Source organism: Alosa alosa, chromosome 21 (assembly GCF_017589495.1).
Source record: "Alosa alosa isolate M-15738 ecotype Scorff River chromosome 21, AALO_Geno_1.1, whole genome shotgun sequence".
Taxonomy (NCBI): Eukaryota; Metazoa; Chordata; class Actinopteri; order Clupeiformes; family Clupeidae; genus Alosa; species Alosa alosa.
The window spans coordinates 5733592-5802134 of record NC_063209.1 but is presented as its reverse complement, the minus strand read 5'-3'; the positions used below and the strand labels follow the sequence as shown (position 1 = coordinate 5802134).

The window sequence follows — 68543 nt, the reverse complement described above, 5'->3', positions numbered from 1 at the left end:
AGACACTGTGTTACATATCAACACATCAACTACTCCTATGTATAAGACTTAATAGTGAGGAACATCATACTACTTTAATTAAATAATGTATGTGGCCTGAGATGAATGCTAACTTTTTGGGGTGTAATGCTTCAGTGTACCTGAGCTGTAGAACCCTGCTCTGGCCAACCTCTCATGGTCCACAGGATGCTGCCTGCCAGCAAAACTCCCCAGCCTTTCCTCATAGGACTCCATATGGACCCGTGGGCCATCACTCTCTGGAGGCTGGGCGGAGGGGACATTGCCAACATCATGGCCCAGGATGAAGAAACAGTTGGGGAAGTGGCGGGAGTGTTCGCTCCAGGGTTCATCCCCGGGCTCCCAGCCGGCCAGCATGCCCCCACAGCAGAAGCACTGGACCCGGTCGGCCTCCCCGAGATAGTACAGCCCGGCCTGGGCCAGCCGCCGAGAGCGTACCGGGGCAGAGGCAGGCCACGATGTACCGAAGCTTCTGATGCGCGCATCTTCTGCGCACATGTGGGGCGCCATGGGGTACGTGGACTCATCCACCACCTCACCGGTGCGCAGGCTGAACTCCATGGCCTCGGCTGCCTCATCGTACACGGAGCCGTTGCTCAGCGGGGCAATGCCAAAGCTGCCAGTGCGGTGCACGCAACTGAGGAATTTGCAGGCAGGCGACGCCTGCAGGTGACGGTTCACGGGCGTGTCAGCACTGCTCCAGTTCTCCACCGTTTGCTGGCAGCTGAAGCAGCGTACACGGTCTGACTCACCGGTGAAGTAGAAGCCAGCCCTGGCCAAACGCTCCGCAGACACTTCCTTAGCACGGGGGAAGTGGCGGAACGAGTTGACACGGGCACTGATTGTGGACCAGTCCATTGCTTCGTCTGTCTGTAGCTCACCGTCGTTTCCAGCCATAGTTCGACAGATTTGAAGAGGTTTCTATTACAAAAAAAAAAAAAACAACAAGTAATCAATAGCCAGTCAATAATACAACTATACAACCATTATCTTAATGCAATTACCTTATCAAATAATAATTACCACTTTACATCATGCTTCATGGTTTTGTGTTACATTGTCAACATAAGGTAAACAATGAGATGTTCTTCCATGCGGTCCCTTTAAGAGCCAACCACAGTCACATGTGTGCCTTGCCTTCTACATGTGCACTGTAGGTGGAGCACAACGCGTACCACATTGCAAGTTTAGTGTCGACAGTCAGGAGAAATGCGAATAATACAAATACAAACAAAATAGATCCAGAAAAAACACATGGAATTAATGCGCGTTAACTACCCGTATTTAACTGTTTACGAATTTGCAATCATTCACAATTATTTAAGATTGAAGAAATGGTAGACTAAAGGTTACGTAACTCTTGCAATGTAAGCGAACCCGTTTAAATGGCCCATCCTTAAATTAATGGAGGCGTGAGACGCTCGTCTTTTTTTTTGGTATGTGTTGGAAATACCATAACCGTAATATGTAGGCCTACATGATTATGTATGTTCCCGATTTACTCTCTTCAGCGTAGGCCTATATGCGCTGTTCGACTTTGCCTAATATTCAAGCGAAAGCATACACATATATTTTGAATTTACGGGTCAGTTCATGAGAGTTTGATGTACACACAAAACATGAAGTTGTTCGCTCTCAGGCGTAGTAGTAACTGATAACAGTCATATCATATCCAAACTTACCCAAGTGGCAATTCTGAGCGTCTGTCTGATTTGCCATCGTTTGTAAACCGAAAGTGACACTACAATTTGACACATTGCGATAGCTCTATGTTTAACTATAGCACAAAAGAGTACCTTCGGGATTATTCACTATAGTTGTCCTATTAGCCAAAAACATGGTTGCTTGTGTTGGAGACCTATACTGTCTGCGAACTGTGGAGATTTGCAATCACCAGTAACGTTACCAAAACAAAGTGACTCGGGACAGCACAACTCCGATGGATAGGTCTGAAATATTGCTGCCTCCAACTAATAACTACTCGCTTAACCCCTCCTTATAACCAATGCAGCTCCATAACATCAAAGTGATTTCATTTTAATAAAGCAGAAAAAGAAATAAACTAGGGAAAGTAATGTTTGCACGATTCGTCATTTTGCACTTTGACCGAATACTGTCAAACGGTAATCTGCTAGCAAAGCCAGTTAGCAATCTCTATCTTGAATGGCATGGCAAGTTAGAAAGTCAGAATCCTTACCTTCACAGTTGTGCTTGTTATTTAAGCGTGTAAAATTCCGAGATAATCGTATATTAAGCTGTGTTGAAACGTCCTCTAGAAATGTTAGGTCCACCTACAGTTATTATAGGCCTGCGACCGACTTCTGTTCCTTATACCTCCCGGATGTGACGTTTTTGGAAAGTCTGTGGCAGGGGTCGCTTCCTCTATCAGATTTCTTGAATGACTGTAGGCCTACACATGTGTTAAGTTCCTGTCTCTCCGGAGTTTCTTTCTAGTCTCAGTTTTGACCGAAGTAAGAAAGCATGGGTGTTCAGAGAATGCCGTAGACGGGCTCTGGCCACACCTATCACAACATCCGGCACGGATCTGCATAATGGCACTGATCCGGCGTCCACACGCACATCGGTCCAAAATTGGTCTAGACTAGGCTTTCATGCAGATACGGCCAAAAGGAAATTGTTAACTGGGAAAGTTGATTCCCCGTGGGTATTAAATGTCTTGTTCTTGCTTTCATATTCACCTAGTCTCTTAATCTGATTGTGTGACTTGAACTGGTTATGTTGGGGGTGTCATTTGATAACCCAGGTCAGGGTTATCAAATGACAGCCGTGTGTTCCACTGTCAAACCGGGTTATGATGGAACTAGATGTTCAATTGTGCATCTACAAAGCTGTTGAGGATTTCAGTCTTCAAGCAATATGTCAGGATACATCAGGGTTTCCTCACAGGTGTAGCCTATTTGAGCATTCAAGTGAGATACTATTTAGAGATGTAAACATTTAGTGATTTGAACACTCTCCACCTCTATCCAATATGCACTGGTGGTTGTGAAAGTTCTTCCTCAATGGGTCATTCATTCATTCATTGTCAGAGGTTCATTGAGGGGTAGTCCTCATTTTCAGTGACGCCGAGATTACACTAACAATGAAACGCTAAAATAAATAATATAATAATTGTACCAAAAAGTATTGGCCTACAAATAAAACAAAACAAAATAAATAATAAGATAACCCACATAAAATTGTAATGGAGGAAGGAAAAATAAAAATGCATAAAATAATAATAATATAAATTATGATTGAATTAAATGAGAAATCCGGCGAGTTTTCACACAGAACTCTGTTTCTTCTGGTCATCCAATACTGTGGGTACGGGGAAGAAAGGTAAACAATTGGTTTTACCTAGCTCAAGTTTCTACAGACAGCAGCTAACGCAGCCAGGCAGCTACAGTGCTACACTCTGGGGGGATGTCCATGAGCTCCCATTTACATGCCCCCCAGAGTGTAGCGCTGTAGCTTTTAAACAGGTACAAATTGACAGGATTTGTGATTACAGATCTGAATTAACCATAGGAAAGTATAGAGTTCATTTTTTACAGTACATTGAAGATTATTCCAGGAAGTAGGGGCATTATAGCAAAAGGCTCAGAATGGATGAGGAACCTTGAACATCAAACAGTCATTTGATCTGGTCTGATAGAGAACAAAATTCCAAACAAGTTTCCAATTATCTTGAAATTTAGATTGTGAGAAGGTATAGACAACAAGTAACAGTCCTGACAACCTATTCCACTTCTGTGAAGGTAAAAAAAAACTTGCATATTTCACTCTACCTCTTAATGACATGGACATGTAAATCATGGCGTCGCACTGACATTAGATTGCTAAAGGCTGCTTTAGTTTTATTTTTTGGGGAAAAAACATCATACATTTATAGAGAATTTGAGATTTTATCTATGAAACAACATTCAGTTCATTAACCACAGCATTAAGATACGCCTATACTGATACCATTATGCATACACTCTTTTAGTTCATAATTTCTTTCTTAAATAAGTGTGTTTGGTTGCTCTCTTCTGTGCAGTGCTTTATCATGTTATTCCTGAGCTAGACAAAAGGCAAAAAATGATCAAACAGCCTCTGTGTAAGCCTGTCAACTAACCTGGTCACATCACATGTTCTTTTAGACACAGATAACAATGGTATCTCTAATCTATACCATAACAGACTGTCCAAAGGTGACCATTCAAGATCAATCAAGATAGTCAAGATAATTTCTTGTTTGTAATTCTCACTACTAAGGTATGACAAAATCAACAGATATGCCTTGCAACAACATCAACAACAGAGCTATCACTAATAAAAAGCCTTATAGGCCTAACTGATCTACTTGGTGACATTGTGTAAAGCCATTCATTTTTACAAAGGTTTGAACCCAGATCACAAAGTGGATAGCCTGGGAGCAAAAGTCTGCACATCAAAATTAAATGGGTTCATAACTCAAAGTGTTTGCTTAGTGTTTGAATGTATCAACAGCCATTCATTATAATGGCCAATCCTATATCTGCTTCAGCCCAAGGAGGATGATGACCACTGGCATCTTTTTTCATGGCGCTTGTTGGCACTGAAATATGAGGACCTATTGTCACATAGCACAGAATCCTTGATGAATAGCAAACTTATTGGCAAAAACAATGTACATTTTCTGAAACACCTTAAAGGAGAATTCCGGTGTGATATTGACCTAAAGTGTATTGAAACATGATACAGAGTGTGAACGTATGTCTCATAGCCCATCTCGGCTTGTCCCCTGCACTCCAAAATCTGGCGCTAGTTAGCCGATGCTACCAACAGCTTTTTTCAATAGTGGTGCTTCGCATCGGGCTAGCCATGCAAATAAATCACTGTTTTACACCATTTACGAGGCTCAATGTATCTCCACACTTCATTGGTAGACTTCCGAGGGCCCTGACATTTAAAACGAGACATTGAGAACTTTGAAAAAGCACTGGTAGTTTACTTACAAGACGATTTATACAGACAGTATCTTCACGAAGTTTAGCATTTGTAGCCATCTTGAATTTAGTCACGATAAGTCAAGCGACGAGTAAGAATGGATAGGTATGATAAGGGATCAGATTCCAAAAATAATTCAGTGGAAATGCATGGATTCCAGTTGCTGCTACTGGAAGAAACTGGAATCCATGCATTTCCACTGAATTATTTTTGGAATCCCCAGAAGTCCTAATAAATACAGTATCAAAGGTCCTGAAAGTTAATTTGTTTAGTCAAATATATACATTTTATCTCTACTAAGGCAAAACAAACATTATTGAAAATAGCAAAACTGAGTAAATTTCACCTTGGAAAATGGTCAACTTCAAGACCAGACCTTCTACAATCTATGGACCAGACCACCGGCCAATTCGAGGTCTAAATTGTTTAATGGATTCTGTTAGTGTTACCATAGATGTTTCTCATAACAGCAGATGATCAAAACAACAAATGAGAACATGCATGTGAACGAAGACTTGCATGAATCAAGCTGGGGAAATTCATCCGTCATTGGTTTGCATCAGGCTGTAGTCACCGTGTCACACCCCAATATTCAGATGTGACCAAAATGTCGCCCCCAATATTCTGACATAGAAAAATAAAGAAAGAAAAAAACGCTATAGGCTACTACAGGAAACCAACAAGCACCACCATCTGAAATGTAATCAAACGTAAATAACGCACAAATTAGTGACCTATTGATGGTTCCAGAGAGAGTAGCCTACACTAGGGTGTCCATTTCCATAACACCAAAAAGGAGGACACTTTGCGGCAAGAATAATTACATAGGACTCTGGTGTAGGCCTACTCCAAACTACAGTACAATTTTGTCCATGATAACGATGGTATCATGACACAGTGATTCTGAAATACTCTTCATTGCAAGACAATTTGATCTACAATATATCATGATGTATGTGTAATAATAAAAAAATATTCCTTGAAAAGCTAGAAGTATTTGTTCACAGTATTTGCATTTATTCAGTACATTGGGGTGTCTGTTTCAAAAACTGACCAGATGAACCTGCCTTGCAAAGTGTACAGTGCCACAAAGCACAGGTCTATAACATTTCTGGACTGTTCAAATGTGCAAATTAAGTTCACATAATAAATATAAACGAATGCAAAAAAATACACATTTCAGTTCTTAACAAGCATATAGAACTTGTTTTATGTAAACAACAAAAGAGAGTAAAAACACCATGCATTAACATTCAACTGCTCAAATAGTCGAGTATTTATACAGTGGTTCAGTCTATTGGGGACTTATCTGCAGTGTCTTCGACTTTTTGTCTCTGTGTGTGCAAAAGTCCACCTGTATTTTTGATCGATTTAAGTTCCTGTCCTCAGTATCCTGTTCTTCAATTTAGCCTCAGCAAACTTCACCTTCATCCTCTGCAGCAGTTCAGGAGACAACACCTCTAGGTCAAGCTCTTCCAGGTTAAAGCGGAGCTTTGCTACAACCAGTGTCGGTTCAGACCTCCATGGGACCCTATAAGAAAATCCTGCTAAGGGGCCCTCCTATACCTGAATTCTGTGGGTCAAAATGTAACCTTTTTTTTTTACAGTGCCATCTGACACCCCAGTGCTCCCAATACAATTATCCCACCCCATTTTGGATGTCTACAGAAGTTACCAAATATAGTTTTTTGGGGAAAGAAAAATAATTGTGTGTGAATCACCTTCACAGCTAATGCTCAATTTTAGGGTCTGGGCTGCTTGCTTTTGAAGCTGGATGTACATATCACGTTGTACTGGCTGGGGCTGACTGTTCTTCACCTGTGCCTTTGCTACTTGCCAAATACATATACTAGATTTTTTTTTTTTTTTTTCAAAAGTAGACTATACATATTTTAATAGGCCTACTTCATATAATTTACTGTGCACCTATTGTCCAGTATGCAGCACAGCAAATCATAGTTAATCTATTAGGCTACTTTACATTTGGCTAGGCCTACATGTACATGTTCAGTTGTATCTAAACCAATCAAAGCTTGACTGAAACATTGTAAAACTATTGACTTGTTTTACAAAAATGTATAGGAAGAGTGAAATCACCCTTTAATTTAGAGACGGGTCCTAGCATGTTTCTGCTGAAAAGCTGCTGCTTTAACCTCAAGCACGCACGTGGGCTCACGCATTTCAAGATGCGTTTTTTGTTTAATGTAGCCAGTCGCCGACATTCAAGAAACAGATATGCGGTTTTGACAACTTTTGCGAACTAGGAGCTTGCAGCCTTCCCAAGCCAGTCAGTGCAAGCGGCAGACAGAGTATTCACTTCCCTGTTAGGCCAGCAACAATAGATCAATTTAACGTGCTATTTCCTCCTAAATTGCGCAGCAAATTATCAAACGACTGACAGAAGCACCGGGCATAATTTGACCAGCAGTCTCCGCGTCCATAGTTTGAGAAACGATGCGTCCAAGCACAGATTCTAGAAGCCCAATGCAACTCCAAAAAGGAGGACAAATGAGCGTCCGGCTTGAGGCGCGTGGACGCCGGTGAGGGCGTTTAAAATCTGGACGGTCCGGCCTAAATCCGGACGTGTGGCCACCCTAACCTACACCCTGAGTGGTTTGTCCTGGTGGCTTTGCGTTTTTCGTTAGTGGCGTGCGCTATCAAACACTTCCATTAACTGCAGATTGCGGTGCGGTATCTGTCAACAATATCACAAAAGCTAGGCCTACAATTCTCACAAAACTTGGAAAGGTGTAGCACAGTAAGGAAACCCCATTAACCCTTAGAACCCTAAGCTGTTTTTAGGGCATTTTCACTACCTTTATTCATAAGGATTTATTCTGGTCATTGTAAGTGCCACACACACATATTATATATTGTTTTTTTCAGCAGAGTCTAGGCTATCTAGATCATTCCATGTATTAGTACTAGCATTGATTTTATTTTGATTTTTAAAGAATTAAAATTTAAAAAGCGTATTATAATAAATCTTATATTTCGACATGTATCTCACCACAGCAAGCTCATAGCTCTACATGCATTTAATATGTGTGTAGGGCAGACTGTCCTGAATCGGGAAATATAATTGCCATGTTGGAGGGATACTCTGGGGCTGAGCAATTTACAGAAATATGTGGTGTGTGATTTACGGAAATAAATGCCATTTTTTATTTAGTGATGAAAAATGACCTTTCTGCACTCCATATCTGTGACACGAACTGATCTGACCTGACTTGACCCGAGGTTGCGTGTTAGCCTGCGTGCCTATGGTGTATGCACTCAATGATTCTCAACTTTTTACTGCATTGCCATGAACAAAGTAAAGGCAAAAAAGGTGTTTCTTTGTTGAACAAATTGGGATGCAATGTGAGCCTTGAATTGGATGCCATGCAGGAATTTGCTAGGATCTCAAAACCGGATTATGAACATGCTTTGCCATAGAGAAACACACTATAGCGTTGGATTATAAACATGCTTTGCCACAAAAACAGACAAAAACGTGGGGTAAGTTCAGCTTTATGAAGTTATTATTTTGCTGTCACTTCGTCTGTTTTATAACCCAGAAGGATGTACTTGATATCAAATGATAGCTCTGAGTCTCCTCTTTCATCCGATCAATGGGGTCCATGAGTAATTCAAGCGAGTAATGGGTGTGCAGCGTTGGTTTGTGTACAAGACGTTATTATTTTGCAGTCACTTCGTCTGTTTTTATAAGCCAGAAGGATCGATATACATGGTACCAATGGATAGCCCTGTGTCTCCTCTTTCATTTGATATGCTTGCCATATTAGTCCAGTGGACAGAAAGGTGAACCAGGAAATGTTGAGTACACCAAAGTTTTATGATGGAAATATATAGTATGGGTTTACCAGCATGCAGAAACTGCCGGATGCTAATTTGCATATTTGGGCAATTGTAATTGAGCTAATTAGCATAAATTAGCATAATCATCTATATTGATCATATTATAAGAGCTGCTTGGCCAAAATGGACCATGTTAGTATGTTTTTAGGGGTTACTGGAGATGCTGAGTCCATATCTGACATTTTCAAGATTCAAAATCACTATTTAAACTTGGTTTGGTCACGTTTTTACTCTCATTAAGCTGATTTTGCTGAGTTTTTGGGGGCGATTTAGACGGATTTTTGGAGGATAAAAATGTTCAGTGTTTAGGAATAATTTGGATTTTCAAGTTATTTCTGAATTCCACAATCATTTTGGAAATAGCTATTCACTGGCCCTCTGCTGTGACTCACAATTTAGTAACAAAGGGAAGAACTAGCCTCTACTACTCCTCACGGTCCTCATCCGTTGTCCTGTCGCCATCTTCTCCAGACTCTTCATCCCTGTTCTTCTGCTGTTTTTGTTGTGTAAATATATTGCCACATGTAACATCACTGCCTTTGCAGAAACACTAATTAGTACAGGCCAGGACTGCAGCTGCACTTTCCAGATACAGTTTTAACTCAGCTTTGCAGTTACAGCTGATAACATCTAACAAATCAGGACAGAATCAAGGACAGGACAGGACAGAATCAAGGGTGGGCAAGTTCCTCTCCTTTCTTCATACCTGTCTTCTAACTCCCTCCAAACGCAGTTATATCCACAGCCGGTGGATCAGGACGGTCTGCTGCTTTCCAAAGCAGCACCTGTAGATGGGCACGTTTTCCATGGAGGAGCAAGACCTCACCGCCAGGGATGAATTACTGCACGGGCCTACCGGGCCAGGCCCAGGGGCCCAAGGGGTCAGGGGACCCTGAAGCCCAAGCCTTTGCATGAAATCATTGCCTCAATATCAACACATCAGGATGTAGACTGTGAATCTGATTGAATTTAGTATTGGCCATCCCCAAAATGCACCAGAATACAGGAAATCACATCAAACAAATTAAAACATTTCTGAGGAAGGACCCCGAAACCCCCCTTCCACATATGCGACAATTAATGGGGGGCCCTTAATACATCTGGGCCCAGGGGCCCGAAAGTTCATAATCCGTCCATGCTCACCGCTAGGTGGAGGCCCAAGCAAAAGGATCCGAAGAGAACCCTTGTAAGGGGTACTGAAAAGCTTACAGAGGCCTTCAGACCTTGAGCCCCTGCCCCCGCCGGACAGCTTTAGGCTGGAGTTGGCGCTGGCCCTGGCTGCGGAGCAGAGCAGAGGTGGAGTGGCAAGGAGGTGGTGCCTTGAGGACGGACGGTTGGCGGACCCTGTTCGAGTCGGCCTGTTCGCCGGTGCTCTTTAGAAAAATAGGGGGAAAAAAATTGTTTCCGATGGCACGAGCCAGAGGGAAGGTCTAGGCAACGTCGGTAGCTGTAGCCTGATAGCGCAGCGTGGATCGGCTGCGATGGAACTGGAGTCTGCTGCCCCGACTGGTGAGTGCCAGTTACGGTGCTCAGCGTCGGGGAGTCTGTGGCAGTGGAGGCTAGGCCCCGCCAGGTGTTGGAGGAACGTTGTGGTGGTGCACAATGCGAAAGTGCGACCTGAGGGCGTTCTCTGAAGGGAGCTGGGGACGAGGCTTACAGACTAGGTGACTGCTAGCACGCCCGCATTGGGCGCTGGTGGTTGTGGTTCCCCAGGGTGAGTAGGGCTCTTGCGGTGTGTGCACCCCACCTGCTGTGTGGCAGTGTCAGAGACTAATTACTGGACTGAATGTGGGAACGCCCGCGCCGAGGATGGCAATGTCTTGCTGGGGGAGCTGTGCAACGTCAGCGTGCTGGACTGTGCTTGAGATTCCCACAATGTTTCGCGCTGGGGATTCTGGGAGAACTGAATGATCATCTCAATACCAATGTTTCCCAAAAGGCTTGTCCCAAGGAAAACAGTATTACCTTAAACACACATGAGGAAACTGAACAGTCCAATCAGTAGACTAGGATAAGCTAGCCAACTATGCTACTTGGTTTACAATACTTCCAAGTTTGCTGTCATAAATATCAGACATTCAGTATTCTCTCTTTTTATATCAGGATATAAAATAATACAGATATATTACATTGTAATCCTCTGGTATTCTTAGGTATGCTATTGAAATGTCTAGCCCCCCCCCCCTCCAAAAAAAGAAAAATCGAGGTTTGTATCAAACCGTGGGTCAAAAATCGTGATATGAATCGAATTGTTAGGTTGGTGTGTCGTTACAGCCCTACTGTATATCGCTACAGCCCTATCCTCCAAAAATCTGTCTAAATTGTACCAAAAAACTCAGCAAAATCAGCCTAATGAGAGTAAAATGTGACCAAACCAAGTTTAAATAGTGATTTTGAATCTTGGAAATGTCAGATATGGACTCAGCATCTCCAGTAACCCCTAAAAACATACTAACATTGTCCATTTTGGCCAAGCAGCTCTTATAATATGATCAATATAGGATATTATGCTAATTTATGCTAATTAGCTAAATTACACAAATTGCCCAACATATGCAAATTAGCATCCAGCAGTTTCTGCATGCTGGGAACTAGGGGTGGGCGATATATATCGTCTGCGATAATATCGTGATTGTTGTTTTAACGATGTGCAAATTTACATTATCGAATATTTAAATTACTTATGGGGGAAAAACACTCGAAATCACGCATTGAAACCCCATACATTCACTAAATCCAGGAGGTGTATGCAAGAGAAGCCCCGTTGCAGCAGAGCAAGTGTCACATGATCCCTAGTGGGTCCACGTTCTAGAACACGCAGTTCTAATGTTTATTTTGTGTAGCGAGATCAAGACGTAGCCTACAAGGGATTTTGTGCAGCTACTTCTGTTCACGTAGCATTGATGAGACAGTCCTTTTTTCTTACATGGTATTATATGGAGAGAAAACATTTGCCTTTGAGTATTTTAGTAGTCAGTTGTAAACAAAGAACTCTTCTCATGTAACCCTTTTGTAAATGGACTAAAGTTCGCTCTAAATATCTATGTGTATCGATTATGCTAACCGTTAGCATCTCTATGGGATTTCTCATATACATTAGCCATAAGCTAATGGAATGCTAGCCTACATGATTTCTCTTAAACAAAACATCGAAGGGAATAACTGAGACTGGGCGAGACTTAGTGAATCCTAAGTAAACGTTTTTGAAAGGAACTTCAGCTTCAGACTTTCTATTGAGAAACTGTTTGGCCTAGTCATCTTCTCTAATGTAGCTGGCTAGACCATGTCATTGCCACACACACAAGTGGGGGCAAAATTGGAAATGTGTCATAGAGTGACAATTGTTGATTTGGTTAAAAAGTCACAGGTTAGGATTGGTTATTATTGTATTGATGCTATTCATAAATAATGAGCTGTAAAGTAACTCAGACTTTTACCATTTTAAAGGATATCGACTAATTATCGTTATCGTCAAAATCACAAAAAATATCGAGATATTATTTTTTGTCCATATCGCCCACCCCTACTGGGAACCCATACTATATATTTCCATCATAAAACTTTGTGTACTCAACATTTCCGGGTCCACAATGGGGCTCTATGGGCTGTCCACCGGATTGTATTAGCTACAGTCACCACTATAAGTTACTCAACCGATCACAGCTGTCTGGCTATAGGCTACGTTATCCTGCCATCCTAGCCAGGCTACCTTAACTGTTGATATTCCCTCCTAAGTTTTTGAAATTAGCCTACATGACAGCAATCAGAGAAAGAAATTACGCTGCCCATGCCCACCTACCTCTTTAATGTTTGGTTTTAACCAGACTAGAAAGAAAAGGCCAAGGCTACTCACATGAATATGCTCCAACCCCCTTTGAAATCGCCATCTCTTGAAAAGTAAAGCGACACTTGTGTGATTGCTTTTTAGCCGGTGGGTGAACAAATTATTTAAAATTGGAGATGGACGAGGCAGGCAAAGGCTATATGGGCATGTACCCTCCTATCACATTTTTGACTAGTCTTATAATAAATTAATATTGACAGATGCCGCAATTAATTCCTTGATAACGTTTCTTGCATTGTAGCCTGAATGTTGTTCTTAGGATAAGTGTCTGCTAAATTAATCAATGTAAACATGCTAAATGATAGGGAAAGGAGCAGCAGCTAAAAAAAACTCAATCCTTTTAGTTTGGAAGGACTTGCATAATTGTATATCTTTTTAATAATTCAAATAGATTGATGATTGCTCTCACTCAGTTAGCCTAGTTCATATTATTGTAACCTATACATAAAACGTAACACGTTGATCTGAAAGGATGCTTTTCACGAACAGTTAGAAAGATCAGTAGGCCTATGCCTACTCGGGCTAATGACGTAACAGATCCGTTCTTTTAGGCTAGACCGTCCCATTTAAAAAACCTTTGGTCCAGCCAGGTCCGGTCTATGCGGTCACAGAAGACCAGTGCTAGGTAGCACGAATGCTCCGAAGCATCCGGCCCCTGAAATGAGACACGCCCTATATCTATGCGATCACGGGTTCGCGAGTAATTCAAACGAGAGTAATGGGTGTGCAGGTGAACGCAGAGAAGTATAGACTGTAAATATGATGCAATTTGATTTCATTTCATGATTTTTTTAAATTTCCATACTTGATCGTACAGACAAGTGTGTAGTCTCGTTATAAAGCCCCACTTCTGCTCTGTCACGCAATAAAGGTTTCATCTCGCTGCGATGAACAGTTCCGGAGCAATGTAACAGAGAAGAAAGGGTGTGTTTTTTGACGCACTTTGCGGAAATTTCTTATTTTCTCGCAATGAGCGAAAGTGAAACATATAGTTCCATTTTATGATGAATTTGTGTGTCCCTGTGTCATTAATTTCTTTCATTCCAACATAAATAATGCATATTAGAGGGAGAGCAGCTTCACATAAGAGAACTTCTGACGGCAAATTTGAGGAAAAGTTGGTAAACCACCTTTCTTACCTAATTTGAGGGTGCTGATTCTGAATATTGTGTTTACCAAGCTCAATTCTGAGTTCTAAGCCGCATAATCAGCATTTTAACATAAAATAGCGATTATTTTTGCTTATTTTTCCCTAAATTGGGTTTCAAAAGTAAATCACTAAAACCAATGCAGAACTGCCTAATGCAGAACTGCATCTACCATCAGCAACAACCGGCAAGTAAAAAACATTTTACTTCTAGTAACACTGGATTTGGTATGTGTGCTTGCCTCCATACTAAAGCTTGATAATGTGCTCTTCTAATATGCCATTGAGCAGCATCACTTGTTGGTGGTAGAGCCTCCGATCCTCGACATCTAGAAAACAGAGTGGCTCTGTCATAGTGTTGTCACGATACCAAAATTATGACTTCAATACAATATAAATATCTTGATACTCAATACTGAAACGATATCCAAATCCTAAAATATCTGGAAAAAGAAAGGAAGCAGGCCTCCTCCAAGTGTATTGAGTCATTTGTGTTGAATTTGGTGCACTTTTGGTCAATTCTGGGTTGACCAAAGGAGAGGAGTTCTAAACTTCCTACATAATTATTATTTTTGTAGTCAGTAAAATAGTAGTTTGTGTGTGATTAAGTCCTTTATTGTTTGTTATAGCTTATATATAGCTTATATAGCTAGTTATAGTGATTACTGCATACCAATCACTTAATGCTATGCAGAAGAGCCTAATCTTTAGGTCATCTGATGTAGGATACCCTTCCTGTGTTTATGGGATTTCTTTGACAGTTGCAAAGGGAAAAAAGTGAAGATAGTCTGTTCTGTAGTTCTGTGCTCCCAGTACTTTAATAAGTAAGTTTCAACCACTCTTTGGGTCTTAATCAGATAGGCCTACACCATTATTACATTACATTTGGCTGACGCATTTTTAACCAAAGCGACTAACAACATGGTAACAGTTAAGTTTTAAAGCAATTCTCTCAACAATTTTAAGACAATTTAAAAACGGTAGAGTACAGTAAGAATAAGTGCATCAGTGAGTGCTGTTTTTAAACAGTTGAGTGTCAGTTCAAGACGGCTGGTAAGTGCTAGCATCAGCAAGACTTGTTGTAAGTGGTGCTATGAAAGGAGATGTTCTCTAAAGAGCTGGGTCTTGAGGAGTTTTTTGAAAATGTAGAGGGATGACCCTGCCCTTGTAGGAACTGGCAGTGTGTTTCCCCAACGAGGAACAACAGATGAGAAAAGTTTGGATTGGCCTGAGTGTATCTGTTGCAATATCTGTGTGCATTCCTACATTGAGTCTATTTCTTTGATAGTCAATATCATTTGCTACCACACAACAAATACCAATTAACAATACAAATGTTTCTTACAAACTTTCTTGCATACTTCTTAAATGTGCTGCAGTCAGATGGGTGTCCTAAAGACCAAGGCCGTAGTCATGATGTCAACATGGGGGGGGGACCAAATCTGTGGTGGGGTCTGAGGGCCATGCAAAAAATATTATTAAAAATCACAAACAAGTTGTTACAACGTTTTTTCCGACTTGTGTGCCGTCGCCACATTTGATTCCTACGTTTTGCCTGCATGGATGCGCGATCGAGTGTGCATCTAAATAATATGCAAGATGCAACAACCATATCTAAGAGGCCTATAAACAGGGTAATTCCTGGCATTAGTACTAGCATATTAATGCATTATTTATGTTGTAAGACATGTGAAAGAAATGAATGACACAGGCTTGCACAAATTCATCATTTAAAATAAAACTTTTCACTTTCGCTATCATTGCAAGAATAGGTTACAATATGGAAAATGTTTCAAAGTTCCCTTTGAGTCTGATCGGCTCCAAAAATGTATGGGATTTCCTTAGCCTGTGCTACACCTTTCCAACAAGTTTTGTGAGAATTGTGAGCTTTTGCGATATTGTTGCCAGCCCTACCTCACCGCAGTAGGGTCAGAGAGGGTTAAAGCGGAGCTTTTACAGTAATCAAGGATCTTTGGTAGGTGCAGCAAATGGAAGCTTTTGATAGCGCACGCCACTAACGAAAAACTAGGGTGACCAGATGTGCTCTTTTTCCAGGACATGTCCTCTTTGAGACCTTACAAATCGTCCAGAATTTTGTTATTCTAGAGCCTCAAACGTGTTTACAGCGAAATTACATTGCGTTTTTCTCTGTCGTTCACAAATAAGTTCAAAATAGCCTTTTGAGGCAGTGTTTTCTCTTATGTCCTCTTTTTCACAAACTAAAAAGAGGACACAATCAGGTCAGAGAAAAGCGTCTAGAAAAAACGGAAAACCACCAGGTCAAACCACTCAGGGGTGTAGGCTACTCTGGAACCATCACTAGGTCACTAATTTGTGCGTTATTTATGTTTGATTACATTTCAGATGGTGGTGGTTGTTGGTTTCCTGTAGAGTTTTTTTTCTTTATTTATTTTTCTATGTCCGTATATTGGGGGGACATTTTGGTCAAATTTGAATATTGGGGGGGACACGTCCCCCTCAATGTCTATGGTGACTACGGCCCTGCTAAAGACATAAATAGATCTTGAGCATCTATTACCAGTGTTGAATGAGAAGTGATCACTACTGGACATTTTACATTGCTAGACAAGCACTTGAGTGAGGATAGACTTATTTCCACTTCACAAATAACCATCGCTATCTGCAATAGCTACAGTACAGGGCCATTAATCAGTTCATAGCTGAGGATTTGTCCTAGGTCCACTTCCCTTTCAGAATCATATGCAGTAATGTTAAAACATCTCACTGGTCTTTCCGATCATTCAAATTCCAGCCATGCAAAAAAATGGAAGAGTGTGCATAATGAGGGTTGCTGAAGAGTGCTATGGAGATTGCATTATTTGCAAAAGACAAGATATCCTTTATAGTGCAACAAAAAGAAACATTCTCCAGTGTAGTAGCCTAGGCTGACACATTAGTTGTGTGCCGCCAAAGATTTTTTCACCGTCACTTGTTCTGTTATCAACATTCCTCTTTGGCTGCTACTATTTGCGATGCACTCTGCTTTCGACATTCATTTACATTAGATTCCATTCTTTTCAATACAACTCCGCAAACCAGCATCGCACTTTGCAGCCGTGTAAATCACGATTCAGTTATATTTGGTCGCTGCTCCATAAAATCCATTGTTCAACCAGTGTTTTTGCCTGTTAAAAACTTCGGCGTTGATGTGTGTGGCAAGTGACAGTGCACCATAGACTGTAGGCCTATAAAATGGCAATGCACTCATGTTGAAAAGTTTCTTATTTTCAACTGAACTCAAAGATAATGAATATAGTATGAATATAATATTTTCTGCTATATTTCTGAAGAATATATTGTGTTGCCTCAGGTCTGCTGCATATCTTTTGAAATTTGATTTGAAATAATCAAATAGACCTATGTCTTAAAGTTCAGTTAATAAAGTAACTTGCTTTGCTTTCATTTGAATCCCAATCAAGATAAACCATAATTACTTTATTGTTAATATGGACTCCTGGAAAGTTCAGAAATGCAAAATAATAGAAATTTTAATCATATGATAAAATATGTGATTAATCATGATTAACTACAGGAATTCAGCGATTAATCATGATTAAAAAATTTAATCGTTTGACAGCACTAATATTAAAATCAATATTGTGAATTATTATTGGGGTCAACAAGGTACAGTAAATAGTGGATATGACAATAACATAGGTTAGGCAACACCATTATTTAAAGCCTAGCTCGCTTAATAGAAAATATACATGTAAGTACAGTACATGTATTTGGACAGTCTTTTTTCCAAAAGGAACTTCAGCTGTCACAAAATGTAGTGGAGTAAAAACTAAGATATTTGGCCTGAAATGTACTGGAGTAAAAGTAAAAATTGAAATACTCAAGTCAAGTACAGATACATGAAAAAGCGACAGAAAGTAGCACTACAGTAATTGAGTAAATGTACTCAAGTAATGTCCACCACTGGATGTATGAATACAGCTGTAACAGACCTCTGTCAAGCTAAGTTTCTCTGCATGACAAACTGGTCAACATAGGCAGCTCAACTTTTTTTTTTTTTTTTTTTTTTTTTTAAGATATTAACGTTAATGCTTACAGGATTCTTTAATCTGCACTAAGGGGACTTTCAATTAGGACTCAGAGCTAACTAGTTATGGCTAAAAGTGCTAGGCTATGGCAAAGATCCTTTAGCTTTATCAACTGTCTCTGGCTATAGTTAGAAGCTAAATAATTGGCTAACGTTAGCGTTAGCTAGTTGGGTTCTACAAACTTAAAAATAACACGGGAACAGATAGGTACACACAACGGATTCCTCCTCCTTAATTTCTATCTCATGACAGTCATGCATTGTTGAAGGCATGTTAAAGAGTATAGAAGTATCAGAATTTGTGGGTAGCTTAGGCTGGGTTGCTAACGTTAGCGATAGCTAATGTTGACCTTTAATTTGGCTCAGTTAACAGTATTTACCACCCGAATTTCCTTACATTTAAACTAAACCTTACCTCTGAATAGCTGTGCCTCCTCTTCCACAAAGATTATTCCATCCTACAAACGTGTTTTCTCTCACACTCCAGAAGCTCCTGTGTTGAAAGATGCTGCATCACTTGGTGAGTGAGGACTAAAGTTGACTTGAAGAAAAAAGTAGCTAGAATGCTAACGGTCGCTCCTAAATCCCCTCCCCCAACAACATTTGAGTGGCACATTACTGTTTAGGCCTTTTTGTGAATTATTTATAAAAGGTAGGCCTACATAAATGTTCCAGAAAGGGTAAGCCTACATGTTGCTATGTTTGGGGCTAAAGTTATTTTTAACCAATACCCAGATAGCAAGGTGACATTGATATAATGTTGATTTTCCATCCAAATCATCATTTTGGTTGAGATTGAAATCTCAATGGTAAATAGACATTGAATCAGCATTACAATCCTGACAAAACCCCGACAGTGCATGAGCATAGATAGAGAGACATCGAAACAACATTGGTTTATAGTTTATATTGCCATAATCGATAGAGCATCGATACATAGTTCAGTAAAAGATATTGAAAAGTCATGGACATTTTGACGTGGTGATTGAAAAGTAGTGGATTTTTAGTTGACTGCGCGACGACGTTTGAACTGTCCGGCGGGAGATCATTTTGAGCAACGGATCAGTCAGACCAACCGTGTTAAGCTCTCTGTCAAGTTCGCCGCTTCACCTTAATGGTAAGCAAGCATTTATTTATCTAACGATAATGTTTCAATGTGAAATTGTACTACATTAAATTCGGGCATGTTTACAGTCTATGTACATCGTAGCCTACTGTCAACTCATTCATGCTTGAGTCAACTTTATCTTGATGCTTGAGTCAACGTTATCGTTGCTGGTCAAATTAATGTATTACGTTAACGTTAGCAGTTCATCATAATGTTATGTTAACGTTAACGTTACTCGGCAGTCTGATTTATAATTAGGCCTTCCTTAACATTAGTTGTCAGTAAGTTAGAGTTTATTATATTCATATGATTTACATAAAATGTTTGTTGAGTTTAAACTTTTACTGTCAAAATGATAGGCTGAAGATGATGTGCTGCTGGCTAACGTGAACCATTACTTACCAGCTAGAAGCTAGCTAGCCTAAATTGACTCAAGCACAGGCTCGGACTGGTAATCTGTACAACCAGGCAAATGCCCGGTGAAGTTATTTAGCCTATTTGCGGCCCGTCATGTAGACCTAGGGTTAGCCTATAAATGCAGTTGCATCCATTTGGATTGGGGGGTGACAGGTCAATCATTTTGACCTCTTCATGACAGGTTCAGTGTGTGTTACGATCGCACCCCCCTGCCCCACCCCTCAAGTGGATTTGTCCAAGCAGCCGCTTGGTTTGTGGGGAAATCAGAGGTGGAAAAAGTACCAATACCTTGATGAAATATTACTCAAGTACAAGTTAAAATACCGATCTGAAAATGTACTCAAGTAAAAGTAAAAAGTAGTTCATTTAAAATGTACTTTAAGTAAAAGTTACTTAGTTACTTTTTTTTTTTGGGTACCAGAGCAACCAGTTTTACCAAAGACTTTCTAATGAGGAGATACAGCACTCAAAAAATCCTCCATAGTAATGCATGGGGTTAGTTTGTAACGCCAATATGGCAGTTGTCTACACATCATATGTCTACACATATCACAACCCTTCCGCGGCAAAACGTCGACATGTGAATACATTGAGCCAATCATGTGGTGTGTTGTAAAATACATTGAGCCAATAATGTGGTGTGCTGTGAAGACATCGTGCCAATCATCTGTTGTGATCTCGCTGCTGGAGCAAGATTGGTGTCGTGAAGCCTTACGCACACACATTTCTGCTGAAATAGATGCACGATAAGTGCCCAAAAAAGTGTTGCAATATGGCGCCCGGTGGTGGTACTTGCCTGAAAAGGACGTTGAGAAATGGAGATCTATGTGAAAAATCACCGGAGTTCTCCTTTAAGTTTGAGCAGTAGTTGATTTTCAAAGTTAGTTGCACTCCTCCTTGGGTCGCTTTGCAGTGAACAGTAATCCAGCACAACTGAAAAGCCCCTCACAGGCAGCTGAGGCAGGCAGGCCAATATTGAGTTGCAGAGAGTTTTTTTTTATTTTGGAAACGAGCAGAAGGTTCAGCAGATTAAAGGGCATCGTACTGGGAAAGTGGGAAGTATAGGGCCCCAATGGAGGAGAGGGGCCGTGAAAAAGTGGAATACAGGGGGCACAACATTTTCACCAGGCATTAGTAATAACTCAGGTAATCCACACATAAAAAATCCAAACAACTCCATAAGTAGAGTCATGTAATGAAGTGGAATAACACAGGGGAAAAGTATTGAACACGCTAAGAAAAATAAGCGATAAGCGCTTTCAGATATAACCTCCGGAGTATTTAAGGAGGTTTGTCAAACGGAGGTCCTACCCTTCGGATGATTCAGATATGATGCTAACCTGGGACTTAATACTGACCTTATACTGGTATGTGTGAGCGACATACACGCACATTACAGAATCTCCGTGTGGTTGTCGAAAGTGAGGGGTGGGGGCTTGTAGAGTTCACAAGATCACGAGATATGACGGGAATATATCGCGGCCGCTGCCTGTCACAGCTGCTTTTTGTTTACAAAGTGTAGCCTATGCATTATGTAGGCTAAAGAAGAGAAATCTATTGTGCATAGGCTAATACTTGAAGTAGGCTAGTCACGTAAGTTGACCGCACTTGAAATTGACCTAGCCTACAGTATTTGTATGTGTGCTTCAAATAAACACATTTATCTGTTTTCAATGTTATGTACCATAATTAGCTATAGAACCCCAAATCTGGTTTGCGTTGGAGAGAGAGAGCATGCACAAACTTTATGGTAGGCTACCAGCCAATTCAGTAGGCTAACTCAAGACGTCAAGATCATACAACGTTTTTAAGCAACAAACAAAATACTAACATTAATAACAGTGAAGTTGTTCGTTTTTTCATGGTTTATTTTTTCCAAAAGCATCCTCTCCCCATGTGTCGCATTTACATAAGGAGCTTGGAACAAAGTTGGGTTTTCTTCGTTTTCATTTTCTCTAGGCATATATGCTCAGCAAATATCAGCGAGCTCAGCAGGTCATGAAGGCTATCAATGAACAGAAAACCGTGTTGGCTAACAATTTATTAAATACTCCTGTTATTGTCGTCAGCGACGTCGCTGTAGGCTACTGCCTTTTCAGCGCCTTCTGCTTATGATGATTCAGTCTTCTGAATTCGTTTGTCCTTGCCGTGCAGTTGTAGGCTAACGTGACGTTCCCTTCAGGTGTTCTATCAAAATGTTGTATGCCCTCATGGACAGTAGCTCCGTGATGTCTGCATCTTTCCAGGTCGGAGATTTTCTGGACAGCACTATGCCACTCCATCATAACACGCCCACTCACTAGGTGTGAATTTTAACCGCATGTTCTACTCCTCATTCAGACACAGCACATTTACATAATGTCCGGAGGAAATACTAGGGGGGGAGTAGTATAAACACCGGGTAAATTCGGACTTCCATATGACCGGTTATGTCGTTCAGATATACGGCCCCACCGTTTAACATCGGCAGAACCTCCGGTCTTACACGTATGTCTGAAAGCGCTTAATGAAACTGGTTACAGATGCATTTCAAAACATCAGAATCTTCCAGTAAGCAGCATGGGAGCCATTATCTGCAAGTGGAAGAAACATCACTACATCATCAACCAGCCATGCACAGGATCTCCTCGTAATATTTCTGACCAGGGAGTCAGAAGGATAGTCAATTCCAAGAGCCAAGGACCACTCGGAGAAAGCTCCAGAAAGACTTGAAGGCAGCCAATTCAATTAAATAGTTCTGGAAGTAACTAAAGATCAGGATTCACAAGAGGGACCCCTGGAATCTGTGTAGAACAATGGGCCAAAATCAGACCTGATACTGCGACTAATAAGTTTTGTCATACAGGAAATGTCTTGAAGCTGTCTTTACAAACAAAGGCTTTTCCACAAAGTATTGAAGAAATTTCAGTAGGCACGTTCAATACTTTTTTCCTGTGTCATTCCACTTTAATACACAAAACTCTTATGTTTGGATTTTTTATATGTGTGTTAATATAATGTGTGGTGAAAGTTTCGAATAGACTCACTGGAAGTTTAGGCGAATTACTGGGGGAAAAAAGCGTTCAATACTTATTTCCACCATATATTTATTTTACCTGAATATTTTAACTTAATGTCAAAATGTCAAAATGAATGTCAGACGAAATGTAAAGTTTGACTGACTGGATTTTGTACAAATCATAGTGAAAACTGTGTAAGGTCACTCGCACTCTCCCTTGCTAAAGAGCTAATGGTTTAGTCCGCCTGCACGATTCATAGTCAAGGCCTATCTTTTGTTTATTTAGTTGAGCATCGCTAGTAGTGGACCGCTAATTGTTTTGCTGCTGGTGCAATGTCTTTCTCCAAGAAAGCCAAGTCAGGTCACTAAAAACAAAGGCCAAAACAGGACAAAGAGAGACATCAAAATGAGGGGAAACAACTGCTAATAAACTTATTTCCAAAGAAAGGTGAGCACAAACGTCAAAATACGAAATCCCATGGTGTTTGCTTAAATATCTCCGCAATCATTAGTGCTAAAACGAACTGAGACAACCGATTGGAATAGCGGAAAATACCCTTTCATAGGTTAGGCTAATCTGATGCATTTCGTGATCCAGTCTCCATCACTTTCAGAAAGACTGCATGGCACCAGCTTGATTCATGTCCTGTTGTAGGCTACATGCTGATCTTTATCACTAGGCTAGTGGTTTAGGGCGCGATTTTTTTCTCTCCCTTTCCGTTTTCGTTAGTCTTAACTTAACTACTCAAGTAACTGATGGGATTTTAGGATGTAGCGAAGTACAATACTTCACTCAAAATGTAATCAAGTAAAATTTAAAATACCGATTTTATAAACTACTTAAAAAATACAAAATACACAGAAAAACTACTCAATACAGTAACGTGAGTAAATGTATTTCGTTACTTTCCACCTCTGCGGGAAATATAGCCTATAGTCCATGCATGGTAGCCTAGGCTATATAAGTGCCCTCCGCTGGCTGGTGTTCACATCATCGCAGTTTAACCGTAAACAGCAATCAGAGGTGTCTAATTTTATTCCATAAATATATTGTTTTCATAGACGTAAGTTGCACGCTACTTGAAAGAGCTTCCATTTACTGCACCATGTAGGCTACTGTAGTGCGGTTTGTCTGTCAACATAAAAAAATCTCCGGGTACCTACAATTTTCGCACAACTTGGTGGAAAAGTGTAGCACAGGTTAAATAAAACCTATTCATGTTTGGACTCAAAAGGAACTTCAAAGTATTTCCCATATAGTAGCCTTTTAGCTCACAACGACAATGAAAGTGGAAGTCTCTCCACCGAGTGTTACATTAGATGCACAATCAATCTCGATGCACGTAAAAAGTATCAACTGGTAGGTTAGTAACGAAGGTAGCCTAATTTTGCAAAATGTGATGACGGCACACAAACTTGGGCAAAAACGTTTAGTATACACTTGTGGTGATAGCCTACAGTTAATGTGAATCGCTGACTATAACCAATGTAGAAGATTTGCACCAAATAGGCCTAAAGGCTGTGGTTGTGTTTCTACAACATGTTGGCACAAATCGTAATTTCTGTCAACTATGACGATCTCCATGCATGTTCAGTAGCCTATATTTTTCATTTAGTCAAACAGTGACATGTGGTTTAATCAGTGTTGGGCAAGTTACTTCAAAATCGTAATATATTATGTATTACTTATTACTGTCATTTCAAAGTAATTCATTACATTATAATATTACTGTCTCTGAATTGTAAGGCATTACACTATTGTATTACTTTTAAGTTACTTTTACCAAAATATCTAGAAATATGGATTTGGAATTCTAAATGCAGTTTATTATGCTCAATGTAGCTCATTGCACTTCTAATGGAGGGTGATGTGGTACAACATAATGACTGAGCTAGGCTTAAGGCTACAGTAGAATGCAATAGGTGCAGTGATGGCTCATGATGCAATACAAGGAACAATCATAGCCAGAATTTTGTTTAAAGAGGACAAAAGGTCAAAGTCTGGTCAATTGTGATAGAAATGCTGTAACTTTAGGCTTAGGCCTACTCATTAAAATCAACAGAGAGCCCACTACCTGTATATTGTAACCCAAAACTTAAAGACATGTCAAGATAGGCTACACAGTGCAGCTACTGGCCATTTTGGTGCCCTAACTGGTGAAATACAGTATTAACCTGTATTAAGTATGTCATCATATGGCCAACTATAAAGATGTAATCTGCCTGTTCCCAGGGATGGGTAGTATTTCTGAAACATGTAATATGTGTTTCAAATGCAAAATAGTATTTTGTCATTTGTATTTTATTGGGTTGAAGGAAATGGCTCTGTATTTTGTATCAAAATACTTTATTGGTGTGTATTTTTGTATTTTAAAAATACTGCAAAATACTAAATGTGAAAAACACAAAAAAAGTAGATACTACACACAGGTGTAATGAATAATTGGTAATTAGGCAACAATGGTTTATGTTTATCGCAATAAGCTAATGTGAGAACAGCTGTGTTCAACAACACTTACAGCTTTTCAGTGACGGCTATTGCTGAAGCATCAGCCCTGGTCTGAAGCACTGGTGTGAAGTGGTGCATAAGTAAAGATGAGCAAGTTGACCTGTGCAAGTTCACATAAGGACACTGACAAAGGCAACCATGTCCCATTGTCTCCATGCCAATCTTTAACAGAAAAATGTCAGATATCTCAACCACAATGACATCAATAGATGGTAAGGTGTTGAGTGTGTTTGAATTCCCTTCCTTGTAGCATCCTTTTCTGCATTCCACAGTGGGGAGAAGTTCACCTTCTTTATTTAATTAAATAACAATTCTATTTCCTTATTAGCTGCATACTTGAGGTTGGAGATATTAAGGCACGTCAAGTCTCTCACATACTGGAACTTCAAGATACATAGCCATTATGATTTTCTTATTCAGTTCTGCACTGGACTTGAATTACGAATTTTGGCACAGATACACAATTATGATTTTGGCCTATTGATTATAATGTGGTTAATTGAAAGCTCTGTCAGTCATTTGGATAAGCATCAGCTAGATGACTAAATGTAAATGTAAATTCTTGAATTATTCTTAATTTTGATCACACTACATGAACTTGCATATGGTATACGACAGGGGCCAAATTGTATTGTTTTTTACTATATAGTTTTAATGGGCTAAATGTTTGGGATAAAAAAAAGCTTTTTTTGCAGTGCTTCCATACTTCCTTGAAAAAAGTATTTTGAGTATTTTCTAAATACAAAAATACAGTATTTTATTTGATACATACGTAATATGGTTAGGCCTACTGTATTTTGTAGTTTATTTTGATACATTAAAAATGAGGGTAGTAGGTATTTTATTTAGAAATACATTCTGATGTATTTTTGCCCATCCCTGCCTGTTCCCAGCATTAGCACAACACTTTGCGATGATTAGCTTGTCACCTGTGACGATATATGGTAGGCCTAAGTGATTGACCTATCTGGGGACACTCAACACCTTACCATATATTGATGTCATTGTGGTTGAGATATCTGACATTTTTCTGTTAAAGACTGGCATGGAGACAATGGGACATGGTTGCCTTTGTCAGTGTCCTTATGTGAACTTGCACAGGTCAACTTGCTCATCTTTACTTGCGTACCACTTCACACCAGTGCTTCAGACCAGAGCTGATGCTTCAGCAATAGCCGTCACTGAAAAGCTGTAAGTGTTGTTGAACACAGCTGTTCTCACATTAGCTTATTGCGATAAACATAAACCATTGTTGCCTAATTACCAATTATTCATTACACCTGTCTGTAGTATCTACTTTTTTTGTGTTTTTCACATATAGTATTTTGCAGTATTTTTAAAATTACAAAATTGCTATTTTGCATTTGAAACACATGTTTCAGAAATACTACCCATCCCTGGGAACAGGCAGATTACATCTTTATAGTTGGCCATATAATGACATACTTAGGTTAATACTGTATTTCACCAGTTAGGGCACAAAAATGGCCAGTAGCTGCACTGTGTACTTGTTATGTCTTGACATGTCTTTAAGTTTTGGGTTACAATATACAGGTAGTGGGCTCTCTGTTGATTTTAATGAGTAGGCCTAAGCCTAAAGTTACAGCATTTCTATCACAATTGACCAGACTTTGACCTTTTGTCTTCTTTTAACAAAATTCTGGCTATGATTGTTCCTTGTATTGCATCATGAGCCATCACTGCACCTATTGCATTCTACTGTAGCCTTAAGCCTAGCTCAGTCATTATGTTGTACCACATCACCCTCCATTAGAAGTGCAATGAGCTGCCATTGAGCATAATAAACTGCATTTAGAATTCCAAATCCATATTTCCAGATATTTTGGTAAAAGTAACTTAAAAGTAATACAATAGTAGTGTAATGCCTTACAATTCAGAGACAGTAATATTATAATGTAATGAATTACTTTGAATAAGTAATACATAATATATTACGATTTTGAAGTAACTTTCCCAACACTGATTAAACCACATGTCACTGCTTGATTAAATGAAAAATATAGGCTACTGAACATGCATGGAGATCGTCATAGTTGACAGAAATTACGATACTGATTATATAATAACCTATAGGTCCAAATCTAAATGTTTGGGTTCAGTTTATGAAGTGTTGCTACAGCATGATACTGTGTGTTTGTTATTTATGTGGGGGAATCAGGGGGGGATTTTGTTATCGGTGGGCTTGTGTGTGTGTGTGTGGGGGGGGGGGTCGGGGGTCCAGTAGTGGGCCGGTCCAGGAGAAAATTGCCAGGGCCGAATTTTGTTCCCAGTCCGACCCTGCTCAAGCATGAATGAGTTTGTAAGTTAGGCTACGATGTACATAGACGGAATATGATTATTCTAAAGTTTCACTTGAAAGTAGCCTTCAGTTTAACATATTTATCTAACACTGTATATCTTTCTTCTATTTCTGTTAGGTGCCGCTTCACTCAACTGGATGGTCAGGCTGACTGCAACCGTAGGCCTACTGAATAGATGGCAGGGAAGCACAGCACACGGGAATTTATAAATGAAGAAGAGTGAATAAATGCACTTGCTTTTCAAACTGATAACAAGTTGTCAATGGTTATTTATGCAAGCTTGTGTAGCCTAAACCAGACATACCTAGGCCTAGCCAAATGTATCCTGACTGTAGATAAAGCAGGGTATGAATTTCCCAATATTTTGCCAGATTTATAGTGGTTTACTGCGGTTTAATATGAATTGAAATACCATTGAAATCGCATTGATCTTTAGTTTGGTTGTAATTTCAACATTGTTTCAATATTTATTTTAATTGAAATACAATTGAAATTCCGCTGGTCTATAGTTAATAAATCAACATTGTTTCAATATTAACTGAGGGTGCAAACTGATGTTAAATCAACATCGAAATCCGACATTGATTCAATGATTGGTTGACAATGTAATGTTGATTCTACATAGTTTCAATGCCCGTCTGCTATCTGGGTATGTTTTTAAGAGTGTAAGATGAGATAAAGAAGGAAAATATAGTAGTTTACTTTAGTATTTACAGTACTACAGTGGCTATCTTGTGATTTATTTACAGTAATGCTTTGACTACTGTGATTTCTACGGTAACACTCGGACTACTGTGATTTTGTCATGTGGACACGGGTTTACTGTAAATTTTACAACAGTCTACTGTAAAAATCATATACAGTAATGGTACTGTGAAATCCACAGTAAATAACTATTTCACAGCCATTTTTTTACAGTGATAGGCAAGCACAGTCGCCTTTACAGTAAAATAAAATACAGTGTAAATCCTCTGTAAAGACTGACAACTCTTCATAATAGTTAGTGACAAAGTACTTTCTACAGAAAAATGAGCAGTCACCTACTATTCTATCAATTTATTATCAAGGAATCTATTTTGCTTCTAAACGTCATACTGAATTTTAGCTATTATTTATATTTTATATATAATTTATATTTTAATTTTAGCTTATTTTCATTTGCTACTTGAGTCATTGGGGTAATTCCTGTCCTGTCCTACATATCTGATACATAAAGAGTATATAAATGCCTTATTTTTTGCAATTCCTATGATATCTGATGGCAAAACCAAAAAGTATGTGAATTATGCTAATTATGCCAATTAGCAAGCTTAAAACTCAAAATTGAGCTTGGTAAACAAAATATTTGTTTGAATTCAGCACCCTCAAATTGTGTGAAATAGCCCCTTTACCGACTTTTCCTCAAATTTGCCAACAGGACTTTTTTTGAACGTTTGTTAGCTATCTGCTCTCCCTCTATATATGCTAGTAGTCATTAACCATTTAAAGCCTACCCCAGACCCACCACAGATTTGGTCCCCCCAATGTTGACATGCATGACTACGGCCTTGGTTTGCATGGCACATTTGCTATCTGCAACAGCCTAATTGTGACAAATTAACTGTGACGCAAGACAGTGGAACTTTGCTTTTATTAAATTACAATAGGCTACAATCAGTAAATCAAGCGTTGAAAGACATGCGTTTAAGACTGTACCACCTTCTGCAGCGCATGTGGAACCGAAAAAACAATCATGGTCCCCAATGCACTGATTTCATCAAAGAGATCAGGAAACTTCAAAGCAACGGTTACTATAGAGTGTACCTTGGGGAGACAGAAATTCCCGAGTATCTAATAACAGGAGAAATAAGTTTGGCAAGTGTGAATGATCCTAGAAAGCACACCTGGAGCATAGTTCACGCAGGCGGTGTAAGAGGATGGGTCCCGTGGAATTATAAAATACTGTTTCATTTAAACTCAAATGATCTAGATGCATCTGGGGATATATTTCAAGAATTTTGTTCCACCTTAACAGAATGTTACGGAAGATGTGCTATTGTTGTAGATCCACAAAGCTGGAGGACGCCTCGTCGATACCCCGCTTCGAGTTCATGTCACCAGTCTCCATCGTCACCAGTGGATTTGCTGCCTGTGCGCTGTTGCCCCAAAGTGGCTCAAGAACACGGACACGAACTCCTCCAACTGCCTTTCCAATGCGCACATCTAAACCCGCTAAACAGTGCATGGTCAACAATGAAGTGGTTTGCTGTCAACAACAGAGGGAAATATTCTGAAGCAATCTATGACAAAGATACAATACAGAAGTACATTTTATGTACTGAATTAATTGAAGGTTCCCTGAGGAAGATGACCAAAAGGAAATGGGAGGAAGCCATGTCCAGAGTGTGGAAGAATGAAAATTATTATCTAAGTGACAACAATCGGTAACTCTTTTAATTTAAGGGTTCTTGAGACCATATTACTCAAATTACATTAAAAGGCTAGCCAAGGTTTCAGTGTCTTCCATACAGTCTTTTGTTATGATCTTTATCCTTCCTTAATTCCTTGAATTTCCCCTTGAGGATCAATAAGTATCTATCTATCATATTATCCTATAATGTCCATTTTAAACTTGTGATTTTTGTAGGAACCTGCCTTTCCATCTCCATCACATAATGTAATTTCATGCAGCGCTGTTTTTGGTTCTGTTTTTTTTTCCCTCCGTGAATACTGACAATTTCGTTTCCTGTCAGCTCAGTGGCCAATAGAATAATAGAATGCTCTCTGTTAGCCTATTTTGTTTTCTCCTGAGCAAATAACTTGAAACTTTGAAACCCAGGGATGCACTCAAAAGTTAACCACCCCATATCTCAATTTTGTCAAATCTAGATCTGGACCTCTGAAGGTCACCTACAAAGATGACCCAAACCTTTGCCCATGTAAGGAGATCCGGGTATCTTTGCCCATATAGGAAGGATCTCCTTATATGGGCAAACACGGTTTTGGATCCTTTTTGTGGGCAAACTTCTGAGGTCTGTTTCATCCCAGATAATCGTTTACCATTCCAACCACTGTACAGTCATCATGTAGGCCTGTATATAAGCAGAGTAAAGCAGAGATGGCAGATGTTAATTTACTGTCTCTGCAGCATGCACCCACTCTTATCTCTATTTCAAATTTTATTTGTATGTACATTTTGGTCAAAGCAAGTAAAACATTTACATACAAAGTGCACACACATACTTCATATCAGTGTGAAAAGCCAAGAGCCAACAGCTAGGTTGTAACCAGACCTATAGTATTAACAACAAACAAATACTAAACAGTTATGCAATGCACAAATCCCAAATTAATAATCTGATTGAATCTGAAGTACACTCTGCTCAAAGTAAGTGCAAGCTCTTATATTGGACCTTTTCCAACAAAACAAACAGAAAAACTGGAATTAACACACTAGATGGTGGACATCTTTATGTGGTTCAAGTTGCAGAATTAGGAGTATGTTTTTTGCTTGTCTGTTTCACACTCCTATGGCATCGTACAAGAGGCTATTTCATTCCTCTGAAATTGCGACAGCTCAAGATATAGCTGTATATTCTTACAGGTTAGTGCCAGAGTTCTTCCACAGATGGTTAGGATAAAGTCAACCCTCAACAATCCTCTTAAGCAGTGCTCCCAGGCCTCCTTTAGCAACTTGCAGAGGGGTCTTCTCGTCCTTATTCTCAATGTAAATACTGGCTCCATGTTCCACAAGCAGTTTTGCAGCCTCTACTCTTTCTTCATCACAAGCCAAGTGCCTGAAAGTACATAAAGAATGGTAAATCAAACAAGCTTCAGGCAACTTAAAACAGAAAGAAGCAAATATGAAGTCAGCTCAACTCATTTGTGTGTGGTATGATACATAGAAGTCATATTAAGTCAGCTCAATTCATATTTGTTTTTGGTGTGATACATACAAGGCAGTGTTTCCTTCAGAATCTTGGATATTTGTTGAAGCACTTTGTGCCAATAGAAGCTGAATCAGGCGATAGTTTCCTTTAGCTGAAGCTCTGTGTAATGGAGTGGATTCCAGTTTATCTGTGACATTGGGATCTGCACCATTTTCCAGCAATATGCGAGCTATCTATTGACAAATGAAACAACAAAAAGCATGTACATCATTTCTATGGGAAACCTTAATTTTACGGGACATAATAAATGATAAAAAAAACAATCATAGATAGTTAATGTAAGACATGCACAGCAGTGAGTGTTACATTTGTCTTTTTTCGTGTACTTTCCAGGGTAAAATCAGGCTATTCTTTCACACAAACATTTTTGGGCCTTTTGGGGCAGTAACCAGGTATGCCATGCAGTTGGAGGTGCAAACATATGCTTTATCGCCATTGAGATAATTTTTGATCACAATTTGGTAACTATAACGAGCTATTTGACGTCTTTAGAACACTAAAACATAAAACATATCGGAGGTGTCAAATGTTGAATTACTTTTTGACGTTAATCACTCCTATGATGTTTTAAAATTAGGGGTTTGCGCGGCGTGTCATCAGATCAGACGTCGCCATATTAGAGATACTCTCATCATAAGAAAGCATTAGGCACTGAAGTAAATCCCTAACGTCGTCAAGGAAAATGGTTAATTATTGCCGTGTTTTAGGTTGTACCAATAGGTCAGACCAAGAAAACCATGTGGACTTCCAAAACGTATTAAAAAACCAGGGAGAAAGGAGAATAATGCCAGAAGTTATCAGAGGAAGGAGGGCGCTTGTGGTTGGACATGGTACTGCATCTCCCTCACCCAACTCATATGGATCTGCGCTGCCAATAGACCGTAATTTCTCAAAATATCGCACCTTTTCTTGTGGTCTAAGTCCTGCCTTTTGCGGTCATATATATCAGACATTCAGTATTCTCTCTTTTTAAATCAGGATATAAAAAAAAAATACAGATATATTATATTGTAATCATCTGGTGTTCTAAGGTAGGCTATTGCAATGTTATTTAATAAAATGCCTAGCCCCCACCCCCTCTAAAAAAAGAAATATCGAGGTTCGTATCGAACCGTGGGTCAAAAATCGTGATACAAACCGAATCGTGAGGTTGGTGTATCGTTACAGCTCTACTCCATTGTACTTCATTCAGTTCTTTACGCCGAGTGCCTCCAACATGGCCATGCAGCTGGGTTACGCCCAGAATGTGATGTCCGTGCAAACCCCTAATTGTCTATCCAAAGTGAAGTGCCTGTTTCGAAGTTAATTGATGGTCAAATCAACCAAACATCTGATGTTGTTTGCACCTCCAAGCAGTGTGTGACGTAGGTTTGTGTGAAAGAATAGTGTCCATATAGTAATAGTAACATAATAGTGTCCACATACTTCAAATCTATTCTTTGATGCTGCATAATGCAGAGGTGTACAGCCATTCTGGTTGACACAATTTAGTTGAGCCCCTTTGGATATCAGGGATCGCACAATTTCTTCTCTGCCAGCTGAAGCTGCAATATGAAGGGGAGTCCAGCAAGCCTAAAGAAAAACAGAAACAAAACAAAAAACGTGACATTACAACCCAAACCCAAAGTATGGTACCTGACCCATAGAATATCATGCTTAGACTATTGATACTATTTTAAATACTATTTTAAAAAGTCAAAACATCTCTCTCTGAACTCTTACAAACCTATCCTGATACATTTGGTAAAAATGGGAATATGCAAAAGTGTTCTTCATGAGAACTCACATCATCATTTATGTTCACTTCGACACCAAGGTCCAACAGAAATGATACAATGTCTGTGTGGCCAGCAGAACAGGCCCAATGTAGAGCTGTTCTCTGGTCCTAAGGGAGGAACATAATATTGAATTTAAAATAGGCCAATGCGCAACATTTACATCACTCACTGTATCTCCAGTTAACGTTATCAGTACAGAGGCAGTTTTTCTTATGTCGCTACAAAGTGTGCTAGCTTGTAAGGCTAGGCTGGCTGTAAGTTAACGTTAACGATACGTTATCTGTTAACGTTAACTGAACGTTACCTGATCCGTTTTAGTGGCCAAAGATTTATCGGAAAAAATGCATTTTTTTAATTCATCAAATTTTCCAGAATAAGCAAAATCGCAGACTTCTAAGTTAGACACGGAACCCGCCATGACCACAGCTTCAATTATATTATCATATCAAATGACGACCTGAGAAGGCTAACGTTAGCTGTCTGAGCTAGATGACTTGCTGCTGAACCTCGTCGGAAGAAACAGTAGGTGGACAGTGACGTTATATCCGGTGCAAAACGTTCAAAACAAGATTTGTTGTTGGTCTAATCAGAGAATGTCTAATAAGTAAACGGGCTCTGGTCTAATGTTTAATTTATGCTGTTATACATGTTATACATAAGAACCGTTGGAATTAATTGCACGAAATTAACGTAAGATAACCATAAAATAAACGAACACTAACATTTCACGAACAACGAAACCTATATTTCTTCTAAAGCGGAACGATTGCGTCGTTTTCTGTCACGCACGGGGAGAAGCAACGGTGTTGCATCTGGGGTTTGGATTGGTTTGTGATTGTAGTGTGGTACTTCTTTTACTGTCCATGGATGTTTCCCTCTCGTGAGTTGCTTTTTTGATGTGTATGTGTAGTTTTATAAGCGCTATAACATGAATTAAATTAGAAAACTTACGATGGACCGCGTGTATATTTTCAGCTGGTGAAGTCGTCTGAGGAACTGAGCAGCAGAGTTGCTAACTTGCCTTGTCTAACGTTAGCTTGCGAATACTGGCGTCATCCTGCATCAGTGTGGTTAAGGACCAGCTTTATTTTAGAGAAGATCACCACTTTGTGACTCTAAAGGTTGCCAGTATCGTTTCATATGGCTGCAACAGTTGTGAGTATTCGATTTCATACAACCATTGTGGTAGCTGATTGTGTTGGTGTCACCGTTGGCCTATGGTATCAACAGAACGTGTGCTCGTGTAGCCACAAAGATCTAAAGATCTAGTCTTCTTAGTTGATTAATATGTCTGTACAGGATTTCAGAACCCATGTTGACCAGTCCTGCAGATATTCAGAAGAATTTGTCAACATTTATTATGACTGCATGGATAAGAAGAGGAGGGTATGTATGACAAATACCATTCATTAACATCTTCATTGTATTTACTGACAGCAGACCTATTTACATTAACCTCACACTTATATCTTACCTGACATGGCATAGCACCTGACAAGGCTCTACTTGGATAAAGCCACTTTGGTTTGGAATGGCAATGCTGTTTCGGGACAAGATGCACTGGGGGAATTCTTTGAATCCCTTCCATCGAGTGAATTTCAAGTGCATACACTTGATTGCCAACCTGTTCATGGTATGTGGTGTTAAATAGTCTGAGTAAGACATTTACAGTATACATTTTCCTGGCTTTCAGCCCTGTTACATTAATTTCACCTAGTGCTATTCATACTGTTCTTTTAACAGAGCAAGCCACCCAAGGGCAGACGACCTTGCTGGTTGTTACGGCAGGCTCAGTGAAGTTTGATGGAAACAAACAACGGTATTTTAATCAGAACTTTCTGCTGACTGCACAAGCCTCTCCTACCAGCGACCAGCCTGTCTGGAAGATTGCTAGTGACTGTTTTCGTTTTCAGGATTGGGCAAACTGAAGTATTTGTACAGTGAATGAACTGTTTTTGCTACAAAGTGTAAATAAAGGTTTTTTTTTGTTATATATGGATGTCATTTGTTTCTTTCACAAAAACAAAGTCATTGTATTACAAAACATTTTATTTATAACAATGTATGTTACATAACATGACCCACACAATGGAATAAATAACAGCATCATAAAACATTCTAACAAGCAAATGTACTTCACTGGGATTATTCACCTTCAACAGGACTGTCAGAAAAATGAATTGATAGTCAGTTGCCAAATACCAAGCATTGTTTTGGAATTTAGCAGCCAAAAGTTTTAATTCAATCCTGACATAAAAACCTGAGAGTGAAAAAAATGTGTGTTCTTCAATTTAAAATGTTGCATGTATGGTTTAAGTACCAATTTATGTCCAGCAGCTAAATGTGCTATTAACAAGCGATAGCTGAGAACATGTTACAGACAGATTTTAAGGAATTTCAATTCTCTACTCATACATCTCTGCCAATATTGAAATGAGGTGAGCAAATATAAGACATGTGCAGTATTCATTTGGTCTTTCATAAAAGCTTCCTTAAATACTTGTGTTTAGTGCTCTGTTAAAACAGAAAACAACCATAACAAGGCAGTGTAATGAAATTCCATTTAAGAAAATCAGATCCCTCAATTTATGCATCACATAATGGTAAAGAAATGTTGTGGTCCAGCAGATGAGGACAAAAAAATCAATGCAATCAGGATGTTGAACTCACACAGAATACATTCTGATTGCCAATGTGAAATGTGTGGAGTGACATACAGCAGTTCCATATAGTGTATTGCTGTTGACACAGCAGGTAACGTGGTAAAATGTGCATCAGAGTAAAGCTCTTATCTACACCTGAATGCCAATTCCTCAAAAGAACAAACAGAGAAAACACCAAAATCATTGTGCATTTCACATCCATAATAACAAAGTAAAACAACCTACATTTCAGTATGGCCTTTGACATGTACAGGTATGTAACATAAAAAAAATAGTCAGGGCCTAATTTTGGAAAGTTTCCTTTAATTCTACTCGAAAACCTCCAGCTGACCTACACTACCCATTCTACACACCCTGAGTCAGTCAGAAATAAATAAGTCTGATATGTCATCTCATTGCTGAAATGAGATGATAGATTAGCTACCCAGAGAGGCGCACCCAATTACCATTTGCAATTCAAGACTATATTCAAGTTCAAATAAATAGTTGGCCATAGGGCAAAATCCTTGTTGTTTTTTTACACAGGACAAATGTAAGATTTATTAACATTAGGGGCATATACTGAAACAGGAGATCCTGTGAGATCCAGACCCATGCCCCACATGGTTTAAGCAGGCCTGTCATATACATTTTAAAACCATCCATTACTTCATGACTACTAATAAATAAATGCACTGGCATCAAAACATATAGACATGTCATGAAACATTGGATCTTTCTGAAGGCACAGTGACACTGCTTTACACAATTTGCCACTAGGAGGGAGTAAACGACAACCACCCTTGCTTATTCAAGAAACTCCCCAAGGGAAGCTAGCAAAAACAGTTAAATCATACTGCAAAGAAAGTATTTCTTAAATAAATACTAATAATATGGATAATTTGGACTGTAGTTACAAAAAAATGCTTAGAAAGACGTATGGCAGTTTCTTGCTGTTGTGTGGTTGAATTCATTTTAAGAGGTGAAGAGGTTTTGACAAAGCTGCATCAAGCCCATTAGGTTCAATGTGTCAGGCCACTGACATTTTACAGTTCCTATAACAATTCCACTGCTAAGCCACTAAGCCATATTTGAACGCTGAAAAAAGCTCCTAACTTTGGACAAACGAAAAGGAATAAACAGACAAAACAACGAAAAGCTACTAAAGTTTAACTTCAACATACCGGTATGTCTTTGTGTGTTTTTTTTTTCCTTTTCATGCTAGCTTTAAGCATTGAACAGTAAGACTGGAAATATTCAACGGATTTGAACTGATACACTGAAGGTGACAGTGGAATGGTGAAGAGTGGGATTTGGCTCGAGTGCTGGTCTTATTTCCGCCCATACATTCTCTCGATGTCGATAAGATAGTGGTTCTTCAGCTCCTTCCTCTTTAGCTTGAAGGCGTCGGTGACCAGGCCCGTCTCAGGCGTCCAGGGCTCTGGACTTAACCGGACCTTCATCGGGATTTCAAAGCGCTGGAGTTTCGCTGTGGGATGAAACAAAGGTAAATAAGCACAGCCACTTGTTCCAGAATATTCCATCATCATCATCATCGATGCTCATCCTGATATATCCCCCGTGGCCAACATCAGCCATGTCAACTGAAATGACTTGCATGCAGAAGTTGTGCCAAGGCACACCACAATGTCTATCCCAAAACGACTAATCAGGCAACGGCATAGACTCCACCAGGTTACAGCGCCATTCTGTGCCTCTAGTGGGTAGTATAAGGCACAAACAGACATGTAACCACACTCTTTTTAATGCTCTATATTTGAATGGCTATCGTACCGTAGCGCTATGCATTAAAGAATGTCAAACACTTCAAGTGCAGAATAAATCTTTCCTACAGTGCAATCCATCGATTCCAGCTGTTAAACAACTACTCTGCTAAAAGATCAGATCGCTCAGCTTAATGCTTACTCTTAATGGATTACTAACGGCACAAAAAGTAATGACCACAAGAAATAATACATCAATAAGCAATGCATTTTTTAAGTAATATATCAAGGTAACCCTACTGACAAACCACAGAAATCAGGATAGGAAACCAAATAGGAATAAAAATCGGGAAGTGGTGAGTGTGCATGTGAGATTATCCCTATTTTAGGATCCGTGTTCTCCGCAACTTTGCTACGTAGTGACTAAAAACAGATTACACACATGACATTCTTAAAACCAAACAATGCAAACACTTGTTATGATAAAATGTGAAATTAGCTAAAGAGTTCTAAACGGCAAGGTTACATGCAACCTAACTGCGAGTAATCCCATCTTTCTGTGAAGGTTCAAAACAAGGTAACAATGCTTACATGAGGTGGCGACTTCTTTAATTTCTCTTAAAACTTCCATCTCCATCAAAGGGTGACGGCAGATGTCCTCCCATGTCCCTTTAATGCCCTTTTGATCGGCCAAGGTGGTCAGTTTCTTCTGGTTGGGCACCACAAAGCTGATCACGAAGTTCTGATCACTGGAAGGACATGAGAACTGGAGAATTAGGGTACAGAAGTGCAAGGAAGCATTCACAACCTTTCGCTCTCAGTGATGAAGAGATGACAAAGCAGACTGGGATGATACCTGTTGGCATATGCACAGATGTTGTCAATGAGAGAACAGTTCTTCAGGGAAGACTCCACTTTGCCCAGTGAGACATACTCTCCAGCTTGCAGTTTGACAAGGTCCTTCTTTCGGTCTAGAACAGAATAGAGGATAAATAAATAAAACTGCAGTGCACAATGTTCTTTTATCTAAAAAATGCTGGTACCACCTATAACTGGTTTATTCACTAAGTGCATATCTGCAAGGGACATCATGCTATTGTGACCAGCACCTACACACTCTGGAGAACCATATAAGGCCACATACCCACAATCTGTAAGCAGCCATCAGAGTGAATCTCTCCAACATCTCCAGTGCAAAACCACCGCTGGCCATTTTCATCCACAAAGAAGTCGTCGTTGATGCTGCCATCTTTCCTGTAGTAGCCCAAGGTGACGTTTGGACCCCCAATCAGGATCTCTCCGCGTGGGTGGGGTTTGTCTTTCCTTGTGTAACCACCTGGAAGAAGGGTTGACCCGAGTTGACATGTCTATTCAAGATTACATAAAGCCATTTTCCGGCTTAACGTGATCGTGACAAGTCTTCCATAAATGCAGGCTGAGGTTACGCCTGAGGCATTGAGTGCTGGTGTAGTGAGAACCGTGTGCTTGGACCTACCTTCTACCCAGTCCCTCAACTGGATCTCACAGCAGATTAGAGGAGCTCCCACGCGGCCTGTGCTGTAGTCCGCCACTAAACACAACAACACATGCCATCAGCACCACCACAAAGCCCTCTAGATAGGTACCACCCTTAGACAGGAGTGCTCTGATCCCTTAGACATTGTGTAAGAAGCCTCTCATTAGATGTGCAGCAAGTTGCAGCCTGCCCACTTGTTAAACAAAGATCGGCTAACCCACCTTAGAATTTATCTAAAAGATTACAAGCCCCTTCTCTTTAGTTAATGCTTAACACATATAAATCAAAGATATCAAAGATACATTATATTATTATGTTGGAACAATCCATTTAGGAAAAAACAATGTGTTGCAAAATTATGTTACAACCTCAGCATTTCGTCACAGGCATTTTTAGTCATGTGTTTACATTTCCATGGAAGCGAACGCACAAAACAAGAACAGGCTGGAACAAAGGTACAAGATGTACAGAACACAAGATGTACAGGAACATTTGCACCCAAGACGTCTGACTAAAATACTGTACATAGTTCAGCACATGCAGCTGGCCACTGAGCGCAGCTGTGCGGCTCCCTCACCCTCTGTGATGGTTCCGGCTCCGCAGGTTTCTGTGAGGCCGTAGCCCTGACCCACGGGACAGCAGAAGCAGATGTTCATGAAGCGTTGGGTGGCCGAGGACAGAGGTGCGCCCCCTGACAGCATCATACGCACGTTCCCTCCCAGCAGGGACCGCACTTTCTTGAACAGCCTGGACATTCCGACATAATGTAATACAAGTTGATTACATTAGCTCATTCAACAGACTCTTTTAAACAATGTGGCGTAAAAAGCTACTGTAAGGTTTATTAAGTACATGTGATGAGAAAGAATGCGGCCTCCCTATGTATAAAACACAGTTTTATTCTGTGAGCTTGCTCTACTACTGTCAATCAGCACTAGGGTCACATTACGGTCATTGTTAGTGGACTGGAGTGTAAGAATGCTCCTTACACGTTACATAGAGGAGCATCGTATCCCTTCTTGATTTGATCCAGTTTGTAGTTGTAGGCCAGCTTGAAGAGAGTTCTCTGCACGCAGTTCATCTCTTGGACTTTGCTCATCACATTTTTATTGATGCGGTCCATGATTTCCTGGTAAAAGAGAAGAGAGAGAGAGAGAAAAACTATGGGCACCATGCAGTAATGAGGAGCAACAACTAAAAATGTGTCTATCAGTCATCGCATAATTAACTTTCAAATAGAACGTACCGGAACAGACGCCATGAGGGAGGGCTTTAGCACTGAGCAGTCTCCTTTACTACCTCTCTTGATCTTTGATGACTGCAGGAAGGAGAAAAGGTAGAACCTTCAGCAAATGGAACTGGGCCAACTCACTCTGAGAATGATTATTAATTCTAAAGGCCTGGTACCTGGTCCGACAGGGTCTGGGGGGAGGAGTAGCCAATCCTGCATCCGTAAGTCACACACGAAATCTCTGCGGTCATCTCCAGCACGTGAGCCAGGGGGAGGTAGGCAATGTACGTGTCCTTGGGGCTAATAGGAAGCACACCATCACATTAGTCAAAGTCAAAGTCAAAGTCAGCTTTATTGTCAATTTCTTCACATGTTCCAGACATACAAAGAGATCGAAATTACGTTTCTCACTATCCCACGGTGAAGACAAGACATATTTTACCAATTTAAGTCCACAGACAAACATAACATTCAAGTAAACAAAAAAGTAAGTAAATAAGTAAATAAGAGGGCACATATAATAATGAAAAATAAGAGCAGCAAAATTTGGTTGAAATTGTGCATAAACAGTCAATAAAATACTAGTGCAAAGTCAGGCCAATAAAAGGCTTGGGTAGTTCTGTTTGACCTAAGTAAGAAAAGAAAGTGGCATAGTGGTGCAAGTTATGTAAGAGCAGCAGAAGTGTTGTGTTTCAGGACAACAACACCAAGTTGTAAAAAGTGTACAAGTGTGCAAGTGTGCAAGTGTGCAAGTGGAGTAGTGCAGGCGACCATTGTGGGTCCAATGTCCAGGATGTTATGTAGCTGAGGGGAGGAGGGGAGAGGAGGGGAGAGTTCAGCATCCTTACAGCTTGGTGTATGGCTGTTGGTGAGTCTGGTAGTCTTGGGGCGCAGGCTTCTGTACCTCTTCCCAGAGGGCAGTAGATCAAACAGATTGTGGCCCGGGTGACTTGCATCACTCACAATTTTTAGTGCATACAGCGAACAACTCGATGGTGGCTAGCATTATGTAATGTCTTTGCTGAGAACACTGTACCCTTGATTGTCACCTTTCTTGTTAAAGGAGAAGTTCGGTGTGAGATTGACCTAAAGCAGAGACTTTCTAATGAGGAGACACGCCACTCAAAAAATCTTCCATAAAAATGCATAGGGTTAGTTTGTAACGCCAATATGGCAGTTGTCTACGCCTACGTCTACCCCTTCCGCAGCAAAACGTTGACATGTGAATACATTGAGCCAATCATGTGCTGTGTTGTGAATACATTGAGCCAATAATGTGGTGTGTTGTGAAGACATCGTGCCAGTCATGTGTTGTGATCTCGCCGCTGGAGCAAGATTGGTGTCGTGAAGCCATGCTACTGGAAGCAACTGGAATCCATGCATTTCCACGGAATTATTTTTGGAACCCGATCCCTTATCATACCTGTTCATTCGTACTTGTCGCTTGACTTGATTGTGACTAAATTCAAGATGGCGGCGAATGGTAAACTTCCTGAAGGTACTGTCTCTATAAATCGTCTTGTAAATAAAACTTCACCAGGGCTTTCAGTTCTCAATGTCTCGTTTTTTAAATGTGGGCCCTGGAAGTCTACCAATGAAGTGTGGAGCTACTTTGAGCCTCGTAAATGGTGTAAAACAATGATTTATTTGCATGGATAGGCGATGCCTGGGCAACCTTTGAAAACCTGTTGGTAGCATTGGTTAACTTGCTAATGAATTTTTGGGGCAGGGGACAAACTGAGATGAGCTATGAGACAGAAGTTCACACTTTCGGTATCATGTTTCCAACACACTTTAGGTCAATATCACACGAACTTCTCCTTTAAGGTGGCTTTGGTGTCACCTTAGCTAAATGACCCGAATATAAATGACTCACCCTAGGCGGGGATCCTCTCACACTGCCCAGTCATGCCTGCGATGGGGTTGCTGTGGGCCGATCATGACTCTCCCTTGGGTGCGGCCCGTGGAGCCGCTGGTGTATAATGACAGCCAGGTCGAGGGGGGTGGGTTTCGATCTCCTGGCTCACTGCAAAGAGGTGGCATTGAGATGGATGGCCAATAAATAATTAAGTAAAAAAAAAAAAAAAAACACTACACAATATTTCACATAGTCCACCCAATACACCTAATATTGTTACCATAATGTAAGTATCTACAGCTTTGGAAAACCACTGCACATTTTTCTGATGTCATCCTATGGTTGCTAAGGGATATTTGAATGAGTTGACTGTCATTTTCAAATTTGCATTGGTCTCTTAATTTTGAATATGACCGTTAACTCATAAGAATGTCTCTCAGCACCCATAGGATGACATCTGAAAAATGTGCAGTGGTCCAGAGCTGTAGGTAAAGATCTGATATGTTGGTTCTCTCTCTCCCTCAAGTTGCGTTTAAAGGAGAAGTTCATTGTGATATTGACCTAAAGTGTGTTGAAACATGATACAGTGTGAACTTTTGTCCCATAGCTCATCTCGGAAGCCCCTGCTCTCGAAATATGGGCTAGTTAGCCAGCAACTGGAATCCATGCATTTCTAATGCATGACTAAATTCAAGATGGCGGCGAATGGTAAACTTCCTGAAGGTACTGTCTCTATAAATCGTCTTGTAAATAAACTACCAGGGCTTTTTCAGTTCTCAATGTCTCGTTTTAAATGTCAGGGCCCTCGGAAGTCTACCAATGAAGTGTGGAGCTACTTTGAGCCTCGTAAATGGTGTAAAACAATGATTTATTTGCATGGATAGGCCGATGCCTGAGGCAACCCCTTTGAAAACCTGTTGGTAGCATTGGTTAACTAGCGCCAGATTTTGGAGCGCAGGGGACAAGCTGAGATGAGCTATGAGACAGAAGTTCACACTCGGTATCATGTTTCAACACACTTTAGGTCAATATCACACCGAACTTCTCCTTTAAGTCGCTTTGGTGTCACCTTAGCTAAATGACCGAATATAAATGACTCACCCTAGGCCGGGGATCCTCTCACACTGCCCAGTCATGCCTGCGATGAGGTTGCTGTGGACGATCATGACTCCCTTGGGTCGGCCCGTGGAGCCGCTGGTGTACATAATGACAGCCAGGTCCGAGGGGGTGGGTTTTACGATCTCCTGGCTCACTGCAAAAGAGGTGGCATTGAGATGGATGGCCAATAAATAATTAAGTAAAAAAAAAAAAAAAAAACACTACACAATATTTCACATAGTCCACCCAATACACCTAATATTGTTACCATAATGTAAGTATCTACAGCTTTGGAAAACCACTGCACATTTTTCTGATGTCATCCTATGGTTGCTAAGGGATATTTGAATGAGTTGACTGTCATTTTCAAATTTGCATTGGTCTCTTAATTTTGAATATGACCGTTAACTCATAAGAATGTCTCTCAGCACCCATAGGATGACATCTGAAAAATGTGCAGTGGTCCAGAGCTGTAGGTAAAGATCTGATATGTTGGTTCTCTCTCTCCCTCAAGTTGCGTTTAAAGGAGAAGTTCGGTGTGATATTGACCTAAAGTGTGTTGAAACATGATACCGAGTGTGAACTTTTGTCCCATAGCTCATCTCGGCTTGTCCCCTGCTCTCCGAAATATGGCGCTAGTTAGCCAGCAACTGGAATCCATGCATTTCTAATGCATGACTAAATTCAAGATGGCGGCGAAAGGTAAACTTCCTGAAGGTACTGTCTGTATAAATCGTCTTGTAAATAAACTACCAGTGCTTTTTCAAAGTTCTTAATGTCTCGTTTTAAATGTCAGGGCCCTCTGAAGTCTACCAGTGAAGTGTGGAGCTACTTTGAGCCTCGAAAATGGTGTAAAACAGTGATTTATTTGCATGGCTAGCCCGATGCCCGAGGCACCCCCATTGAAAACCTGTTGGTAGCATCAGCTAACTAGCGACAGATTTCGGAGAGCAGGGGACAAGCCGAGATGAGCTATGAGACAAAAGTTCACACTCGGTATCATGTTTCCACACACTTTAGGTCAATATCACACCGAACTTCTCCTTTAATGTCATGCATGTTACATTTACAGTTTTCAGGCTTGGCTCCCAGCTTTTGCACAGCCTCCATGCTGTGCAACTGCAGGCCCTCAGGATAGCCTGTGGTATTGATCTTCTTGTTATCCACATAGATGACGTGCTCGAGGTTATGGATCTGAGGAAGCACGTTCTAAGGAACAAGGAGACAAGAAACACACTTCCGTCGTCAACCCTTCAGCTCAATTCTGGAGGCCATCTTAAATAGCAGGTCAAGATAGTCTTCATGCACTACTGGTGCCAAAGGCACAAAAAATCACATTTACCACATACCAGTTCTGAGTCAATAAGTTAATATGAATGTAAATATGGGCTTGTCTAAGGGTAGCGCAAGTGTAAATATCACTCACCTTTAGTTTAGTCTCCAACAGGTCTACGCTAGTCACCAGGTGAGTCACCCCACACTCATTCAGGCCAAAGGCCACCGCTTCCTCTCCCAGCGTGGCATAGAACGTCACCACTAAAAGACATCATGCAGACATCAGCACAAATTCATTAGCCAAGTTTACAGAGCTATGAAAAGAGTGGAAGAAATGTCTTTCATACTACACAATAGGAATACATAGCAGGCCTTTGAGGGTAGCTCATGGTGCAACACAAGTTGCCTTTTGTCTAGCATTTGCTCTTGCACACAGGAAGCGGCTAGGGCGAAGGAGATGGAGATGGAAAGGAAGTGGTGGCAGCAAGATATCGGCGGAGCTTACGGGGGAAATTGCGCCTGAAGCATGACTGGGCCGTGATCATCCATTCCGCCCGAGTCTCACAGAAGATGGCGATGGTGCTCTTGGGCTGCTGGCCCAGGGCTGCCAGGCCACTGCCAAAGTGACTCACGATGTCGTCCATTTCCTGGTAGGTGATCCATTTGTAATTTCCCAGAATGAGCTGAAAGAGAACACAGTGGGTCTGTAATGACTGAATGGCACTGGAACACACTGTGTGATTCATACATGGCTGATGGGTCAGATCACGTAGACACGTAGCCTCCATAAATGCAGTCACATGAGCAGAGCCAGCAGGACTGATTGGATAGAGTCTGAATGAGGCTTTTTGATTGCCTGTGCTTATATATGCTTTAATGATATGTGCAATGTGAGCTTATATGCTTCAGTTGTGGGCGTATTACCTTTTTAAAGACTACACCACAAAGATATGTGCTATGGGAGATTATGCCACTAACATATGATATGTGTTATGTAAGTTTATGTACCACTATGATATGTGATATGTGAGCTTTATTTGCTTGAGTAGTGAGTGTTCTACCTTTTTAAAAACCTTGCCATTCGGCTGGGTCTCATTCTCCTCACTGAGCACTTCCCGAGTGCCCAGGCAATGATTTGGGCCAAAGCGCTCCACTGCATAGTTGAACAGCTTGTCCAGCGTGTCTTTCCCGGGAAAGTCCATCTGGGCGAGGCCGTTGAAGCGGTCAATTGAGCGGTAAGGCCCCTCCGGCTGTCCCGAGGTGGACTTGGCCTTGTTGCGCATAGCCAGAGCCTGCCGCTCCTTGGCCCCGGTCATAAAGTACCAGGGCAGGAAGGTGAGCAGGGAGTAGAGCCCCACCAGCAAGTGCACGGGCAGGAGCAGCACTGTCTGGAGGTCCATCTTCATGCCCATCCTGGAGTGCGTCTGGTGGGCAGTGTTGTGGAGAGAGACGAGGACGAAGAGGAGTGTGGCCACCAAGGTGCCAAGGAGAGCTTGGGCTCTCTCCTGGGAGGGACAGGAACGACAGCAAGTGGACGTGGATGCCCTGAACTCAAGAGAGAGAGAGAGTGAACGTCAGATGTCTTCGGCTGCCTGGTGGAAAACATTAGAACAGCGGAGAGAAAGCGTGAGAGAGGACCACGTCCTTTGCAGTGCACCCATTTCTTCCAAAAAAACATTCCACTGTGAGGAGATCACTTCCAGCCTGCACTCAGAGCCCACTCAAACATGGTGGTGAGCCAGCCTATGTCTCCCTTAACCGAAGTCACGACTGCTCAGGTCACATGGCTGAGGCAGTTCAGAAGGAAGTCACAGCCATTTGTTTATGACGCACACTAAAAAGCACTGGACAAAGACTCTCCTTTCCTCTCCTCCTCTAACATGACTGCAATCTATGCCTGTTTAAAAGCTCTGTAAGACTGCAGGTGCTGCAGTAAAGCCAAACTAACAGCTTTAACCATTTCAAGTGCCCCCACTCCTCTCTCAAATGTCCCACAAGCTTTTTCTGTAACCATCAGTTTACTGTGGCCGAGTTGATACTAGGAAGTTTTTTCACTCCTGATTTTAAAAGACAGTCCTAATAATAGCTTAACAACATACAAAAAATAGCCTAGCCTATAAAGATACAATCACAATCACTCCCTGCTCACCTAAAACTGTTGTGTCTGGCTTAAACTCCTATTTACGTCATTTGGAAAAAAAAAAAAAAAAACATTGCCATGAATTCTTGAAACATTTTTTGGAGATGACCCTGATTATTCACCAGTTGATTCACCATTTCTTTATTTAAGACACACCACCCTTCAACCCTGCTGGCACACTTCAAATAATATCATTGAGCTGACCCTTACACAAAGACATTTATCTGAACTAATAAAGCCAAGCCCTACCAAACAGTTCTTTATTTAAGACACACCACCCTTCAACCCTGCTAGCACACTTCAAATAATATCATTGAGCTGACCCTTACACAAAGACATTTATCTGAACTTATAAAGCCAAGCCCTACCAAACAGTTCTGTTGAATCTGCTGTCTGATTACGCCAAGTCTTGCCAGTTTGAAGACAGATAGGTGATACTGAGTAAAACACAATGGCAAAAGATACTGTTAGGTAGAACCACTGATAAGAGTCTGGGCTACAGGTGAATCGGCTTGGTCGGCTCAAAAATATCTATATTTACTCAGTTATATAGTTTAGTAACAGTTTATATTTATATATTATTCATACAGTGATATACTATATATATATATACACACATATACATATATACATATACACACACACAAATATAACAGTTTATATTTATGCGGTTACATCAGGTGAGAAAAGGTGGCTTTAGCACATTTTTTTGATCTGTGATGGATTTACATCAGAATGAATAATCTCCATTTTAACGAGCAGGCTCTGCCCAAACCATATACAAATTACCAGTGCATAGAGTAGCCTCAAATGACCTGCAACAGCAAGACTGAACCAGTCGTCACAGCCTATACGATATATTCAGACTACAGTAAAGACTACAATAAATCATCCAACTCCAACTGAGTAACTATGTAAGAAAGTGCAAGCACATAGCCTACCTTAATGCAGTTGATTTTACTTTGTTAAAGATGCTTTTGCACTACAGCACTTTAACAATGATTAAGCAATATCAAATGAATGACACACTACTAAACTTTCAAGCAACTCAGTCTCTTGCTTTCAGAACACATTAGCAGCAGACATGGATGACAGCTCCGTGCTGGATGAATGAGCTGAGTCCATCCCACACACTGACTATTGAGTTTTTATTCCCCCACCCCACGTCATGATAACCTCTGCAGTAATGCACAGGTCCAAAGCATCTTCCTCGTGGCTATTGGTCTGTGGAGTCCACAATGCAGGGGTTAGTGAGTCAGCCAATGGCTGGCCGCCTTCAAGCTCACCCCATGCACAGGTGAGGACACAGCTCTTCTAATCCAAACACTGACTACACCACGGATTTAATGACAAGAATTTAAGAGAGCAATCCCATTAAAATGACTCAATTGCATCCTCTGACAAATCCAAGAATCACTTCAACTCTGAGGAAGGGTTTAAATACTCAATTAGTATTTGATTAGATGGGTTTGCCCATGGCTACTCATTTGTTTGACATCCAGATCTGACAGTTTTGTTGATATATAATGATGGTCATCCTTTGTTACGGATTATGACCTGATGTCTAGCCCTATGTATTTTAGAATGTTCTGACATCACACCATCCAGACTGGGAGTCAGATGCAGGTGCCATTAAATGACGTACATAGTACGTCTGTTGTGTCCCTCTTTGAATAAAAAAAAAAAAAAATGATCACGTTTTGTTTGGCACTAAAATTACATCATTAAATTTGATGTTGTCAAAATAATATAAGTTATCAGGATGACATTGACTAAATATGTGGTACACAGAAACAAATGGCATGCCTACCATCATTCAAAACAGCGTGGAACGTTTACTCGTGGGATCACGTTGTTTGGCTGAGATGAGATGAGCATCATAGGCTACAGCTTCACGCCTTACTGACACAAACGGAAAAAACCTAGCCAGAAATCGGACTAGTATATGTTTGCTAAACCCGTACAGTTACTAAGGTAAAGACCACGAATTGTTTACAACGGACGAAATGCAAGGCAATTATATATGCTAGCCAGTGAGCTAACTGAAAGCAACATTTGCCTCTCCTGCCGCCGGCTGATGTTAGCTGGCAAGCTAGCAGTTAAAAAAGGGTAATGACCAAAGAAGACAAAAAAATGTTACATTCACCTGAATACAGATAAGGCTGTTGATGAGATTGTAGTACCAAGCCGACAATATATCCGCTTATCTGGTTGGGTTAGTTACAGTCTTACCTTCAGCCCCGCCACACTCAAGTCGATGTTGTGTCTCAGCCAACAAAACTGACCGACAATAACCTCCCGACTCTCGCCACTCAGAGGAAACACGAAAAATTGCGTCATCTGACTCCATATTTCTGAGCCAATAAGCGTTCACAACAAGACCCTACTTTCACATGGTTTCCTTGTTGAACCAGAGCCCGTTTACGGACTCTCTGACATTCTCTGATTGAACCTTTATGCAATGAGCATGTCACTCGGTGTCAGTGGACAGACGTATTTCTATTATTGTAGTGTCAGTCCTTATCGTTTTACTGTATAGCCTACTGCGAGAGAATATCTTCTTCAGAACGAGATTATTAGGAAGGTTTTTTAAGCTCATGATGTAGCCTAACCACATTATTTAGCATGGACAAAACAGTGGCCGAGACGTTTGCTTCCAATGAATCTGTTGTTTTCCTAGTTTTTATACCATCTACAAATTATGATATTGTAATCCTGACTCCTCGTGGGTAGCATTACTGCTGCTGCTTTTTCGCCTATTCTACAGAAATGCATGCAAAAAATATGGACTGTCACTTTTTATTTCACTTAGGAAAAAACATGTTACTGTGGAAGGAGCAACAAATTGTGTCGATGCCATGTCAGTGCTTCAGTCAACCCCCCTCCACCATAACAGTTTGCAAGTACTGCCTGTCAGCAAAAAGTAACTCTATTTTCACTCTCTCCTACTTGCGGATCACTTCAGGGTTTCAGATATATTTTGGTCATGCTCCATGCATATGAGGATATTTCAGCAGGTTTTCTGCACTGTTTTAGCCAGGGGCAGGCAAAGACCAGGCAGGTAAAGACCATTCCAAAAGCTTTAGATCGCTTTTCTGGAAGTAGTTGATGGTGGATTTTGAGGTGTGCTTTGGATCACTGTCCTTTTCAGGCGCGTCGTTAGACCTACATTCGGGGCTATAGCCCAGGATTGTCTGGGGATAGCCCCGGATCTATGGGCCGTCAACAACAACAACAAAAACTCTAATCGTGAATGAAATAAATAGCCCCGTAGAAGAGACTTTTGTGTTTTGTGTCCATAGTGTGCATTAACAGCAGCGCAAGAAAATCTGACGTGATCTGGGCAGGTTTAGAATCATTTGTTGCAAAATGTTGCAATTTCAAGTACCTTCTCCTCTACGCTATATCGTATTGCTGTTTCGTGCTTCTACTAACTAGCCTTAGCGAAATAAGTGTACAGAAGGACAAATGGATATTAGAAGTTTCTTTAGAAAAAAAAAGGGCAGAGCAGGGACAAGAAGTGGAAACTCACAGTGTGTCCATCTCCCGCAACCCAGGAGGACATTTCGATCAGCTCAGGTTCGTGAAACGCAGCCCTCAAAGACAACGTTGATCAATGCTGATGTTACTAGCTAGGCTACCACTACACCTCACTAACTTAAAGGACACTGTTTGAATAACTAGAAAGAGACACTAACTTATAGGCTAGTGACAAATGGTCAGAAAGAGCTTTAGTTTTCTCTAGTAGTAGTAGTAGCTTTATTAGTAGTTCTCTATCTAATAAAAAGTTGGCACATCCCTATATTTTAATTTAACGTCTTTGGTAAGAGACAGGGACATCACTATGATTGAAAGACAGTGGGGGCTTAGCCCCCAGGGTTGTAAATCACACCTTAAAAGGGCTTCAATAAATTAGGTACCCTTTGAGGCCTAGGCCATTTTCATTGTAGGCCTAATTTTACTAGTAAGCTCAATGTAAGGGCCATCTGTTATACTAGGCTATATAGTTTTCAAGACAGTATAGGCTACCCATATCTGGGAAAGTATATGATGTGATCATGCATGTATTAATATAATATACAATACAAAACACTAAAATATTTCTATAGTTATTTTTTTTGTAAGGGGTTATTCATAAGTGAAGTGAAACATGACCAGGGCCGGCGCTAGCCATCTGCAAGCGGCCACATCTGTCAAAGAAACGTCATCACTCTTGAAACGTCACCAACGCAGCCAGTGGGTGCCAGTTGCCATGTAACATGGGTGCCAGTTGCCATGTAACACCGGTGACCGGCACTGAACCTGACTAAGAGAACACTGACTAGACTTGCACAAAAATCCTCTCTTGAGCCATCGCTGACTGGATGTGAAAGTTGCAGAATACCATGGAATAATTGAAAGTAGATGTACAGATTGAGAAATTACACACTGCCTTTTCTCTCCGTCCTTCCTCTCCTGTAGCATTTGACAGAATGGAACTTTTTCTTTGGGCAAAAGTTAGTGATAGGCCTACACAACCCAAATGCAATTGCTTTCAAGGCACCCATAGCCCATTAATTGAAGGTGATGACGTCCAAATGTTTATCCCGAGACGAACGCTCACACCTGTGCACTTGACAGAGGTGCATGACGATGTTTATTCTACAGGCTATTTTAATGTCATATTTTGGGTGTTGTATGGTGCACTTTGGCAGAAGAGACGTTCTCCTTACACGGTCTTTAAACATCCGAATATTCGGAATGCCGTGACGTGAGTCATTACGATTGGCCTTCCTTTTCTCAAAGTAGGTTAAAATTTCATGTTCATCAGCCCGATTTTCAAAATCTCTCGGGGGAGAAACCCCGAAACGCCGGACAAAAAAAGACTAACTTCGGGGCTCTAGCCCCGAATGTTTTAAATAGCTAGCGACGCCCCTGGTCCTGTTGTAGCCTACAAACAAGTCTTTTCCAGCACAATTTTCCTGGATAATCCATTCTTCCCTCTATTTTGTGCAAGGGTTCTTCTGCCATTGGCTGCTAGTGATGGTCCATTCTTCGGCTTAACCACATTTAATTACACTGTTTCTATACTCTTGCTTTGCAAACATCTGGTGTTGACTTTTGTCACACGGTGGTAGATAGTTCTCCCTTCTCAAAAATGTTCTGTGTAGACCCTGTTCTTACCAGCATTACTGCAAACTCAACTCCCCCACTCATGTATTAGCTAAACATTCAATCATATGGTTACTGCTTTCCATTCTGCCCAGAAGACCTGCAGTTATCTTTTTATGGTGTTCCAGATTTGGCCTCGCCTTCCACCATTCCTCACTGCTGCCATTTGTCAATGTCATTTTGATCTTTCAAAATATAAAGCAAGATGCAATGTCATACTTTTCCTTTGCCATAATAATCAGGGTAGCCAGTGCACATGGCTGCACCTTTTAAATTAAATCTTAGATTTGTGTTTAAAAAACATCAGCGCTCTTCCTTCAAACATCTAAAACATTTCTTTATGGTATCGAAGTATCAAAGAGGGATCTAGAGTACTCTCAAACATTAGAGTTCCTAACATAAAATGAATAACTTTAGATGTATATGTAGCTTATGCATGTATGAAACATTGACTGTTTGATAGAAAGAAGTATTTCATGTACATCATATGATCTAAAGTCTCCTTAAAAGTACACATACTTTACCTGCAATAATACATGATAGCATTTTATTTTGTACTCTTTCTTACACCTCCTCTAAACAAAATCTTGCCGCAAGTCTCATTAATAAACAACACAATAAACTCAAAAATCAAATATTTAACAGTGGGGCACTGTTAGATCTCTAACGCATGATGACAAACCACAGGTTCAGTTATTTCTTTCCCTCAACCATGATGATGTGATAGCCAAATTTCGTCTTAACAGGTGGATCTGTGTATACAGGTTTGTCCATGGTGCTGACTGGTAAGGCAAATGCAGCATCCTGGAATGGGCCCACCATTGATCCTCTTGTCATCCAGCCCAGGTCGCCCTGTCATATACAAAGTCAAATTGTTTACTGTTTTGCATGATACATTTGCCCAAGGCTGATTACTGATAAGGAAGTACTATTTTAATCAGCAACGCCTGTACACATTGGAATATATAACCCCATTCATTTAGTATTGTTAAGTCTTGTTCTGACAGTTAAAACAATATTATGTGTTTTAATCATGTTTCCCGGGTTTATCCGTATGAAATGTTCTCCAAATTACAGCGGCACACCAATGAGTGGAATAGCAATTTCAAAATGCACAATTGGTACATTAATGACCCCAGAAAAAGAGATGCTGTTCTTTTACATGCATGTCAAAGTCTATGTTTACATTACCAGGCCAAATCAGTTTGTAGTCCTAAATCAGATACAGGTCTGATGTTTTGCATTGCAACCTCAGTGTCATATCAAAATTCATGTGACTTGCAAGCAAAAGTTGATGGATAATTAGGCCCTGCCTGTTTGTTTGAAAGCATAAAAACAAAGAGTCATATGTTGCCAGAAAAACGTTGCTGCACTGTCAAAGAAAATGTATGGACCTTAAAGCCAAGTTCAAATAAGCTAAGCTTCAGTGTTTACTTCTGTAAGGGTAGTGTGCTCAACTGATATTGATTTTTTTGTGCAGGCAGGCAGGTCAGTTCAGAACTGTCACCAGCCCACAGTAGAGTATGATATTGACCACATAACTAAAACATTAGTGTGAACACAAAAAATTGGCAAAAAATTAGAACTGAACATTAAAGGCGCTCTAAGCGATGCTGGGTAACGTCACTTCTGTTGCGATGCTGGGTAACGTTACTTCCTCCCTCTCCCTCCCGTGCAATTGAAACTCTCCTAAACGTGCATCTCGTCTGTGATTTGCTGGAGCAGTTTGTTAAGTTGTTTTGTGGCTGTTTTTGGAGCTTGGGTTGTCCACAGAGATCACGTTTTTTTTACAGTTTATTCAGGACACAGGCAGCTAGCGGATGGTGAGGTGATGTTTGCTGTAAGTGACAAAAAATGTTTTAGCCTAAAAAACGTAGGACATCGCTTAAAGCACCTTTAAGGCTTGCAATGTGAATATAACCTCAGTATGCAAACCTATGCAAAACACCCTGCACAGGTGTGCCACCTGCTGGAAAAGAATGGATGCGGCAGTTTGTGGGAGTTTATGATAACAGTTACAGGCCTTGTTGGGCTCAAGCAAAAATGTGTAACTTACCCCTTGTCTGGCTTTGTCTTCACTGTATTGTGTGGCAACTTCACTGAAGCGTACACCGGATTTCAATTTTTCCATAGCTTCCATGCATTTTCCATGTTTTTCACAAAGAATATGACGGACCTGCAAAGTCAACCAACCCAAGTAAGCCCATATCAAAGAAATGTTAATCTTTCCCCTGATGGTGAGACACATTGTTTTTTGTAGAAATCACATTCCATGGAACTTTAGCTAAGACACTAAATTTTTCTCAAAATATTTAAAATGATCTGATAATCACCACGATTGGAAATCCTCTAACAACATTTGGCTTAGTTTCATAAATCTCCAAAAAGCATCTGGCCATGACAGATTTCATACGGCATACGCCACGCCTATGCTAGCTGCACAACCCAGGTGCTGTGGGCCAAAACCCTGCTTCAAAACCTTAGCAATCATCTCAGTCACCGACAAAACTGGGGTGTCTAGTCTCATAACCTACACATGGTGCTGCAAAACACAACAAAACAATTCATATAGATCTAGGAGGCTAAAAGGGTCAATTGTGTCAAGACAATTTTATATGTGTGTACAGGTTGACTCCTCTTGACATCCATTGTTGATGAAGATAACTTACCCTCAATTAAAAACTACTGGTAATCACCTGACTGCTCTTGATATGTTATTACAATTGTTGGTGTTATTACCCATACTACTGGCAAGAAGGTTTTTCCATTTGCAATAACACATCACATATATTGTTGCAAAGAGGGCCCTGGTATATGCAATCATCCTCCTGGACTTCCTGATATTGTAGCCATCCATCCTTATACAATCAAATCATCATGTGAAAAATGATAACAGAATCTCCCCTTATGTTACCTTGACAGCAGTGCCTCCTTTCTGTGCTTTCTCTTTCTTTTCCGAGTCTCCACTACTAGAGGCACCGCCACCGCCCCCTGAAAAAGTGTTTGAAAAATAAGTTGTGTTACAACTGAGCCTTAGTTAATATTTAATATTAACATCTTGTCATATCACTTGTAACAGAGGCTCAGCTAAACGAAGCAACTTTGCATGAACGTTACTCCGCATGTTAGTGACAGGACTGGAAAAGTAAACTAATCCACGATCACGCAGTGAAAAGGTTACTAATTCCAACGACAGCTGTCTGCATGACACAAATAGTATACGAATATTTAAATCAAAGATGCATTAGTTACACTGTTATTGCTAACGTTACTCCTTCAGGTAAGCCAGGCTGTTGCAGCAGCTAGCAAACATTACAGCAGCATTATCCACCAAACTATTACTCTTCTTAGGTTTTCCTAATGCTTACCTTTCCCACCCTTACCACCTTTTCCTTTGGGTGGCATTTCTCGTATAATCTATAAGTGAAACACTGAAATCAGCCTGTCACAACAAAAATACAACAGACTCGAAATCTAGCTGCTCTCTCTCATTCACGACTTCTCGTTCCCCCAAGATCCCACGCGGTAACTGCGTAAGTAGAGCGCATTACGGTGAAAACGATGTAAGGCCCAAACTGCGCATAAAAACAAAGTTCTTATCTTACTTTTACTGTCTATGGGTTCTTATACGTCTTTGATAAAACACATAAAGCGACCCAGTCGTATAATATGATGTTTAATAAGGGAGAAGACTATTGCTCTGACAACATCGTTATCTGGGCCCATTCATCTGTGTAGTGAAAAACATTATGTCGCAGAGTGCTCTGCGTAAAATGTTACCAACTCAGGTAGTAAGCCCTAGAACATGCGGAGTCACTCAAACGCCCATTTTATCTTTTTATGTTATATTATCAATAATCACTACATATGTAAATATTATATTTTATTAAATCATGTTAATGGTGAGTGAAAAAGAAGACAATTTGTTAAACGATAAATAAAACTGTAATAGTTCTGGCAACAAATGTCTTCAGCCAATCACGTTTCAGTATACGTTATACGTTGCACCGATTGGCTTTTTGGTTGAAGAGCAATATTTAAAAATTCAGTCTGACTTTGCTTAGTTAGACCGATTTGAGGAAGCTAGTAAATACAAGATTTGTCAGCATTTATTCTAAAGTTAATTGGACCCGAAGGCATCTGTCAGTCGTCCGTTAATACTTTTCGAACTCTTTGGTGTCTTATAAGTGCAAGTTTTTTCGAAACAGCGTTAAAGTAGCTAACGTTAGGTTAATTATCATCACACTGTAGCAGCAGCCCAGCTGGTTAGCAAACAGGAGCTGTGATCACGGGTCTACCAATTTGTAGGTAACGGCATTCCGGTGCAAATACCGGTTTCACGAATTATTAACTTATCTGTTCAGTTGACAAGTAAAGCTGGATTCTCGTAGACGTTCTCTGACAATGAGTTCACAAGTGGCTTGCAGTAAAAGGGATGAAAAAGGCAAAAACATCCAAGTGGTTGTACGATGCAGGTAAGTTTATCAGACATTTTGTTTGTCAATGCTAACGTTATATGGGTGTCAAGATCACTAACGTTATGTATCTGCATTGCCGTGTTACAGGCCATTCAACGCATCAGAGCGCAAGTCTGGCTCACATGGAGTTATCGATTGTGACCAAAACAGGAGAGAAGTAGCAATTCGAACTGGAGGTGTTACCGACAAAAGTGCTAGGAAGACTTACACATTTGACATGGTAAAATATAAACCTAAATTTCAATACAAACCTATAATTTCTAAATGCATGTCTATTGTTTCACTTTCCTCTCTCTTTTGTTGTTTAGGTGTTTGGACAACCGTCGAAGCAGATTGATGTATACAGAAATGTGGTGTGTCCTATTTTAGACGAGGTGATGATGGGCTACAATTGTACCATTTTTGCGTAAGTCAATTAGTCAAAATAAATGTTTTTATGTCAGATATCTTAGTACAGACTCCATATGGTACAAGCATGTCATGTGATTCAGCGTACTTGTGCCCCAGTTTTAGTCAACACCAATTTCATGGTGTTTGTTTACTGTACTTGTTTATCACACAACTGCCTGGAGCTGTGAGTTCTAGTATACAAGTTTGAACAGTATGTCTATTCATTCTCAGCTATGGCCAAACTGGGACAGGGAAAACCTTCACGATGGAAGGCGAGAGATCTCCTGATGAAGAGTTCACATGGGAGGAGGTAGAGAAAGTCCTTACTTTTGGCTGAAGGAAGGCCAGTTCAAAGTTGTTAATACCGCAACATGAATCTGCTTGACACACTCCTGACAATTTGTAATGTGGCCCTTTCAGGATCCTCTGGCTGGGATTATTCCGCGTACACTGCATCAGATCTTCGAGAAGCTGACTGCCAGCGGCACTGAGTTCTCAGTCAAGGTCTCCTTGCTTGAGATCTACAATGAAGAGCTGTTTGACCTGCTCAGTTCTTCTGACATATCGGAACGCCTTCAGCTATATGACGATCCTCGAAACAAGGTCTTCTTGCGCTTTTAAATCATTTAGATTTTATTAAATCTTCATACAGTGCAGTGGCTACATAATAGATAATAGGCCCTGTACTTCAGGGGGATAATGCTGATTCTCAATATATAACGAAGGATAATCCCCCCCCCCCCCTACTTGCAGCGAAGTGTCATTGTGAAGGGACTGGAGGAGATCACTGTCCACAATAAGAATGAAGTTTATCAAATTTTGGAGAGGGGTACTGCCAAGAGGAAAACAGCCTGCACTTTGATGAATGCATACTCAAGGTACAGACATTCATTACTCTCTGATTTTCCTGTAATATTCACAGAGCTAAATACAATTTATATATCAGTGTTTCCCATACATTGACTTGTTTGTGGCGGCCCACCACAATATCAACATTGACCACCACACAATGATTTTCCAGGTTGTACTAAATTGTGCTTAAATCTGGTTAGCATCATAACAATGCTGCGCTAATTTGTTAAAAACTGTTGCATTCAAGTCAATTCTGCAAACCTACCTCCACAAATAGAATTTAATTCTGTGGGAAACACTGATATATTGTGTTTGAATGGGAAGCATCTCTGTATTATATGTTGCATTCAATGTGTGAGTAGATTATTTTACGGCTGCAGCTGTTAAATGATGCATTTCTGTAACTAATCTGTTGTTGCATTTTTGGCAGTCGTTCACACTCTGTCTTCACGGTCACTATTCATATGAAGGAGGTCACCCTAGAGGGAGAGGAGTTGGTAAAGATTGGAAAACTGAACTTGGTAAGAGACACAAAGATGATCTTTAATTGATGATAATCATCTAGTTTGCTGCTTTCCGATGTTAAACTCAATATGATGGTGGTTTAAGGTTATTTGTCAGTTTAGAACTGGAAAACAATTTGTTTGGTGCAAGAAAAGCACTCTTTCAATTCACTCATTGGTGGTGGATACTGGTCAACCTCTGCACCTTTGTAACCTGTAGGTCTCGATCTATTCTTGTGTCACTCTCGTAGGTGGATCTGGCAGGCAGTGAGAACGTCGGCCGGTCCGGTGCAGTGGACAAGCGCGCCCGTGAGGCTGGCAACATCAACCAGTCTCTGCTGACGCTTGGCCGCGTCATCACGGCCCTGGTGGAACGGGCACCGCACGTACCCTACAGGGAGTCCAAGCTCACCCGCATCCTGCAGGACTCGCTGGGCGGCCACACCAGGACGTCCATCATCGCCACGGTCTCCCCAGCCTCCATCAACCTTGAGGTCAGTTGTTGTCCTGGCTTGTTATTGGTTGTACAGAAATGGCTGTTTCAAATGGCTAATATTAATGTAATGTATGTCCTCAGGAAACTTTGAGCACGCTGGACTATGCAAATCGAGCAAAGAGCATCATGAACAAACCAGAAGTCAACCAGAAACTGACCAAGAGGGCCCTTATCAAGGTAGAAATAATAGAGATCTTACAATTTAGAAATGTTATTTAAAAAAAAAAAAACATACAAACAAAAAATGGTCTCCCACCTTATTTATATTACAGGAATATACAGAGGAAATCGAACGGTTGAAACGTGATCTATCGGCCACTCGTGACAAGCATGGAGTTTACCTGTCTCCTGAGAACTTTGAGTATGTGACCTTTTCATAACGACAATTAATCTGTCACTTTCTCTTCCAAGCTTCTCTGCAGTCGCTTCTGTCCCAGGTTTGTGAGCAAACGAGTTAAAATGGCACTTTCTGTCGCATTGTAGGGACCTCAACAGCAGACTGGCCGCTCAAGAAGAGCAGATTACGGAGTACACAGAAAGAATTGATGCCATCGAGGAAGAGCTGAAGAGAGTAAGCATTTTTCAAATATCGACCACAGCATCCTCTTTTCTAATTCGCAGCATCATAAGAAAATGCCTCTCTGACTCTCTGCTGCCCTCTGTGGCCATAATGGTATTAGTGGCATGTGGTCACTTTTTTTCACCCTAACCTTTTTTTCACACTCGATATCAGGTCAATGAGCTGTTTTCTGACAGCAAACAGCAACTAGACCAGTGCACAGAGGAGCTACAAGGGGCAAGTCTGCAGGTGCAGGAGATGCAGAAAGACCTGCAGCAGGCAAAAGACGAGCTCAGCCAGGAGCAGTTTGTTGCCTCGGAGCTTGCAAGCACAGAGGAAGCCCTGCATAGCACTGCCAATCAGGTAACAGAAATGCACTGTTCAGATCCTCTGAATTTACATTGGACAAGACATGATGTTGCCTGTGATGCTTTTTGTGAGTTAAACTGGGGTGTTTTCCCAAGCCAAATGTTTATAAACGATTGTGTGAATCTTGTAAACAGTGTATGAACCTCCCTTTTCTCCATTGACTCTATCTGTTGCTCATGTTATGATCTAAACCTATTTAAAAACCTCTTGCTGTCCTTTTAGCTCCTTGCTACAGCGGAAGTCAGTGTTGGCGATGTGTCTGGTCTCCACGCCAAGCTGGACAGGAAGCGAGCGGTGGAGGAGCACAACTCGTCTGTACAGCAGGGCTTTACAGAGCGCTTAAACGCCTGCTGCAGCCACATGCAGATGTCTATTCAAGAGAATAACGCCAAACACCTAGGCATGATGGATTACTACAACAGCACAGCATGTAAGTGTGTGTGTGTATTCTGACACGAAGAGAAATTCTCTGTTCTCTTTTAATCTCTTTAACCGTGTTTAGACAAGGGGATGTTTTTGACACCTTGGTTGCTGCCAGGTGGTGAAGGCAGAGACTTTCTAATGTGGAGACACAGCGCTCAAACAATCCTCTATAGAAATGCATGGGGCTAGTTTGTAACGCCAGTATGGCCGTTGTCTACACATATCCCATCCCTTCCTCGGCAAAACGTCGACATGTGAATACATTGAGCCAATCATGTGGTGTGATGTGAATACATTGAGCCAATCATATGGTGTGTTGTGAAGACATCGTGCCAATCATGTGTTGTAAACTCGCCGCTGGAGCAAGGTTGGTGTCGTGAAGCCTTGCGCACGCGCATTTCTGCCGAATAGGATGCCCAATGAGTGCCCAAAAAGCGCTGCAATATGGCCGCCGAGTAGAGGGACTTGCCTAAAAGGACTTTGGTGAAGGCCTCATCTTGGTGCCTGTACACGGCCTTCCTTCCTAAGTGCTTTATTCGAGCACAGATCCCCAAAACACTGAAACGTTCTCTCCTCTATTTCCTCCTGTAGCCAAACTTCATGGGATGGTGAGCGAGTCCTGCACGCAGGCTGCCCTGGACACTGAGGCCTTGGTGGCCAACGTGAAGAGTGCTGTGGGGGAGAGTGTTCAGCAGTGCGAAGCTCAGATACTGGAGCAAAGCAACTTGTGTCAGCAGACCAAAGAAGTTCTGCACAAGGCACTGGTGAGTGAATTCCCTTATTACAGCCTGTTTGTGGTGGGGTAGCCTTCTAAGACCCACAGAATATTATGTGTATGTGTGTGTCTTGCAGGATGAACATCGGCTCCATCTGCAAGAGACCCTGATGGCACAGGCAATGCCTGGAATCACTGCGATACTGGAGCGACATGATGTTTTTAAACTGCAGCTACATGCTTTCCATGGGCTCATTGAGAAGGTTGGCATCCTCTATGCCCTAACTAGAACTGGTGGTCTTTGGTTTCATGTATTGTATGTTTTAAAGTAATTTATTACAATACAGACACTACATTTGTCAACTGTGTTTTCTATTCCTCAGATGGTATGCTTGAGGAATGACTTGGAGTCCCATTCCAAGGACCAGATTCTGGCATTTGCTGCCATGAAACAGACGGCTACGGATGAAATCAGCACTCTTCAAGCAGAGCTGGAGAAGATGAAGACTAAAATCAGCCATAGCTCCAAAAAACAGAACACCGTAAGTCTGAAGTGGTCTTAAATGCTGTTGAAAAATGTGGTAAAGCTCTGCTCTGGTTTGTTTTTTGGTTAGGCTTTTAATGTGTTAAGTCACCTTTTCTCCCTTTGCCTAGATGCTGAAGCAGCTGAGGGAGCAAATGGATTTGCTGGAGTCAGAGATGCAGGAGGATGCAGATGGTCTCCTGAGCTCAGCCGATGCTCTACGTCACCCGGTACAGGAGCTCCAGAGCTCTCTACTCAAGTGAGTGTCCAACAGCCCGCTACTATGCTCACTCTGCAGGCCTCACCTTGAACTATTAGGCCTATTATAATATAGTTCTTAATCCTCTAATCATAAATGTACTGTCATAATATAGTACAATCTCATACACTGTACGCACTAGTTTTGGAAATGCGGATATCAATATGATTATCAGGGCTTGAAGTTCTCCAGCACTGTGCTGGAATTCAGGCATGGGCCTGAAAGATTAAAGATTTGAAAATGGATAATTTATATAACAGATTGGAAAACTGCGGAGAACTGAAGGTCATTTATCTTGCTGTGAAACTTGTATCCACGGTCAAATAATCTGCTGGGGACTGTATTGCTCTGACCTTTTGAGAGATTTGACTGTTGTAAAAGTAGGTCACGGTGTTCTGTTGACCTCTCTACAGGAAATGCTCTGAGGCTGAAGGAGAGGTGGTGGGGGCGCAGGGCCGCCTGGGAGCGATGGCCGAGGAGCTGATCTCCGGAACGCAGCAGGCAACCGCCGATTTGAGCCAGACCATAGACGATTCCCAGGGCTACTGCCACTCCGTCCAGACAGCCCTGTCCACTTTGGAGGACGGCACCATCCAGTGGTCCTCCACAGTGAAGGCGGAGGTGGAATCTAGGACCCAGACACAGGTTCACCTCATTCAGGCAAACGCTGAGGCCTTCCGGGCCCTTCAACAGGTAATCAGATATGAGGAGGCAAGCTGAATTATAAGAAAATTCCGGTTTTTAGCACTTTGAGTCCCTTTTCTGGTTTGTTTTGGATGAACTAGAGTGGTGGACACCGAAATTTTGACGATTGGTCCTGTCTCGACCTTTCTGACTCGTTTTGAATCGCCTTTGACTAGTCAGAGTGGCTGCCAGCAGGCATACTGTAGGCTACTCAAACATGTCCTAAAACAACCCTTAAAGTTCGTTTTCAAAACTGTGCAACTCACCGAGTGGTTAGTGGTGTTCGTTGATGTTCCAAAACAAGTAGCGTAGCGAAATACAGTTTCTGTCGTGTTTTTATTTGGCATTTTGTAAAATCCTATTGATTTCTGTTGGAAGACTCATTGCATGTTGCTATTACTGCGCCCCCGTCTATGCTTCAGGTTCAAATATTGAGCGGTTGTGTATAGTTCCACAATAGCAAATAAGACGGCTGGAAATCATACATTGCGCCGATATATTTGCTTTTAATAATCATCGAACACCACTAACCACTCGGTGAGTTGCACAGTTTTGAAAACGAACGTTAAGGGTTGTTTTAGGACATGTTTGAGTAGCCTACAATATGCCTGTTTGCAGCCACTCTGAGAAGTCAATGGCGATTCAAAACAAGTCAGAAAAGTCGAGACGGGACCAATCGTCAAAATTTCAGTGTCCACCACTCTAGTTCATCCAAAACAAACCAGAAAAGGGACTCAAAGTGCTAAATACTGGAATTTTCCTTTAACATAGTATTATGATCTAGTTACGAAATGAGTTTGTTCACTGTCAGCCAGACACTTCTGCTATTAGGAGAATACAAGCGTGTTCATAATATCTTCAAGGCTTATCGTATCCATAATCAGAATCTGCAATTTGCAAGTGTTTTAGTGAAAAGAATATACACAAAGGGCAAACGCCTGTGTCTAGAGAGGCCTGTGAAGGGCCCCCTTTCAGAGTATCAAAGGTCATGCAGTGAACTGACAATCATCCTCCTCCCCCTCCTCCTCCTCTTGTCTTCCTGTCTTCTGGAAATGTCTCAGAATGTCAGCTCCCGTGCCGAGAGGGACCTGCTGCAGTTGCGTGAGCGTCTCATTAGCCAGCAGGCTGACGCGGAAGTGCTCGTGACTGCTGGTCAGGAGCAGGCGGGCCACGATCGCCTGGCCCTGCGGCGGCAGGCGAAGAGCCTGTCCTCCCAGGTGGACCACACTATGGACACCGTTCACGGCTTCCTGCAGGAGCTCAGGGAAGACGTGCCCACGGGTGAGTTATGAGACAGAAACCAGCTTCTGGCTGAGGCAGCAGAATAGCAATTTAAACTTGCAATTGGGTTTTAATCGAAATGGGGAAAGTTGGAATTGGAATCTGCACTCAAATTTACATCTAATGTATTGGATGGCTTGACTTCTTCCTTGTTTTGTGGCATATCAGGTATGACGCCAAAGAGGAAGGAGTACTCGTACCCACGCGAGTTGGTCCGGTCCCGCAGCCGCAGTGAGTTGCTGAAACAGTTCAGAGCTCAGCAGGAGCAGACCCAGTGCATCCCCCTGGAGGAGGAAGAGGAAGAGATGCCTATTGACCAGGTAATGCCCAAAAATAGACTTTTTTGTTCTTTATGCATATACATCCTTCACATCTGCGCAGAAAGCAATGCTTAACCCTTAAAGGAGTACCGTCACACTGGTGTGACGGGAATGTTGAGAAATGAACGTTCTAAAGAATATCTGGGTTCATTGAATTCAACATAGAATTTTAGAACCTTCAATTGTTGCGGAACTTAGAATGTTAGGGTTAATGTTACTCAACTAGTGTTTCGACTGGTGTGTCCCTGTCTGTTTTGAAGGATTCACTTGGAGATTCAGAAGACGTCAGCAATTGCAGCGACAGTATCGTCTCCGAACCCTCTTATGGGGATGAGAACATCATGTGTCAAGAAGGCAACAGGGTTCCCTTTTTTAAGGTGAGTATGTGGGATATTTCTGCGTGTGGGAACGTGTGTGTGCGTAATGTGCATGTAGCCTTTGTACAGTATGTCACTTTGGCTCTGATGCCAAGGCTATGTGCTGACTTGTTAATTTTTTTTCTAGAAGAAGAAAGCCAACAAAGAGAAGCCTGCAAGCCTGTCAAAGCTACTAGACAATCCATCCGCACCTACTAAGCCAAAGCTACCTCTTAGAAGTCAAAATTAAGAATTTGGTCATATTTCTATATTTTAATATTTGTATGTACTTTTATGTGTTAGTTTGAAAGCTGTTTTTTACTTTTTCTGTTTGTGCGGATGAATAAAGTATGTATGTGCTTTTAAGATGTAATATATGTATAGCCTATATATATATGCCATGGTTTGAATAAATTGACATTTAGCATTCAATCAATGCATTATGATCATGAGAACCTTTTTCTTTAACCCTTTGATGCATAAATTATGAAAACCAAATGTGTATACATATAGGGCATGGATATTAAGTTTAGTAACTGTACTTATACACATGTCCACTCTAGTGGACTACATGCACTTGAGCACTCAACTTGAAGCAATATGTAGGTAATATAGAAATTAATTAAACTCTGTATCATGTTTAATCAATAAACAAAAATTGGTTTTAATGCTTATAAGAAACCTTTTTATCTGCACACACAAAAACATAATGCAATATTATGATTTGCACCTTAAATATACCTGACTGTCCATAATGTCCACTTCAGTTGACACATGGTTACAATTATGGGAAATAAATAATACTGTAACTAAGTATGCATAAAACTGAATAGTGCTACTACATGATTGCTCCATGTGTCTTCATTATTTTATTACATTAACTTTGAAAGAATTCCAGTAAGGACGGGTATGCTTGAAAGAATAGAAAATACGTCTTTGGTACACTGGCAACTAAGTAAAATATTCTTGGAGCAAGATAGTCCACTCCAGAGCCGTCTAGATACGGCTCTGGTCCACTCCATGCCTTACCATAGCATCATGATGTCCTCATAGGATGTCCCTCACCCCTCATCTCGTCCTTCAAACGTTTTAGCGCATGCTTGTCTGATGGGAGGTGGCCCATGCGTTGGCCAATCAACAAGCAGTTCTGAAGTTCTCTTGCCCCTGTTGTTATAGAAACGAAAGGTAAACAAAACATGCCTGGGAGCACCTGAAAGATGAGACATTTCCTATTAGCAGAATCTTAACTGCCAACCTTGAGGACATTAACAGGGCTATGAAGAATTCTCTTCAAAAAAGCACGGGAATGTGCACGGGCTTAGTGTTAGCTGAACATGAAAATAGTTTAGCCAAGGAAACCAAACGTTAACGCTAGCCTATGACTTTGAGTCATGTTGGCTAATTTGTAACAGCTACCTCTTTACAGTTAGCTTTTTTGTTTGTGGCTCGATATGGAAAGTTACGAGAGCATACTCTCACTTGGAAGGGGCGCGACAGCTGTTGTATTTCTTATGAAGCATATCGAAACAGGCAAGCTGTGTGCTGTGAAGAGAATAGGGATTGACAGTTCGCATAGGAGTAGGACCAAAGAGGCGGTTCTGCAAGAAGCCGAGATACTGAAGAAACTGAAGCATCCGCACGTTGTCACATGGAGCGACACTGTTTTTGATTCAGTGGACCAGTTTATTTACATTGTGATGGACTACTGTGATGGTGGAACACTGGATGAACAAATCCAAGCGCGCAAACCCAATGATTATTTCACAGAGGAGAAGGTCATGGAATGGTTTGTCCAGGTCACCATGGCTGTTAGTTTTATACACTCAGCGAAAGTGCTGCACAGAGACATCAAGACTTCCAATGTCCTTTTAACTAAAAAAGGAATTATAAAGGTGGGAGATTTTGGAATTTCAAAGATGATGACCAATACACTGGACCTGGCTTGTACATGTGTAGGCACACCCAGGTACCTGAGTCCTGAACTTTGTCAGGATGTCCCATACAGTGCTAAGTCTGACATATGGGGACTTGGCTGCCTACTTTATGAGATATGTGCTCTCAGACCCCCTTTTGATGCAACAAACCTCTTGAGTTTGTTCTTCAAGATCATTAAAGGTGACTATGAGCCCGTGTCAGACAGATACTCTGAAGCTCTCCATGCACTTATCAAGGCCATGCTAAATGAGGTGCCTGAAAACAGACCAAGTGCAAACAGCTTACTGAACTCTGCCTATGTTCAAGATCACTTAGGTCATTTTGTCAAGCACCGGCAGACCGAGCTAAGTAAGATGAGCTCTGACGCCCGAGCCCCGCGCAAGCAGGAAGCTGACAGTCGGCATCAGTGTTCTGGGCAGCAGAGTGGCAGGGTAGCCAGCATGGAGGATGGTGATGGTCATGTTGAGTCAGCTGTGCCACTGGCCCCCACACTGGAGGAGGAAGGTCATCATGGACATGACAGTGACCTGGTTGAAGACTCCATGGGCTCAGACTACTCAGAAGACTTTGATGATCAAGACAGTTTGTCCTCCACTGAGGACAGCATGGACAAGGTTGAGTCCCTATCACATGATTCGGCAGTTGAGGATGCCCTCAACGATTCATGTGGTAAGAAAGCATTGTCCTTTTAATTTAATAGCACAGGGAAATACTTGTATCTGCGAGGACAAACTTTTTAACCTTTACACCTTGGAAGATCTGTGTTTGTAACTGAATTAAGTAATAAAATGCACAACTGCATAAGAGGAATTTCTGAATTTCTTGGCTCACATTTGCCACAGGTGCAGCTGCCAACACAGACCTTACTGACTATCCAGATGACTTTGAGGAGGTAGAGGAGGAAGATTTGGTAGACGTGGTCAGTAATGCCAAAGTTGCCATGGACATGTCAGTGGAGGATGATGAATTTGAGGAGGAAGTGCACCTGAAAGATGCTGGTGGTCTGTCTGTCACCATGAAAATCCTCAGAGAGAGGTACCTTGGTAAGTGCAATGCTTCCCCTGTAAAAGAGACATTTAAAGGGCAACTTGACTTTGTTTGACCTCTCTTGAATAAAGTCAGCTTCAACAAAAGACAAGACGAAATGTCAAGGAGTCGTCAATACACATTCTGTTGAGAAAAGCAGATCGGTTAGAGAACTCAAAGCAATTTCATCAATTTGGCTATCTATCTATTACTATTTGGTTTATCTGCTATAAATAACCGGAAATCTCTGTATTTGTGTGTTTAATTTACAGAAGATGTTGGGCCCTCTCTTTACAAGGAGATCAGTGGACACTTTGTCAACGGATTCACCCCAAAGGACTTACAGCCACAGTTTGAGCATATGCTGGGTACAGATCACCTTGAAACTTGTTATCTCATATTTAATACTGACCACGAGCCTACATGAGTCAAGGTCATTTTCACACTTTCCCCATCAGTTTTGCAAAGTGAACAGGTTTTACGTAGGTCAACAAATGAAGTGTGTAGATAGTAGTGATTTTTTATCATCACTCATTTAGTCATGATGTAATGTATTTCTCAAATCTCGTGTTAAGTATGTAAATTAAGTGTTAATTATGTAAAAAATCTGTTATTTGTGTCATGAATATTTCTAAAGCACTTCCAGGTATGACCTGTAGGTGTCATCCTGTTGCCATGGCATGAAATCGTGACATTAGAATAAAGGCATGGTGATCTGAATCTCTTTGGTTGAATGTGAAATAGGCATGTTAACTAGCCATGGATGATGTTACAATTACATTAAGATCTCTTCTTGGCAGGCCACTAACATCTTAATATCTAATTGCGTAGAAAGGAGCAATTTGTTGGAACAACAATTTGCAAGTGTGATTTCATTCAATTAAAATGGCAGTGTATTTTCAGTTCCCAGTTGGTCTTTCTCACATGGTCTAAAAACCCTGTTGAAATGAAATGGGATGTGAATCCTACTCCTGTTGTTTTAATTGATAGCTTACAGCTGCTACACACACACACACACACACACGGTCCATCCATACACATTGTCTCACCACCTTAATGGCTTTACATAATCTCTAAATGGAATTCTTTCTCAGCCACCCATCAAGCTGTCAAGCAATGCTCTGTGGGTTTCACCCCTGTGCACCATGCAAGAATGCTTGCAATTTGGCTCTTGGGAGAGGTCAACCTTGTTAATGGCCTTTTGTCCGTCTGAGCTGTCTGGAGTTGGCCTTCGAACTGCTTAAATCTGCATCACCAGGGAAATATCTCATGGCACCATACAGTAGCAGCCAGCTGCTGTACCCAGTCAGGTTTACATTACATTTCATTTCACGAGTGGCGGCAAAAATGCTGTGTGGCAGCGAAGTCAAATTACAGGGAGTTTGCAGCAGCCGAAGGAAATTATATCAAGAGCCAAAGGTGTTCTCGCGGTAATAGACTGGAAACACTGAGGGTGGATTTGATTGGCATTGCTCTATATGTTTTCCCATCACAGCGCATGCTCATCCGTACTGTGCTGAAGGGGCTCTACAACCAAGTGCACTCACTGCTTCATGCACCCGCTGGACAAGCAATGACCCAGACACAGTGAGCGGACATTTAGATATCTCAAATTACTGCTGGCTTTGTCAGCTTAATCATGAATTGTCATTGTTAGTTGAGAAAGTGCAAGGATAATAATGATTCGTTGCTGGGAGATGATAAGGAAGGCAGGCTTAAATGCAGACCTATTCAATATGCGTGTGCGTGTGCGTGTGTGTGTGTATGTG

The 68543-nt window shown here is 41.0% G+C and overlaps 8 protein-coding genes across 23 annotated transcripts in view; 4 read left to right on the top strand and 4 right to left on the bottom strand.

Moving 5' to 3' along the window:
• Positions 1-18448, bottom strand: part of LOC125286924 (X-linked inhibitor of apoptosis) — a 20533-nt gene extending 2085 nt beyond the window's left edge. The window contains exons 1-2 of one of the 4 annotated variants that reach the window (XM_048232262.1): positions 18326-18448; positions 141-939 (exon numbers count right to left, since the gene is read on the bottom strand). In XM_048232262.1, coding sequence (XP_048088219.1) covers positions 141-915 — 775 coding nt within the window. In that variant the 5' untranslated portion in view covers positions 916-939; positions 18326-18448. Of the gene's footprint in view, positions 1-140; positions 940-1700; positions 1980-2215; positions 2537-18325 lie in introns of those variants that run through there. The other 3 variants (XM_048232261.1, XM_048232260.1, XM_048232259.1) reach the window with 3 other exon arrangements.
• Positions 18449-28940: 10492 nt separating this feature from the next.
• LOC125286820 (uncharacterized protein C21orf140 homolog) lies at positions 28941-29690 on the top strand. Its single transcript, XM_048232130.1, has one exon. The coding sequence runs from the start codon at positions 28941-28943 to the stop codon at positions 29688-29690; it is 750 nt and encodes a 249-aa protein (XP_048088087.1).
• Positions 29691-30408: 718 nt separating this feature from the next.
• psmd10 (proteasome 26S subunit, non-ATPase 10) lies at positions 30409-33485 on the bottom strand. Its single transcript, XM_048230829.1, has 5 exons — positions 33275-33485; positions 32979-33077; positions 32618-32764; positions 31199-31365; positions 30409-31039 (listed from the first exon to the last, which is right to left on the bottom strand). The coding sequence occupies exons 1-5, from the start codon at positions 33386-33388 to the stop codon at positions 30886-30888; spliced, it is 681 nt and encodes a 226-aa protein (XP_048086786.1). The 5' UTR covers positions 33389-33485; the 3' UTR covers positions 30409-30885.
• A 108-nt stretch (positions 33486-33593) lies between these two features.
• nxt2 (nuclear transport factor 2-like export factor 2) lies at positions 33594-34963 on the top strand. The gene is made up of 5 exons (XM_048230830.1): positions 33594-33850; positions 33946-34125; positions 34270-34356; positions 34459-34603; positions 34714-34963. The coding sequence occupies exons 2-5, from the start codon at positions 34111-34113 to the stop codon at positions 34896-34898; spliced, it is 432 nt and encodes a 143-aa protein (XP_048086787.1). The 5' UTR covers positions 33594-33850; positions 33946-34110; the 3' UTR covers positions 34899-34963.
• A 38-nt stretch (positions 34964-35001) lies between these two features.
• On the bottom strand, positions 35002-50012 carry acsl4a (acyl-CoA synthetase long chain family member 4a). Of its 11 annotated transcripts, none has more exons than XM_048230817.1 (16): positions 48687-48809; positions 46823-46891; positions 45376-45864; positions 44820-44997; positions 44466-44575; positions 44110-44248; positions 43043-43193; positions 40260-40383; positions 40099-40170; positions 39842-39981; positions 39430-39599; positions 38832-38906; positions 38481-38672; positions 38193-38307; positions 37928-38085; positions 35002-37101 (listed from the first exon to the last, which is right to left on the bottom strand). In XM_048230817.1, exons 1-16 carry the CDS (start codon positions 48792-48794, stop codon positions 36944-36946), a joined length of 2448 nt encoding a protein of 815 aa, XP_048086774.1. In that variant the 5' UTR covers positions 48795-48809; the 3' UTR covers positions 35002-36943. The 11 variants fall into 11 exon arrangements, with proteins under 11 accessions (XP_048086774.1, XP_048086782.1, XP_048086776.1 ...); XM_048230825.1 differs by lacking the exon at positions 48687-48809 and adding an exon at positions 48601-48677 and having other exon boundaries at positions 45376-45859; XM_048230819.1 differs by lacking the exon at positions 48687-48809 and adding an exon at positions 48265-48552.
• Positions 50013-52124: 2112 nt separating this feature from the next.
• pin4 (protein (peptidylprolyl cis/trans isomerase) NIMA-interacting, 4 (parvulin)) lies at positions 52125-55184 on the bottom strand. The gene is made up of 4 exons (XM_048231601.1): positions 54974-55184; positions 54520-54596; positions 53662-53781; positions 52125-52457 (listed from the first exon to the last, which is right to left on the bottom strand). Exons 1-4 carry the CDS (start codon positions 55008-55010, stop codon positions 52299-52301), a joined length of 393 nt encoding a protein of 130 aa, XP_048087558.1. The 5' UTR covers positions 55011-55184; the 3' UTR covers positions 52125-52298.
• A 338-nt stretch (positions 55185-55522) lies between these two features.
• Positions 55523-64481, top strand: LOC125286362 (kinesin-like protein KIF11-A). Of its 2 annotated transcripts, none has more exons than XM_048231392.1 (22): positions 55523-56080; positions 56171-56303; positions 56392-56489; positions 56705-56783; positions 56894-57076; positions 57227-57351; positions 57756-57846; positions 58080-58322; positions 58406-58501; positions 58597-58685; positions 58808-58895; positions 59058-59246; positions 59475-59682; positions 60267-60439; positions 60528-60653; positions 60774-60932; positions 61045-61172; positions 61586-61865; positions 62918-63137; positions 63306-63457; positions 63718-63834; positions 63965-64481. In XM_048231392.1, exons 1-22 carry the CDS (start codon positions 56010-56012, stop codon positions 64061-64063), a joined length of 3147 nt encoding a protein of 1048 aa, XP_048087349.1. In that variant the 5' UTR covers positions 55523-56009; the 3' UTR covers positions 64064-64481. The 2 variants fall into 2 exon arrangements, with proteins under 2 accessions (XP_048087349.1, XP_048087348.1); XM_048231391.1 differs by having other exon boundaries at positions 55525-56080; positions 63962-64481.
• Positions 64482-65029: 548 nt separating this feature from the next.
• Positions 65030-67639, top strand: nek12 (NIMA-related kinase 12). 2 transcript variants are annotated; one of them, XM_048231860.1, is made up of 3 exons: positions 65030-66417; positions 66591-66791; positions 67050-67639. In XM_048231860.1, the coding sequence occupies exons 1-3, from the start codon at positions 65265-65267 to the stop codon at positions 67199-67201; spliced, it is 1506 nt and encodes a 501-aa protein (XP_048087817.1). In that variant the 5' UTR covers positions 65030-65264; the 3' UTR covers positions 67202-67639. The 2 variants fall into 2 exon arrangements, with proteins under 2 accessions (XP_048087817.1, XP_048087816.1); XM_048231859.1 differs by having other exon boundaries at positions 67047-67639.
• Positions 67640-68543: the final 904 nt, after the last annotated feature.

What these genes read in the sequence shown, in the direction of transcription:
- LOC125286820 (XM_048232130.1), top strand. Translation starts at nt 28,941, where the DNA reads ATGCGTTTAAGACTGTACCACCTTCTGCAGCGCATGTGGAACCGAAAA.
- psmd10 (XM_048230829.1), bottom strand. Translation starts at nt 33,388, where the DNA reads ATGGCGGGTTCCGTGTCTAACTTAGAAGTCTGCGATTTTGCTTATTCT. An exon ending in TGGCCACTAAAACGGATCAG is followed by an intron (nt 33,078 to 33,274) that starts GTAACGTTCAGT and finishes TTCCTCCCTTAG; the next exon opens with GACCAGAGAACAGCTCTACA. An exon ending in AAGTGAACATAAATGATGAT is followed by an intron (nt 32,765 to 32,978) that starts GTGAGTTCTCAT and finishes GTTTTTCTTTAG; the next exon opens with GCTTGCTGGACTCCCCTTCA.
- nxt2 (XM_048230830.1), top strand. An exon ending in GCATGGATAAGAAGAGGAGG is followed by an intron (nt 34,357 to 34,458) that starts GTATGTATGACA and finishes GACATGGCATAG; the next exon opens with CACCTGACAAGGCTCTACTT. An exon ending in TGATTGCCAACCTGTTCATG is followed by an intron (nt 34,604 to 34,713) that starts GTATGTGGTGTT and finishes TTCTTTTAACAG; the next exon opens with AGCAAGCCACCCAAGGGCAG.
- acsl4a (XM_048230817.1), bottom strand. Translation starts at nt 48,794, where the DNA reads ATGACGCAATTTTTCGTGTTTCCTCTGAGTGGCGAGAGTCGGGAGGTT. An exon ending in TGGCTGCTTACAGATTGTGG is followed by an intron (nt 38,308 to 38,480) that starts GTATGTGGCCTT and finishes ATTCTGTTCTAG; the next exon opens with ACCGAAAGAAGGACCTTGTC. An exon ending in ATCTGTGCATATGCCAACAG is followed by an intron (nt 38,086 to 38,192) that starts GTATCATCCCAG and finishes ATGTCCTTCCAG; the next exon opens with TGATCAGAACTTCGTGATCA.
- pin4 (XM_048231601.1), bottom strand. Translation starts at nt 55,010, where the DNA reads ATGCCACCCAAAGGAAAAGGTGGTAAGGGTGGGAAAG. An exon ending in AGGTGGTAAGGGTGGGAAAG is followed by an intron (nt 54,597 to 54,973) that starts GTAAGCATTAGG and finishes ACACTTTTTCAG; the next exon opens with GGGGCGGTGGCGGTGCCTCT. An exon ending in AAGGAGGCACTGCTGTCAAG is followed by an intron (nt 53,782 to 54,519) that starts GTAACATAAGGG and finishes TTGACTTTGCAG; the next exon opens with GTCCGTCATATTCTTTGTGA.
- LOC125286362 (XM_048231391.1), top strand. Translation starts at nt 56,010, where the DNA reads ATGAGTTCACAAGTGGCTTGCAGTAAAAGGGATGAAAAAGGCAAAAAC. An exon ending in ATGACGATCCTCGAAACAAG is followed by an intron (nt 57,077 to 57,226) that starts GTCTTCTTGCGC and finishes CCCTACTTGCAG; the next exon opens with CGAAGTGTCATTGTGAAGGG. An exon ending in TTACTACAACAGCACAGCAT is followed by an intron (nt 59,683 to 60,266) that starts GTAAGTGTGTGT and finishes TTCCTCCTGTAG; the next exon opens with CCAAACTTCATGGGATGGTG.
- nek12 (XM_048231859.1), top strand. Translation starts at nt 65,265, where the DNA reads ATGGAAAGTTACGAGAGCATACTCTCACTTGGAAGGGGCGCGACAGCT. An exon ending in TGCCCTCAACGATTCATGTG is followed by an intron (nt 66,418 to 66,590) that starts GTAAGAAAGCAT and finishes CATTTGCCACAG; the next exon opens with GTGCAGCTGCCAACACAGAC. An exon ending in CCTCAGAGAGAGGTACCTTG is followed by an intron (nt 66,792 to 67,046) that starts GTAAGTGCAATG and finishes TTTAATTTACAG; the next exon opens with AAGATGTTGGGCCCTCTCTT.